Genomic DNA, 70,411 nt, shown 5'->3' with positions numbered 1-70,411 from the left:
AAAGTGAGGTGTGTTCCCCACCTAGTCGGCTATACCAGCCAGGCATAGATTGGCACAAACTATTAATGCACACTACAGGAAAAAAATCTGGAAATAACTGTGTGAATGTAACAAATAGCCAAACATGAGTATATACTATTCAATGCTATTTATCTTAATTCATAGGAAACATAAACTAATCTCTAGTGATAGCCAGCTGCTTAGGAGTGGGCCAAGGAAAGAGAAGGTAAGATCTCACTGATGTGGTACCTGGAAACTTTCCGGATAATTATAATGTCCATTTTCTTCACGTAGCAATGCTTCCATGAGTAAAGACATATGTCAGTGCTTACCAAACTGCACTTTAAACATGTGCAATTTGTTGGAGGCCAAGTATGTCTCACTAAAGCTGTCACTGAAAGTGCATGTGTTATCTTGCTAAAATGATGTCCTCAAACACCTGAAAACCTCAGAGGCATACAGCAGGAAGCCTTAGATGTTCTCACATCCTGGTGAGTAAGCTAGGCAACTCTGTTAATGTTGGCTGCCTATGCTTCCCTGCCTGGAGGCCAGACAGCTGATGGCTGACTGGCCTTGACTGGGATGATAAGGCAATTCTGCTCCCTGGGTCTCTCACGTTCCACTGGGAGGACTGGTGGTGCCAGAGACACAAGAGAGTAGGCCAAGTTCTCAAGTCCATTCTATGTCTCTATTTGCATTGTTGAGCCCAGAGTCAGAAAGAGACAACTCTCTGCCATAGACAAGGGATGGTGAAATCACAAATGAAGGGTGTGGATACCAACAGGGGTGTAGGGCTAGAGCTATAATTGTAATCTATTCACAGGAACTATTACCAGCTAAAGCCAAAACAGATACCTCAAATGGTGTTTTTCACCTGTGGGTCATATTTAAAGAATCTATTGGGTCCGCTAATGTAATTCAGTGGCCAAGAGTTTGCCAAACATATCCAAGGCCCTAGATTTGCTCCCCAGGGCTGAAGCACAGGGGAAAAAAATGGAATGGAAAGAAAAAAAAAAGATCAAGTACAAAATGGGTGAATTCTGCTGCCCTGGGGAAATTCTCCCCAAACAGACTGATTAGAATTAAACAATAAATACCAAGGTTTCCTTGAAATCTCTTCCAGCTGAGTGTCCAGACGTTTCTACCACAAATTCAGACCTTTTCCCATGTTGCTTCTCAATCCTGGCTCACCTATGTCTGTTGCGTAGACCTGAGCACACAGGGAGCCTCCCGGCCATGCTTGGAATCTTCTGAAACTTCCTCTGTGTTAACAAACCTTATTATCTTGGTGAATGTACACCAACTGGTTCAACATCTCTGCTCTGTTCTGGAAAAGGCAAACAGCATGTGTCATGGTGGCGACAGACATTCTGTTTTAATATCTGATGGAGTGTTGTGAGGAACTATGGAACTACGATAAGAGCTAGTCTATCCTTATCAGCCCTCTCAAGAGGAAAGAACATGCCTGTTTTCATATTTTACTTCATTAACACATGTACTCACTGTGGGTAAAGAATCCTTCCCCATTCACTGATGTGGCTCATTAATTTTCCTATTTCAGATCCTTCTCGAAGCTGTGACAGTATAAAGTAGCCCAAAAGTCCCATCCTCAATATGTCTTGTGTATCACCCTCTGTCACTCTGTAGGGGCTCAGAGGGCTCAGACCAACATGGATAAATATCACCTTAAATTCACAGTGAGCATCCTTTTACATTCTGAGTGAGTGCTTTCTTGATTATGAGAGCCACTTTCAGAATGAATACTTCCTTAATTCTAGGCTGAGCACCTTCTGGATTTTAGGGTGACTATCTTATGTTTATGGCTGCTGCACACCAGCCACAAGCTCAGTGATCCCAGCAAGAGAGTGGAATTGAGGCAGCTTTCACCCGTGGCAAGGCACAAAACACATACCCTGGCCTGGGCCTGGATGGCAAGAGTCTTGGAAGCCATCATAGAGAATAGCCATGAGCCTGGAGGACTGCTAGCAGCCCTTAGTTCAGGCAGTCTCTAGGGCACATGGACAGACAGTGGCTTCTGTGGTATTCCTGGGGCTCTACCTGGGGTTTTCGGGGTATCACCCAGGAATCTTCCTGCTCTCTTTATGTAGCCACAGCTGTCAGTACACATGGAATGGGACCACCCTGGTCTCAGACCTCAGGAAGAAACTCCTGCCTTAACCAAGTGCGCTCATAGGACAATGCTGTGGAGTGGCATACCCATACTCTTCCTTCTCCTCTTCCCCTGCAGTGTTAATTGGAGTGGGCACCGAGACCTTCCTCCGGGGGCAGTTCAAAAGCCTGGCCTTCTATCTGCTGTGAGTATGTATACCTGTGCTCTCCCTGCCTGCCTGCTCTGTTCTAGCTCATTCCATGTCTGTCTACTACTCAGAGTAACACAGAGTAATCCACTTCCCTTACTAATTCCACCTCATCTCAGAAGTGGAGCCACAGAGGCTTCTAAGTTCTGGTTTGAGAAGACCTTATAAATCAGCCAGTGTCCTTCCATGCACTCACTCATGCATCTGCCTGCCCTTCTACACATCCACCTGTCCATCACCTACCCATGAATATATCTCATCCATACATCCTACCTACTAATGCAACCACGTACCAGTGCATCTATCCTTTATCAAATCACTCATTCATCCAGCCAGCCAGCCAAACACCCACCAACCTTTCCACTACCCATTCATCCATCTACAGACTTACCTACTCACTCACACACCTAAACACTTATTCCCCCATCTATCCATCCATCCATCCATCCATCCATCCATCCATCCATCCATCCATCCATCCATCCATCCATATATCCCATCCATCTGCGCACACACCCATCCATTCACCCTTTTATCCACTAACTCTATGCATCATCTACCCATCTACCCACACATTCACATATCCAGACATCCCTATAATCACTTCCTTATTCAGCAAACACCAATACATAGATAGATAGATAGATAGATAGATAGATAGATAGATAGATGATAGATAGATACATACATACATATTCACTATGTACATACATACATATTCACTAGTCATAGATATATATGTATATATGTAAATATGATCAGGGAATATATATACATACATGTATACATACACATATATGTCTGGTAAACATGAATATATGGGGTTGGGGATCACGGTCACTGTGTCAGCCAGTGGAGATGGCTGGGAATCAGAGGAGCTGTAAGCAGACAACCTTGACAAATCCAAAGGAGCCCTCCCTCACCTTTTTTTTTTCATCCACAGGTTTACAGGAGTCACCATCTCCGTGTGTGAAGGGACCTACTTTGTGGCACAACTGTTGACCATCTGCTTCAAGTAAGTAGCCTCCAGGAGTTATCTTTGCAAACTTCCTGTCCCAGCCCCAGATAGATACTTCACCTACGGAGCCATGGCTGAGGTTGCCCTGCTTCTGAGGCCACTGTGGACTGGTTCTCCTTCCAGAAGCATCAAGCCCCAGCCTGGAGAGGTCTTAGATCAGCTCAGCCCAGTCACCGGCTTTCTGCTATGTTCAGCTGGACCGATCCAGTCAGGACCTGTCTCTAACCAGACTCCCCAGCAAAGTCAGCTTTCCCTACTCCAGGACATTCAGTTTCTGGGACTGTGTCCATGCTGTCCACTACAGGTTGAGGACCCTGCAGGAGGCAGCTTGTGGGGAACAGAGCAGTGTGTAAGAACTGGCTCTTCCAGCATTCACACTGCAAAGGCCCTGCTGCTGGCCAGGCACGGCTCAGTGTGCCATCAGTGTGGTAAGGGCTCAGAACCTGGACTGTGGCTAGCAGAGCTCAGATAGTCTGGTCCCCAAATGGTCAATGAGAGTCAGACTTCAGATATAGCTAGCTAGACCTTGCACCGTGTGTGTGTGTGTGTGTGTGTGTGTGTGTGTGTGTGTGTGTGTGTGTGGCGGGGGGGGGGGGGGCACTAGCTGCTTCCCGGGCTCAGCCTTCGGGCGGTAGTGTGCCCGTCCCCCTTCTTCTGAATTCTGCGTCAAAGGATTCTCGACATTGCAGGGATATTTTAGTCTCAGAATCCTCTCTGCATCATTTCTTACCACACAAGGACGTGTCAGCTTGTATGTATGCACATGTACACATACATCCACAGACAGACACCAGAGGGCACCAATGAGCTGTACTAGGCAAGGTCTTAGTGCTGGGGGACCCTTCATGCTCTGAAAGGACAGGCATCGGCATCGTCTTACTTTGAAACCTGGAGACAGGATCCCTGAAGAGATCTGCTCAGTATATTAGGGCTCCACTTTTACCCTGGTGGTCCCTGTGTGTCAGTAAAAAAGAAAAAATGAAGCTTTTCTAGGCCATTTCTGCCCTGCATCTGGCAAGGTCCAGCAAGCACGGTGCAGCTGAATCTCAGCCTGCTTGTCCTTTGTGCAGTGTTCAGGCCCCACAGTGGTCCCAGGAGGGTGGTTCTTGTACTGCACACCATTACTAGTCCATTGAAGACTTCCAAAAAATCCCCAAGACTTCCATCAACTTTCCTTTCCTGTTGGCCAAAACCACAGCTAAAAACAAGGGCCAGAGAAGCCTGTAGAAACCCCGTGGACCCTCTGGGGTGACTCAAGAAAGTGCTCTAACCACAGAACCCACAGTGAGGACCCTGGGCTTCTGTGGCTCCAACCTCTCTCAGATACTCAGACAGCAGCTGCTGCAGAGATCATAGACACGGCAGAGCTCAGCCCCCAGCTCCCACAGCCTTCTGTGGGGCTGGATACTGAAGGACTCGGCCCCACAAGCTCCCACAGCCTTCTGTGGGGCTGGATACTGAAGGACTCGGCCCCACAAGCTCCCACAGCCTTCTGTGGGGCTGGATACTGAAGGACTCGGCCCCACAAGCTCCCACAGCCTTCTGTGGGGCTGGATACTGAAGGACTCGGCCCCACAAGCTCCCACAGCCTTCTGTGGGGCTGGATAGTGCAGGCCTCAGCCTCGGGCTCCCACAGCCCTCTGTGGAGCCGGGACTTCCCTGGGATAATTTCTACTAACCTGCTAACCCTAACCCCCTCTCCCAGGTGTCAGCCGGGATCTCTGGCACACAGAGCAAGGGAGAAGGCCCACTGGCTGGGCTGCTTCCAGAAGTTCCTAGCCTACATGCTGCTGTCTGTGGCCTGCTTCCTCCACCCTGTCCTGGTCTGGCATGTGACCATTCCAGGTAGGAGCACCGGGGGTCATGGGAGCATGTGGGGCCCTGCACAGATGTGTTCTAAGCAGGAGGATCAGATCCAGCCTCCCACAGCCCCCACCAGCTCCTCCGCCCTCTCTGACCCAGCATGTGAGAGTGACTGCCAGATGTCCACTGTGCTGACCAAGCAGCAGCAGCATCCTGAGGTGCGGCCCTCCTAGACACAGTCTGGACCCTTGATGGGACCCTGGGTTGTCTTCTCACTGACCACTTTCAAAGAATAGGATGGCTAATTCTCAGCCCAGACCCTTCCACACATCCCCAGTACCTACCCTTTCAGCTCTAAGCTCCAGGCTTTGTGGGACCCCAAAACAGCATGTCAACCTTATCTCCTATTCCTCCCCCTAGTGCCTTGCCCAATGACTCAGTTTCTAACCCCAGAAGTGGCGTCCTCGCCTCTGCACTTGTCTCCTACCTTCTTTTCTACAACCCTCCTCTTCATCCTCCTTATTTCTATAAGCACTGTGCCCTTCTGATATACAAAAAAAAAAAAACTCCCCAGACTAAACCAAAGGAGAATGAGCTGTCTTCTTTTTTAACATATATGCCATGGCCCCTGAAGAAAGTCACTGGAGGATTCACCCTGACACTGAGTGAGCCATAAGCCCCGCCCCTTGAAGGGGCAGACTTAAGAAACCCCGGAACTGGCAGTCAGGTTCCGGGATTCCCACAGGTGGGCTCTGCTCCTTGTGGAGACCACAGCAGAGTCTGCAGGGTAGCACGGATGAGCCATGGCCGGTATTCTCTGTGCTACTGAACATGGGAGATTCACATCTCCCCAAGATTCCTGGGTGGGAACTGGGGAGTCTCCACATTTCCAGGAGTGAGAAGACATCCGACAGATTCAGGAGCCGCAGCAGCATCCATATCTAGCAAAGCCATTACATGCCTTGTCCCAAGAATCCACCCTGAGAAGGAAGCTAAGAGTAGTGATGGAAGTCGGGCGGTCAGTATCGAGACCAACTCTCCATGTGAAGGGAGGGGACTTGGGCATAGAGATCACAATGATCCCCCAAGGGGCAGGCAGAGCCCTCTTTGGTACCCTGGCCCCGTAGCACTGGACCTGTTTTAACCTTTTTTAGCCTTATCATGTCATCATGTCAGCCTGAGTCTAATGTGGCTATGTGAAGGCTGGACCTATTAGGGTGCTGATCATGGCTGTACAACATGGCACAGCAGAGGCTCTGTGGAGAGAAAGGCTTGCTCAGCCTCTAGTTTTCCTCCATGGCATGTCTGTGCAGTATCTTGACCTCCCAGATCTCTTCCAGGCTCCATGCTGATCATCACTGGCCTGGCCTACTTCCTGCTGAGCAAGCGGAAGAAAAGAAAGGCTACCCCAGAGGTGCCGGCCCCCACAGAGCAGTACACAGACCCGTCCAGCAGCATTGTGAGCACCACAGGCTCTGGGGACACTGAGCAAACGTATACTTTCCAGGGAGCCCTCAAGGAGGGGCCTGGCTCATTCTTCATCCACATGAAGAGCATCCTGAAGGGGACCAAGAAGCCGCGTGTCCTGCAGGCCCAAGATACCTTAATGGAACTGGCGCTGGAGCCAGCTGACTCCTTGGCCAAGAAGAAGCAGGTACACTTTGAAGACAACGTGGTCAGAATCGTCCCGTCCCTCACGGAAGGTCTGGATGACAGTGACAGCGGACCAGAGGAAACTGCCTCTGACACGACCCCCATCATCCCTCCTCCCTCTCAGACCCCGCTCTTTCTGCCTTCTCTCATGGCCACCGACCTGTTCTGAGCCCCTCAGCTAGAGGTCTACAGATGATGGATGGACCTGCCAGAGGATTCCTAATAGCCATGGTCCCTGTAGAGAACTCAGGGTACTCATTGGTCAGCTGCTCTGCACATCTCAGTGGTGACTTGGGCTTCAGAACTATGAGACAGTGTACCAAGTCAGATCTGTGGAGACCTCCAGGACGGCACAAATGAGGCTTTGCCATATGGAATCAACGCAGGCTCTTCCTTCTTGGCCAGACTGGGAAAAACAGATCATGGCTCTCCATTCTCCACAAGAATGCAGACCCAACTTGCTAAGCCCCAAAGGAACAGAAGACATCAGCTCAGCTTCCCTTGCACCCAACAAAGGGTTCAGCCTTCAGCAAAGACCCTATGGTGTATTTTGCGTGTGATGCAGCGTACTGGTGCTAAAGGCCTAGGGGTGCATCAGCAGTATAAGCACCTCAACAGAAGGTATTGGATGAAGTGGCCATGAATCCTGAGCACGACTGCTCAGGGTAGATATGGAAAAGGATGCTTCGGATCTCAAGTGAGAACAGCCTGGCAGTGGGCTGCATTCTCAGCATACTCTGGGCCTGGTCTGGGTAGCAGGCATTTCAGAATCACCCAGGGAAACAATGCCACTCTGTGCTCAGTGCCCGGAAAGCTGGCCAGAAGAGCATCTCTCATTCCAGAAGGATAGCTAAGGGCTTCCTCCCACCCCACCCCCCACTATATGGGCAGTGTTCAGATTCCAAATAGATGGTGTAAGCTGAAAGCGTTTGCGAGCCTGCAGCAGGAATAACCGGGACGTATTCACTGTATTCACCTAGAGTGTTCACTGTAGGTCAGGACCCAGGGAGACTGGCCCCAGAGAGCCACACCGCACAGGGAAGTACATCCGCTATGCTTAGGTGCCTGGGACTAGGATGAGTGATAAACAGATGTCTTCTCTAGACAGGGAGGAGGGAAGGGGGAGAGGAAAGAAGGGCACATGGGGAGAGGGGGGTGAGCAGGCAGGCATGCTCTCCATCTGGGGCTACCGAGGTGACGGTGAATTTGAGTCAGATATTTCTCAGTAAAAAGATTTGCAACACGCCTTTTAGTTCTACACAGTATGTGTGGTCCACAGGAGTGTTGCTAGGAAGAACTGACATGTTATTCCTCATAGCTGACCATAGCGCATGAGCAACCAGAAGGAAGGGCCCTGTAGTTTGTGTCTGGGACTCACTTCAGGGTTCTCTGAGGGCTGAGTCTCAAAGCACACACGTTGTAGTCTAGATAAGTAACATGTTCATTGTATAATTTTCAGCACCTATGAGGTCATTTTCTTTTTTTTAGAAGTGTGTGAAAATAAGGTGGTATCGGCTGGCGCTTAGCACGGCCAGTGCTTCAGGCGGGCAGAAGGCTGCTTGTGGTAAGAATGTGTTTGCTCAGACTGTGATAGCAAAGGCAGAAAGCAAGCTAGGAGGCTGGAGTAGGCAGGTGAGAACTACTCAACCCATCTCTAGTCAAAAGCTAGACGTCGGATGGGTTACTATGCGCCCTTGACCACAGGGGCACGGAAGCTGTTTCTTTGACTTCCGTCAACGAAGGATGTCAGATAGTGCAGTCAGTCAGTGGAGAACAAAACATACGGAATGTGGGTGTGGGTAGATGTGTCCCTTTACTACAGGGACCTCATAGTGAGGAAAGATCAAGGAAACGCCAGCACGACACCCTGAATTAGTCTGAGGCAAGGCCAGTACAGACCCAAGAGACCACCTTGACTCCAGCTTTCAGGGCTGGGAGCCCCAGGAACAGAGCTTCCAACTGACAGAAGACAGAGGCCAGAGGAAACAAATCCCGTAACCAGGAGGAGTCAGGTTTTGGTGTCCTCTTCCTGTGCTTCTGTATTAGTTATTTTCTGTTGCCTCAATAAAATACCATGACCAAAAGCATCTTAAGGAAGAAAGAGTGGGCGAGGCCTACAGTTCCAGAGAGCTAGAGTCTGTGATAACAGAGAAGGTCTGGAAAGCAGCAGGAGGAGCTAGAAGCCAGCTGGTCACACTTCATACACACACAGGAAATGGGGTTATGTGTGACAAGAAGCCATATGAGGCTATGAACCCTCAAAACCCACCCCCAGTGATGCACTTCCTCCAGCAAGGCTGTACCTCCTAAAGGTGCTGTAATTCCTCCCAAACAGCGCCACCCTCTGGAGAACACATGTTCTAACACATAAGCCTATGGGTGACATTCTGTCAGCTCTTACATATTTTTAAAAATCTTTGATTCTTGCTTGGTTGGTTAACTGGTTTTACTTTTCTTAAACATCTTTATTAAAATATAATTCACTGTCATGAAAACTGACCAACTTAAAGCATACAGTCAAGTGGGTTTTACTATATTTATAATCTGAGTTTTAGTTTATAACATACTCATCACACTCCAAAATGAAACCCAACCCAGTGGCCATTGAGACTCACTCCTCACCTCCCAGTTTCTGTCCAAATGAGCACTCATCTGCCTTGTATCTTTGTAAGGTTTACTGTTCTGAGCACTCATGATTTAAAGCACATAATACCCCATAACACTGTCCTTTTCTTTCACAGCGCCTTTGTTGGCTTTCTCTCTGCACCACTCTATTTTGGGTCTTTACATATGATTTGTTCTAGTTCCTTGGACAAAGGTGTAATGGTAGTTTTAGAGTCTTGGTCAACGGTGCCCAACACCGGGGGCTTCTTAAAAGCTCTGTCTCTCGTCCTCTTCTTCTGATCATGTATCACATTTTCTTGTTCTTTGTGTACCTGAAAGTTCTTTGTCAGCTCCTGGACCTTGTAGCCACTGCATGCTGAGGCCTGGTTCCGCCTTCTCCCCACCTGGTATCTGGTGTCTTTATCCATTTGTTTACTGACTTGGCTGGACTAGTTCTGTGAAGTCAATGTATTTTTTCCACAGTGTTCAACCTTTGATATCCCTACCTGGATTTTTTTCCCTTGATCTTTTAAAGTGGTTACCTAAGAGTTTCTCCTGGGTCTGCAAAACTCATTTATTGGTCAATAGTTATGGTTAATCCCTTGGACCAATTAGCTACCCTTTGCCGCTGAAATGGGGAGGGAAGGGGGATTGGAGTCATCTGTTATAAATCAAGTTTATGTTTGCCCCTGCCTTTAGTCAGGGACAGAGAGCTCTGTGGCCTCTGTCTGCCTCCTAAGAGGACATGGCCTTGTGTGCTGGACTGTCGGACAGTGCTCAGTTTAGACTTAAGGTTTGTATTTTCAGGAGTTATTCCTAATCTATATTTGGCCAGAGACTATGCTTAGCCTTTTTTGAGTCCAAGGAGCATAGCCCCTTCGTTAAAGGATCTGCGTGCAGAAGGGATAATTGTGAGCTTACACACATCCTTGACCCGACTGCTCTAGGACGGGTACAGACTTCATTCAGCAGCAGCATCCGGGGCTCCCAAGACAGGATGATGATCCCAAGAGGCTTCCCCTGGGCTCTCAGTTCTCTATTAAGTAAGGGTTCAGCATTTTGCTTATTGCTACCAGCACCATGGAGTTCTGAACACCCTTTTATTTATTCTTTCCAAGTTGTGTTTACAATGTTTCTGAGAACTCAGTGTGAATGGAATTCTTCACATCCTGTTCTGAGCGAGGTCATTCCCCCAGGCAGAGCTCTGAGCTTTTCATTCTTTCTTCCTGGGTTACAACCCCTCCGCAGCCATGCAGAGGAGTGATGGCCGGCTGCCTGGTTCCCTGGGGAGTACCTTCCCTGGAGGGGTACGCATAGGAGGAAGCAGGACCCAGCAGCCCTGCTTTGTCTTTCCCAGCGTGGAGCCTCGGGATGAGGTGGAGCATCAAGGCTGTCACGATGTAAGTCTGCGGAGCTTGCAATAGAGGTTCCTGGATAGGACTGGGGGCTCAGAAGGTCTGACCCACGAAGTGATGTCAGCAGCAGCAGAGGGAAATTCCTATATTAAAACATGCTCTGTATAAAAAGCGTCTTTATTCTCAACTCAGACTTTATGATACAAGTTGAGTGTGCCCAGAAGTATTTCCACTCCTGTCATTTTAACCCTTTAAGCGGGTGCTACAGTGGGACGTTGGGGGGGGGGTGGCGCTACAGCTCAGGGCTTTAGTCCTGGCCTATTAGCGCCCTCTCTTGGGGGTGCCTTCGCTCTGGGCTTCCACTCAGGTAAAGCCAGAATACTGACTTCACTGTGGTAAAGGATCTCGGGACAAATCAGAGTGGAGCAAAGTTTCCAAGTTCGTTAAAGACAAGGACAGTGCAGACTCACGCTTCACGTATATGTAAGTGCTGGCAGAGGGCGAGGGAGAGACTGTCTTAGGAAAGGGACATGACGTAACTGATACGCGATGGTTGTGGGCTCCTCAAACGGAGCACCCCACTGCCCACCTGAACATCTTTACAATGGCTGTGGGCAGGACTCACCACTCTCTAAGACACACCGCTCAAAGGGCGTCATTTACAGCAACATTCAATGATTAAGCAAAGTTTAAAAATTAAGCAGTTCAAATTTTAAATAAAACACATAAACTGGTCTACTTATTTGTCTCATGATAAAGAAGTCCCTTATGCAGATGAAACTGCAAGGTGAACTTATGGGGTGTACCATTCGGGTTTAGGGATGAGAAAGAAGTGCTAATAGGGTGTAACTCGAGGTTACAAATGCCCTTACCACGGCCTTGAACTACACATGCCCTAAAAATAGATCTACTATTTTTCCTTCTTTTTTATTTATTTTTTTTTGGGGGGGGTGTTCAAGACAGGGCTTCTCTGTGTAGCTTTGCGCCTTTCCTGGATCTCACTCTGTAGACCAGGCTGGCCTTGAACTCGCAAAGATCTGCCTGCCTCTGCCTCCCGAGTGCTGGGATTAAAGGTGTGTGCCACCACTGCCTGGCTCTACTTTTCCTTCTTAAGTCATGACCTTAAAGTGAGCATGCTCAGGAATGAGTCCACCACTATGTAAATGGATGTATGTTTCCTGGGTGAGGTCCTGTGGTCCCTCAGTCTGAGAAGGGCATTGAGTTTGGAATACTCTGATGCTCTCCTTGCCTGCTGCAGGCAGCCAATCTTTCTCCACTCTGTGTCTTGACTGTGGTTGTCTGGCTTTGTACTCACCAAGATGTGAATCCCTTGCATTGGGTTATGAGGGAGGCTCCACCATCCTGCTAGACCTCCTGGTATGGAACTTCAGAAGCACAGAGAAAAGAGACATAGAGGACACAGCATCTTGTTCCTCTCAGAGTGGGATCACAGCTTAGAGGGGGACCTGGGGAGTTGAGGGTGTAGCTCAGTTGATAGAGTACTTGCCTAGCATGCATGAAGCTATGGGTTCAATCCCCAGCGCTTCAATAAAATCAAAACTGTGGCTTCATGCTTATGATACAGCACTAGGGAGGCAGGAACAGGAGACCCGGAGTTCAAAGTCATCCTCGTCTTTATATAATGATCTCCAGTCTAGCTGGATATGGGATACATGAGACCTTGTCTCAGAAAAGAAAAGGAAGGGGCAATAGACACCCCTCAGATTGTGAGAAAGTCAGGGTTCAACAGTCATTGACCTCTTGTGACTATTTCTCCATTTGCTGTGTACCCTTGCCTTTCTTAGAGATTTAAATGGTTGATATTTCAGGTTTTCTCCAAGATCAAAGCATATTACATTAAGCAGTTATTTTTTTCTGGGGAGAGGGTGCTCTGAGCTACTCTGAGTCCAAGAGAGCTGCTTCATTCATTCACTTACTCATTCACTCGCTCATTTCTATGACTGTGAGAACATGGAGCATGTTGATGAGGATTTCCCCATCATACACACAAGCCCTATCCCTGAGCTCTGTGTCTGTATCTGTGATGTAGCCAGAGTGAATGGATCTCTTCTAAGCCTCCACCTCCCCTTTTGTAAAGGGGGCTTCACTGTAGTCTCTCTCCCTGAGATTGGCAGCGGCTTAGATACAGTAACACGAGTGATGTCTTCACAGGATCCCTCCGTCTTCGATTGCCACTTTCCTGGGATGTGGGAGTCTTCAGACAATACGCTCCCTCCTGGTCAGCTGGCTGGCCCACAGCTGTCTCTCTAGGCTTCAAGGCTTTCCTATCAAGTTCCACGTACTGGTTTTATCCCAGTAATGGGCGTGTTTGTCTGAGAGAGTAGCTGCTCCTCTCTTCCTGGGTTCTCTCCCACCCTGCTCCTGGCTGACGTCTCAAAGGAAGAACCTTTCATCCCATACCCCGTGGACGCAGAATCACAAGCTGTGTGTGTCAACAACAGCTTCACCTGTCACCTGACCCTTAGAGCTCTGGGGCCAGCTGCTGGCCTGCTGTTGGACAGTAGGGTATTTACAGGCTGGAGGTAGAAGAAAGGGGGAAATCTGGAGGGTGAAGGATTGCCCATGATGGCTGGAATCAGATTGCTCATGGTTACCTAAGTGACCAAATGTCTTGTCGTCGTAGGAAAAAAGGGAAGAGCTAAGCTGCCCATGGAAACAGGAAGTGGAATTTCAGTTAAGTGGATGTTAGAGTCTGAGTTCCACCGTTTGACAAGAGAGAAACAGCTGGAGAGAGACTGGGCCACCCAAAGGCAATCTGCTAAGAGTTGAGGCCTTAGGTCGTTCCTCATATGAGAGCATCCCTAAGGGGCCTGCCACTCTACTGCTTGAGGGGTCCAACTGTGGGTATTAATAAGGAACTTGTGACTGGGCAACAGAGCAAGCCCAGGAGGCATCCAGAGTCTAGCATAAACTGTGATTTTTTTTTTTTTTTTAAATAGCAAGAACTCTGGGACTTTGGGTAATCTCCTAAGACAAACTGTAAGAGTGGAGACTATTCTGGGGCTGATTCCAGAGTCCTGAAGGGAATGTTTACCCGCTCACAGATATGGAAGCACCCAGGAGTCTCAAATCAAACTGCCCTTCAAAGAGCAGATAAGTGAAAGATGATTCATTTGTTCCTAAGCAGCTGCTCTGTTTGAGGCTACTCCCCACCTCCAGACCACTATCATTTGAGTGTCCGGCTTCCAGGAAACTGGGCGAGATATCTTCAGGCCCCAAGCACTGGTTCCTCTTTCCAGAGTGGAACAAGTGTGTTCCTTTATTTTAGATGGTCAGGGTCAGTATAAGCTCCAAGAACAGTGTTAAAGAGAGGAGTCAGTTTAGCTCGGCAAATATCATCAAGTACTTATTATGTGGACTACATATCACAAATATCATCAAGTACTTATTATGTGGACTACATGTCCCATGAGGCACTGGGACTAAGTGCTAAGTTGAACACTCTGCCAACAAGAGGCAGATAGGGCCTCCCAAGGAGTCACAAGTGCTATGTTGAGTGATAAGTTTGGGCAGAGTCTGGAAATGGACGAAGGAGAGTTGGGTTGTATCTCTTGTGTGGCTTTGCCTGGTGAGAGGCGAACAAGTGTCTCTTCACTCCAGGTAGGGCACCACCAACAGACAAACCTAACGATGCCACACAGTTCTAGCCCCCGTGAGTCAGTGGGTTTATTGGGTTTACTTACAGGGAGGGAGTCGCTTGCAGGAGCATGGATGACTCAGAAGCAGGCTGCATCACTTCAAAGCCACCCTAGCATGGGTGAGGACTCATCAGAGCAGCATCTCTGGAGTTTCCAGTCACAGATGCAGCCAGTTTGATTTTCCAGGGCCGTTTTGTCCACAGCAACTGTTAACTGCTTGTGTAAGCTTGCAGTGGAGCCCTGGGAATCGCTTAAGCTTCAGCTTCCCTGGCCCTGGAAAAGTTTTCCTTCCTGCCTTTCCTGGGCCTTCCTCCAGTGTAAGAGCAGCATTCAGGTCAGTTACACCAATCCTGAGGCTGGGGAAGTGTGGCCATAAGGCAATAAAGCACTCAGATGAGTCTTCCACAGAAATCAAAGCCAGTTCCTCATGTGGTGGAGTAAGCATGAGGCAAATCACAGGACTATAACCACCGACAGAACTGGGCCCTCAGTGTGTAGCCTGCTTTGAACATGTCAACTCCTTCAGTCCCCATTCCCTAAAAGTCCTGGTCTGTTCCAGTCCCATCTTGTGGACAGGAAACCAAAGCATGAAGAATTTAGTCATGTGCACACTGGCCTGCGGCTGAAAACGGTCCCATGTCTTCCGCGCTGGGCTCTGTCTGGGCTAGGATACTAACATCAGCAAGGGACCAAAGGCTGAGGCTGGTCATAGACCCCACCTGCTGGTGGCTCCAGAGCCCACTCAGAAACCCCTCCTGCTGTGAAGGTGTCTCCTTGGAGTTGAAACACTCCCTTCTAGCTGGGAGGCTGGGGGGTCCTAAGGCCCAGAGGCTAAGGAAACTTGGAAGACCCAGAAAGCCTGAGTTCCAGGATCACAGGCCCCTCCCCGGTGTTGTGGAAGCAGCAGCTCTCAGGGAGGAGAATCTGCCTTCAAGTTGTGCAAGGAGCCATCTTGCTTTTGTGAGTCATCACGGATGCTAGCCTGGGCTTTGAGTCCACACTCCAATGACCCCTATACACTCACTTGGTTCACTAGTCCAGACCTGGAGGAATTGTTTCTATGGCTGCCATTGGTATCCTATCTGGGGTGGACAGACATTTGCTCTCATCTCCAAGCGAGGAGAGTTTTGGCCTAATGTCCTGTCTTGGCTTGGGCAGCAGAGACAAACAGTGCAGAGCAGGTTTAAGCAGCACACACTGACGTCTCGCTGTTCTGACAGCTGGAGATCGGGACTCCAGCATGGGAAGGGGCTGGGGAGGACCCGCTTCCTGGTTCACGCAGCTTCCAAGGTAAAAAACCATCTCTTTGTGTCTCTCCGTCCTGTGACACTCTTTCCATTCATGCAGGCTCCATGCAACTAACCCAGTCATTTCTAGTGCCCCTCCCCCCAACACCACCACACTAGGGACCAGGACTTCAATAGATGATTTGGGGGGGGATGGGCATGCAAACATTCAGTCCAGAGTAGACACTTCCCCCTCTGCTTAAACTACCCGTTGCCCCGTTTTTCTCAAGGAGTAGAAGGAGAAGAGGACAGGAAATGGTTAATTAATAAGGAGGGTGAGGGAAGTGAGGGGTTGGGAGGCCAGCTTGGGTAGAAGTAGGCATGCCGAGTGCTCTCCGAACAAGTCTTGACTTCTGTCTTATTTCACCTCTGCGGACGATAGAGTCACACTATAGACTACAGGCGACTCTCCCAATAATGGCGGTAAGTGGTGGTAAGCCAGACACAGAGGAGGGAGATGAGCCGGTGGTAACGAAACTATGGACAGCCCAGGATCGTTTTGGCTCTGGTTCTGCGACAGCCGAACTCCACAATCATGGAGTTCTAGCTGGTCAGTCTGTAGCATCTCCAACAGAGGCGTGGCATTTTAGGGAACTCGGCTCACAGCCTTTCTGTTTCTGCCGTGCTGAGCCCCTGCTAGCCCGCACCCCGACAAGCAGAACCAGACCTCCACCTGCTCTCATTATGAGCCTCCTTGTGCTCACATGCTTGGTGTTCCTCCCCTTCTCATATGGGCAGAAAGTGTTGTACCAACTATGCCAGACCTCGCTCCTGCCATCTCCAAGCCTGGGATAAGAACCTAGCCTCAGCAAGGCTTCCTCAGTCCTATGCCTGTAAGAAGCAGCCTCTAAGGCCTGGGATCCCTAGCAAAGTTGACAGAGACACCAGCCTAAACAGCATCTCCAAGACCGCATGCTCCTGCCCCAGAGGAGACTAGCCTCCACCCCCACCCCAACAGCCTCCCCTTCACCCCAGTGGCTGTTCCTCATTCTCCCGTAGGCATTTTCAGTTCCTAATGCTGTGGTTGTGGGTGGCTGGCAGTGCACCATGGTCGTATGGCCTTTCTCTAGCTAGGAGTCTCTCAGTTCCCTAGAGCTGTGGTCCTTGGGCATGGTGATCTGCAAAGGGAGTACCTTTCGAGACTTCTGTCTGTCCAGCCTGTTCTCTTCTCTCCTCACCATCTGCTTGCTCAGCACAACATGATTCCCAGCCTCGCCTCGGGCTGGGCTTCTTCCCATGAACAGCTTTTGCTACTTTGTGGAGTCTTGAGTTTCACCAGACACTTACCCACCCCTTGGGCAGCTGTGTACTTGACCCAGCCTCAGTGACCCACCATCCCTAGCTCTGGCCAGTGGTAATGAAAGAAAGCTTCTGGAAGATGCCCTCAATGCTAACAGGAAGACTGCCACAGCGTTCTCTTGCTCTTCTCTCCGCCCCGCCCCCCAAAAATGTGAATGTGTCTTTGGAGAAGTTCAGAAGCTTGTGGCAAGCAGCAGGAGTCGCTGAACCAAAAATGCTGAAGATGGCAGACGACAAACAGACTGTAGTCCCTAAAGACGACTTTGAGACACCAAATAAACTAGGTTTCAGACTATCAGTATCTGGGCTTTTCATTACGTGAGTTAATGAAGTCTTCTTTGCTTTGTTTCTTTTTGCCTAAAAGAATCTTAAGCCACAGTGCAGCTTATGTGTCCTTCCAAAGGTTTGGCAGAGAGAAAAATGAACAGAATCAGGCTTTTTGCTTGTTATATAAAGTTTTATTGTCAAAGCAACACCCATTCATTGTCTTATGGTCTATGGTTACTTTTGCTTGAGTGGTTGCAACATGTATGCGTTGCCTTGAAAATATGAAAACAATTTCATTGCCTCTTCACAGAAAATATTTGGCAAGCCCTAACACAGACTCATGAGTCCGAAGAACAAAAGTCCCCTGAATTGCCATAGGCAACACAGGTATATTAAAGCATGAGATCCCAGCAGCATGTGATTACCTGATTGTGAGTTCAAGGACGGCCTGGGCTACATAATAAGACTCTAGCCAGCATACAAGAAAAAGAGGCTGCCTCCATCCTGGAATCCTGGAAGGCCTTTTATGGGCATACACTCTCTGCATGGAGTCTGTCCTCATGGGGACATGAGGCAATGTGGACTATTGGTCACACTCCAGAATAGGTCATCATTGCCTATGATGGCTAATTTCAGGTAGCAGCTTGGCTAGCCTATGGGCCCAAAGGCCCAGCTGTCAGATCAAACTCCAGTCTAGTTGCTATAGTGAAGGTATTTTAAATGATATTAACATGTAACTTAATAGGCCCTTGAATAAAGAGATTGGCTTCTGTGGTGCGGGCAGGGTCTCATTTGATCAATTTATGGCCTTCAGAGAGAACACTGAGTGAGGTTTATGGCATAAACACATCTCTGCCTGCCATTTTGCTCAGGATTCTGCTAAATTCTCAGCTCAGTGGAGGGCAGACTTCAGATTGCAACATCAACCCTTATCTTAATCTCCAGCTGTGGGTCCTGCCTAACAGACATTCCATTCATCAACCCATAATCTCCTGAGCCACTTTCTTGGGTGACTGGTTCCAGTCCACTATGGATACCCAAATATGTAGATACTCAAAACCCTTAATGAATGTGGTGTTTCCATGTAAGTCACATGTATGCTTCTACATACTCAGAATGACCTCATTCACAGTGTGAGCATGATATAAGTAATTCTCACACTGTAAAGCATAGGGACTAATAACAGAGGAAATCCTACAGAGTTCCACACAGTTGCAATGATTTCCCTGCAACTCCAGCTACTCAGACGTGGAGGATACACACTGACCACCAGCTGTATACATGTCTTAGCCGCTCTGTTTCTGTGGGGAAGCCTAATGAACACACTGCTTATTCTGCTCTCACCGCTGTAATGACAACCTTTACCCCTTTCACCCAGAGAGCTTCTGCAATGAAAAGCCAGGGCCCATTCCAAAGGGGAGACAAAGCATTAGAAGTCTAGCAAGTCGATGGCTCCAGCCTTCTCCCAACACACAAGTCTTTGGGATCCAAAGACTCAAAAGGCACCTTGGGGGGTGGGCTTTGGCGCCAGAGAAGGGAGGTCAACTCCAACTGAAGCATCTTTTATTTCTTTTAGTCGCAAGGCTCCCATGTCAAGGCCACAGGCTAGAGGCCAGCCTGCCCCTGGCCCCAGGAATGTTTTGCATTCCTCAGAAGACTCTTAATTTTAGTGAATTCCCCAGGATGCTCTGTGTTAGGAGACACTCAGAGGTGGACAGATGGCCCTTGTGTGTGTAAGTGCTCTGTGCTCCCTGAGGCTCCTTGTCTCTCCCTCTGGGAGGTCTCTGCTTCCTTTGGCGGCTTCGCATCCTGGCTTGAGGGAAGACCCCGGTTCCTGTGTCTCTCTGGCAGCAGCTCGCTATTCTTGGGAACTAGGGCTTCCAGGCAACTCCAGGCTCTTTGTGGGGCACTGAACAATCCTCTCTGAAGATCTCTGTGAAGAGCAGTGTCCTCCTGCAAACCTTCCCACCCTTGAACCGTTTCCTGTGACTCCCTGAGCCCAGTGGTTTGTAGAAGGAATAGAAATATGGAACAACATAAAGTCAGGTTCTGCAGCCACTCAAATGATAGTTCTGCTGAAATGCAGCACACTGGGGAGCCATGCACGGCCGTACTACTGCATCTCCTTTTTATGATGCAGCAGTTCACAGTAATAGCAATGTCAATACTAGTACTCAGTAGTTCCCCACTGCCTGAGCCCTCCAGGAGCCCACTGGGGGGTTGTGGATGCCTGGTGAAGCAGCACAAAGTGTGAGGAGGTGGTCCGGAGCTAGGGGTCTCAGATGGTCTTGGGCAAGGGCCTTGAAGGCAGGGGAAGCCTCAGAAAGCTATGGCATCCTTCCTCCGCCTTCTAATTTGTTCTCTTGGATGGAGCTAGCCTCTCCCTCCATGTGCTGCATTTCCAGTCTCTGCAAGATAAGAAGGTGAGAAAAGTGAGCAGCTAATAAAGGTGCTCTCTGAAGGTGTCTTCAGGCCAGTCCGTCCTCCCACGTGTTTGGGGGGCAGCTATTGATTCCACACTTGTCCCCTCCCCCAGGACTAGATGGGGAAGGGCCCAAGGGACACAGGTCTTTCTGCTCTGAAGCAAGTCTCAGCAGCACTTCTGGCCACGTGACCTGGTAAAGGCTCCTGGGAAACCCTGTGCTAGCACTTAGGAGTTCTGCGGCTTGGGGTACGTAGTCATTCCCAAAGCATTACTGTAAAGGACAAAGCACCATCACGTCTTCCAGCATGTGCGCACTTAATGAGAATACAGTTGTGCAGAGTACGCCATTGAAATTTATGTCCATTTGGGGACTATACGATCATCTCCAGCCTGGCTCTGAGATGGGGAGAGAGCCTCTTATGTTCGCCCAGAGTTGTTATCTGCAATTCAACAAATGGAGTCGGTGAGACCCTTTGACACAGAAAAGGTGGCCAGGTGGGGTGCCAAAGTTTGGAGCCATTACTTGAAATCTAAGGGCAAGCCCTCACAAAAGCCTCTTGTACATTCAGAGCATACAACGCCCTTATTACAGAGGGACCACACCCAAGCACACAGCACCCGCAGAGATGTGTGACTGGCTCTCCAGCAGATCAGGTGCCGTCACCAGCCACAGAAGTCCCTTTGGGATCACACTGAGTTCTTGAGCAATTGCTCAGAAAAGGCACTTGTTCTGAACCTCATGTTGCAGATAAGGGGGAAGGGTCACACAAAGCCATGCCCAGGGCCTCAGGAAATCTCTGCTAATGTTAATCCAAAAATGGCCTTGAAAGCGGTTCTCAGAGCCAAGCACAGTGGTGCTCACTTGTCATCCCAGGGAGGCGGAGGCAAGAGGACCAAACCCTGCTACACAGTCAAAACGAGTTCCGGGCCAGCCTGAGCTATATGAGACCTTGTCTCAGGAAAGGAAGATGAGCAGGCAAGATGGCTCACAGGGAAGGGGCCTGTCACTAGGCCTCATAACCTAAGTTCTGGGACCCACATGATGGAGGGAACCAGCTCTCATCTATTATCCTCTGACCTCCACGGGTGTGTGGTAGACCATGCATGTATACGAGTGGGGTGTGTGTGTGTGTGTGTGTGTGTGTGTGTGTTACACACTAAATAAATGTAGAATAAAATGCTTTAAAAAAGTTAAGTGATTTTCATCTTAACACCACTTACATGAAAATCTATTAGCCTGTGTTTCAGAATCCATGTGTCTGTCTAAATTATATCTCAGCACATGAGCTCTGGCACAGAGAACAAAGAGAATTCCCCAGTTGCTTTAGCACAGAGCCTGGTGCCAAGATGCCCCCAGGCAGCCTAGAGCAGGGCAGGCCCTGGGTGGCGGCTTCACCTTGCTGTGGGCTTTAACAGTCCCCTGGTGGCTTAAACTCTCCACTTAGAAATGGAGCCCGAGTTCTTTCTTCCTGGCTCCTGTGTGAAGGAGTGGGCCAGGAGCTTATCCATTTGCCTTTTACAGGCCCTACAAATCATCCCGGGCTGTTAAGAAAATCATGACGTTGCCTAAAGATTTCCTGCTGGCCGCACGCTGTAGGGATGGGCCTCCCACTGTGAACAGGGCTCAGCTCCTTATAGGAATCCCTCAAAGCCCCCTTTGCTGTGGTGTTACAGATTTCTGGGAGGCCTCGGCCCCTGAGACCTGAAGGGGTCCTTCGAGCCTCACTCCTCAATAGAGGGCCGGCGGAAGTTGAGCCCCAATCCCACATTATTCTTGCCTCACCTGGAATGGGGCTAGGGCCTCTGAGAGGAGAGTCTATCTTTCCTGGGTCTGGCTAAGGGATGGAAAACCAATAGCACATTGGGCACCTGTGCACCACCACGACAGCCCAGGTGCTCAGCAGCTGAGGGAAGAGCGTCCCTCGGTTAGGGAGTCCAAGATGAAGACATGGGACACAGAGAGGGGTGTGAGTGGGTCGGGAGGGCCGTAGTAGGGGCCAGGAAAGGTTTGGAAGAGACAATGATCTCTGAGTGGAGACCTGAAGAAGGTGAGGAGTCAGCCTGGCAGTGTCTGGAGAAGAGACTGAGGGACAAATGAACACCAAGTGCAGAGGCTGACAGACATGTTCAGTGCAACCAGACCAGCGGGAGGAAGGTAGGAGGAAACTAGGGACCCAAGATCAGCTGGGAAGGAACTGTCACCCTGGCCCGTGTGTCACACATATTGCACCATCACTGTTGCGAAGCCTTATTGAAGAGAGGCCAGAAACTCTAAGATGTTTTATAAAGACCAAGTTTCCTTTTTCCTTTATAAATTCACCAGCTTTCGCATGTGGATATATTGTGTCCTGATCTCAAATTGGCTGCCAGGGCTCCAGACATTGCATATTATATCCACATGAGACAAGAAGGGGGAGGGCAGCTCTTCTTTCTACTAAAAAAACTAAAGTTTTCCCCACCCTCCCCTCAAATTCTTCCATGAATTCTTTCTCCCCTCTTTGCCCAGAAGTGAGTGTGAGGGCCACTCCTCAAAAGCTTTAGGAAAGCCATGACAAGGATTGTCAAGATTGACTGAAATTGCTGTTTTCATTTTTCCCACTGAAGTACACATTTTATATCACAATCTAATACACGCCGCTGAAGCATAAATAACAAAGCCAAAGTTCTACAAAATACAGCATACAGTGTGTACTGTACACTGATAGTTTATCAGTTACCTGTTTAAATTCTAGTTATACCACCCCTTGTGAGTTGTGAGTGTAGAATGAAAAAATACAGGCAGTCAGGATCCGTCACTAGGGACTAGCATGCCACTGTTCCTAATAAGTAGGCTTCTCTCTACTGTCTCTCCCTCCCCTCCCCCTCTCTCCTTCCCTCCTTTTTCCAAACAAGACAGTGGGCGTCCAGTAGGCACCTGGCAGTAACCCACAGTACCCACCAACACTGGGCAGCAGGGCAGTTCCCTCCTACTCCAGATGAAGTATAAACAGTGACCAGTGCAGCTGAGGGCAGGCCGAGGAGCCGCAGGGGACCAGACCAGCAGCACATGTCAAAGGTATAAGGAGTGCTCAGGACATCTCAGGCCTATGTCCAAACCAGGTGAGACCACAGCATGAACTGGGGCAGAGAGCGTGATTCGTACTAGACAGCCCCAGGGAGACTTACCCAATCACGTGCTGTTTACCTCTTCACCTGGCGGTAGTGGACTGGAGAAGCTGGGAGTTACGGTGGAATTGCGTGCATTTGGTTTGTAAAAGCTTTTAGAAGCACTCACATATTGGTCTCAGTTCTAATGGTGCCGAGCATTTGGACTGTGGAAAGAAACATGTATTCCAACAGCAACCATAGGAAGCCCGAGTTGGCAGGGAATGGATCGTTCTTGAAGAATACAAGCAAAGGCTGAGCTGGTCACCTTTAGCCCCCTGCAGGTAGGGAAGTAGACAGGGAGAGTCTGCACACAGGAAGGAAAGGACAAAGTACAGTCTCTATGCTCACAGTCACCAGCCACAATCACTAGCAAAATTTGCTCAATCTGAGTCCCAGGACTCAAATCCCAGGCTGGTTTTCAAAGATGTTGAATACCTCACATTTTAAGAAGATCCATACCACACTCTAAAATGGCCATGTGACCCTAAGAGGATTAGAAGCCAGGGACTGAGCGGAGCTGATTTACATTACAGGGGCAGCCAAGAGGTCCTGAGGTCAGGACTGGGGATAGTGACATAAAACAGAGCCGGCAATGCTCCCCTACCCTACAGCCTGCACCCCAGCCGCCCAGCCCCCCTAAGTTCCTACAGTGGCCTGTAGTTTGAGGCTCTGCCTCTGCATTGGCAAATCTGTGCTCAGCAGACAGCCCCGGGAGAGGAAGCTAACTTTTTAATTCACCAGCTCGGATTTCTTAATGGAGCGTTCTGAGAAGCCACGCCTTTGGTTGCAGGTGCCACCTGGGCAATAAATAGATGTTGCGAGTTTCACACGCTCGCGCGAACACACACACACACACACACACACACACACACACACACACACACTCCACCCTCCCCAAGATGCACACAGTTGTAGCTGCAGCGCCTGCGCAGAGGCCTTTGTTGAAACCCAAGGATCTGCGTTACCCAGGATCCCTGGCCCCTAGGGCCCAGTCCGGCTGCTTTCTCTCTGCCTCCTGAGGCGCCCTCGAGGATTGGGAACTTAAGTGACGCGCAGAACACTTGGTGGTGCCCATGGAGATCAAGCAAGGGGGCAGATGCCCGGGGTCTTCTTGAGGGGCAACGGTAGCAAGCACTCAGGAGGGAAGAGATGGACTGATGGGCAATGCTGTTGACCAGGGAGAAGGGGCGTTCCCAGGGCGAAGAGGGGCGTGTCCGGGGGCGGGAAGAGGTGTGTCTAGGGCGGGCAGGGGCGGACCTGACCCCCTGCAGCAGAGGCCCGGCTCTGAAGCCGGGTGCAGGCACAACTCTGGTGCAGGCGGAGGGACTGCCTTGCTGGTGGCCTCTGGACCATGCGATGACTGGACGGTGAGTGATGCCTAGGCTGCAGAGGTAGTGGACGTTCTTAGACCACTCCACCCTCGACTCGGGGGCGGCGATCAGGCAGAGAGCGCTGGAGCCTGAGCACTTGTGCCCTTCGGTCGCTGTGCGCGAGTCTCCTCCCCCTGCCAGCCTGGCGCACTGGGGGCCTCCAGTTAGGGCTGAGAGTGGCATTGTGCCTAACATCTCCTAGGACAAGGCACTTTAGGGGCTAAATCTTAACAGGACACGTGGACCAAACTGCTGGCTACAGTTATGCTCACCTCACCCTCCTCTCAGCCGGTCTCCTAGAGACATGGTCTCAGAGGCGGGAAGAGGGCTTCCAGCAAAACGGTCTGATTTCACAGATGGAAACCCAACACGAGCGAGGATGATAGCTCACCGAGGCACTTGTTTCTCTGTCGCTGTTTGTGACGGTCGGCCGTGAGCAAAGGGCTTTAACACAATACGCCACTCACCCCTCACTGCGCGGTCACAATATTGCTTTCTTTATCCCCATTTTTGAATGTGAAACTGAGGCTAGACGCGTCGCAGGCTGGGGCTCTTGCTCAGCTGGTGGCGTGCTTGTGTGGCACTCGTGAAGGCTGGATTCCATCCCAAGCGCTGCATAACAAAAGCAGGGGAGGGGGGCTGAGGGGTAGAACGTTGGGGAACTGTACCTCCAAATCTCTTTAACTTCATCCCTTGGACTGTGGTTCGCCTGTGGTCCCAACTCTTAGACTGCCCGTGCCAAGACAGCCAGAACCCTTTAAACCCCTGTAAGGGAGTTTAGAAATCCCACCTTGCTGGGAATTAAAGGATGCCACATAGCAGGTGAGGGCCGGGATCCAGGAATTGAACCCAGGCAGCTTATCCGCCAAAGTGACACGCTGCGCTGGCAGGGGCAACCCTTGCTGCAGTTCGCCTGCAGGTACGAGGGTGTCACTCAGCCCCGCCAGAAGCTGTGGGAAACGAACCGGAGGACAGGTAAACACAGACCTGCCTGCGGCTTCCTGTTCCCCCAGGAGGCTGGAGGTGATGGGGAGAGGAACCTTAGCGGGAAGGAAGGGGCTGAGGGAGAGGGGAAGGGAGAAAAGAGAAGAGGAAATTCATCTTGGGTTAAACTATTGCTTGCTGGAAATTACGCTAGGGTGTGTTTCAGCACGTTGCTGTGTGTGTTTAACAGCTGGAGTCCTAACTCTCGGTAGCGCTCACACTTGCAGACTTGACAAGGCTGATGCAGAGATTGGAGTGTCCATCCGACACCCAGGAGGGTCGGAGGGTGACGTGAGGTTGAGGACAGGATTAAAGTCAGGTCTCCCTGAGTCAGAGCCAGCTGGACTGTGGGATGGAGAACAAGAACTGTGGAAGTAGAAGCTCGCGCAGACAAGTCTCGGAGGAGACAGGCTGACTACTGGCTCTCCCGGGAAGCCCTCTGCACTAGGGAGGGAGCCCACAGCCCCTCTAGGGACCTGAGCCCTGGTTTCAGGGCTAAATTCCACCTGTCTCCTGACTCTTAGGAGCCATTTCTCCTCTTTGAGTCCCACATTCCCTTCTTAGAACATTGCTATCTCCCCGGCGCCTGAAGCCCAATGTCAGCAGTGTGTGTTATGGATGAACCCTTCAGATCATAATTGTTTAACTGGTGAGGAACTCCAGTTCAAAAATAGAAAGGGTTTGACAGGGTCTGTGCAATCATCGGGGCAGGGTAAGCTTTGAGCCCAGACATTGGAAAGGCTCAGTTGCTTAACCTCTTAAAAGTACATTGAAGAAAACATTTTGAAATTGTTTTATTATTATTATTATTATTATTATTATTATTTTGTGTGTGTATGAATCACATGTTCATGTGCATGCTGTGGGTCACATGCAATGCCATGCTGCACGTGCGGGGGTCAGAGGACAACTTTGTGAAGTTGTTTATCTCCATCCATCCCCTTTTCCATGAGTTCTGAGGATTGAACTTGGGTCCTCAGGCTTGGTGGCAAGTGGCCCTTGAAACTGTTTAAAAGTAACCGCCCAACAGCTCAGAAGTGGCTGCTTGCCCAAAGCTTTTGCAGTTTCCCCAAACTTGTAGTTCCCTGAATCTCCTGCCTGCTGAAAGGGACTTCCTCTGGGACATACCCTGAGACAGAATCAGAGCCCCGCCCATGCCCTTGCCTGACCTTTAGTATCAGAGATGTGGGTTGTGGTATAATCCCCTAGCTTCGAGCCCGAGGGACATGCTAGACCAGCTGCCATTACAACTCGCTAACTCAAGATCCAGTGATGGCAGAACGGTTGGGGTCACACACCAGCTCAAAGAAAAGCTCAGCCAGAATGTTTTTCTAGGATACAGCACATTTTCAGCCTGGGATCTGGGGCAAGTGGAAGCAGGCATCCCGATCCACTTATGGTAGTATGACAATCTATGTGTGCACTCGCATGCACACATGAGCACAATCACACATGAGCACAATCACACTCACACATTTTCTGGGATGAAGGTGTTGTGTTTTCAGAAGAATCCATGTCCCAACGGATTCTAGGACCTAGCACCTTGTCTCCAGAGAAAACTCCCAGCAGCTGCACATGTCGCACAGGCTAGGGCAAAGGTCGCATGGGTATAGCAGATACTAGAGTGCCCAGGACAACCTGGCAGCAGCTAGCACCAAGTAGTCAGGGGGTCTGCTCAGCTGGGCTGCACTCCTGGACCCAGGTCATTGGAGTGGTTGTTTGGCCCCCAAACCAAAGCTGTGTGGATAACAGTTTCCATGAATCCTCCCTTCCATAGGTTGGGAGTGAGCCTGAATGGAAGTGGTGAGGACACAGAGCCAGGAAGTGTGAGGATATTATGTGAGGAGGAGTGGGAGGCTGGAAGTGAATTTATTGCCTCAGCTTACAGGAAAGAACACTGGAGGGCAACCTGTACTGCAGGTGTGTGGGTGAGGCGCTGCCCCTGGGCTACAGTTTACATCAGGAAATCACAAGGGAGGAGAGACGCTGGCCTATAGTCTGCAAAGGGACCAAGGACAAGGACCAGTCTCTTCAGAGGAAGGGGAACATTGCCAAGGAGGCCGATATTGGCAGAACAGGTTCATATAAAGTCACCGGGACCGGAGGGGACATGTAGCAGAGATGGCCTGGCTAGGGTGGTCAGCCATGGTCAGGCAGGAATGGAGATGGCGATGTCTGTGTGTCTGTTTTGTCTGCCTTCCCTGGACCTCCATCACCCCCAACTGGCACTGTACACATCCTCTCGGGGCTCCCCAGCTGGTGGGACTCAACAGCCTAGGACTAGAGCAGGAAGGAATATGGCTGAGCCAGAGGTGGGTAAGGGCAGGGGACGGGAGGAGACCTTGGAACCGGACTACAGGACAGGACAGCAGCTGCTAAGTGGCTGGCGATCTAGGTGACTGTATTGCTATGACCAGACCAGACAGCCTGTGTCCAGCCAGATCCCCTCAGCAGACAGCTGGCTCCTCTCTGGGGAAGCTCTGGCCTGTGAAGGCTGACAGGTGCTGGGAGGGCCTTTTAGAGGCTCATTGTTTTCAGAGCCTGGGCTCCTGGCCCCCGGCATGAGAAGCCAGTTGTGCAGGCCAGTGTAGCCTGCACCTGCCTTCTCTAAGTCTAGCGGCCCTGCTGGAGGAGCTTGGCTGTGCCTGGCTGTGTCCTCTTTGGTCTTGGGGGTCAAGCCACTTTGTTTCTTATTTGCTTTGAATCACACCTAAATATGAATGGTGCCAGGAAAGGTTAAAACAGAGGCAGCCAAGCTCTCTGGTTTCACTGACCAACTTACATTTTACTTTCAACATTGACCCATTGCCCGTATTGCCAAGTAAGGACAGAACCATCTCCATTCACCAGCGTGGAAAGGACTCTCTAAGACTGAAAAACAGGTCACACATCAGCTCACAGTAAAAGGCTGTTCGGTGCGCTCAAGTTTATTTCCTGAATATTCCACTCCAGTGGTGTCCCTGGCTTGCTCCTTCTGCGACCGATCCAGAGGGAATGGTCCCACAGTGACCCAAAGAATCGGAATCAGCCTTCCTCTGTGAAGAGAAAAAGGGCCTAGACCTCTGAGATGTAAACACTCCCGTGGCCTTTGTCACTGTACAGCAGGCTGTGTGCCAGCTGTCGCTGCCTCCACAGGCCTGGCAGAACAGAGCAGTCGCTGAAGCGAAAAGTGGGACAACTCACTCATTGTCTGCTCACGGAGGGAAGGTAGCCAGGTAATGCTACCTCCTGAGGCTCCTCTGAGGAGTGGAGAATGCATCTATACCAGCCAGGGAAGTGAGCTTGGAGGTCTGAGCTTTGTGTGTTGGGGGGTGGGGGCGCAAGACCAGGACAAAGGCTGCTGGGGGAGGGGGAGAGGGAGGAGTAGCCCTGCTGACTCTGGATGTCCAGTTACATCTGTGGCTGCTTTTCAAACTTGCCCGGGTGGCAGGCCAGGCCAGGCCAGCTGCATCTTCTCCCCATCTACTTCTCCCAAGGAGCATCTGTCTGCACACTGAACCTCTGCCTCAGATTCGGTTCCAGCTAAGAGTATGAGTATAGTTTTTGATTGTAAAAGATTAAAAGTAGACCACTGAAGATGCTTGCCTTTGGACACCCTGCCCAGAACACAGGGAGATTCGGCACTAGGCAATCAGTTTCAGAAAAACAACCCAAAGAGACACTCCACTTTGCTTCCTGACAGGAGTGGAAGTGTTCTCTCTTCAAGCTCTCCCTGTCAGCAAGTCTCTAGAACACTCCTTAGGTACACTGTGCAACTCACTAAGACACTGTGAGCATAAGAATGAGCAACAGCAGGCTCAGATCAACCCAGTAAAGGATCTTAAAGGCAAAACAATGTTCACATGTTATCCAAAGTGGTAGTCACAACTTGTGCCCCAACTCAGGTCTGGCTACCTTTCTTGAGTAAGCTAATTAAAAGAGCCAAACTGAAAATGGAAAACAGAAGCCAGGCACAGTGGCACACACCTATAATCCCAGCACTAGGGAAGCAGAGACAGGTAGATCTCTGTCACTTCAAGAATAGCCTGGTCTACAAAGGAAGTTCCAGACAGGTAGGGCTGTTTCACAGAGAACTCCTGTCTCGAACCGCCCCCCTAAAAAAAAGTGGAAAACAGAAAAAGGAGATATATTCAATGCGGTCACACTAGGAAGAGGGACAAAGAAGGCCAGTGACCCCACAAGTCCCTCTGACCTCCAATGGCGCAGACTTCCTTTTAGGCCACCAACCTGCTCCCAAATCATGACACAGAGACTTATTATTAGTTTTGAATGCTTGGCCTTAGCTTAGCTCTTATCTCTTGCTAGCTCTTATAACTTAATCTGTTTCTTTTCATCTACCTTTCGCCTCAGGGCTTTTACCTTTCTTTCCTTCTGTATATCTTATTCAGTTCACTGCTTCTCGTGTCTGTCTGGCTGGTGACTGCCTGGCTTCTGACCCCAGGGGGATCCCTTCTCTCATTCTCTAGACTTCTCCCCCTTATAGCAGGAATCTTAAAAGGTCTTATTAATAAAACAAACCCGGAGCCAAGTATTGGGGTGAACACTGGAAGATCAGAGAGACAGAACAAGCCACAGCTAACCTCACCTGGCCAGCTTCTCAGATGGTCTTATTTCCTCAAAATGGAAGCTTCTGTGTCCTCATCCCAATGACTCTCAGCTGAACTGCGCTGCTAGAAGTCTAAAAGCTTAACCAGCCAAATCTTCTAGTTTCTGGTCCTCACGCCTTAAATACCTTTCTGCTTTCTACCACCACTCCCTGGGATTAAAGGCTCGCTTTCTGGGATTAAAGGCGTGAGTCACCATGCTTCGTTGTATCCTTGAACACATGGATTTTTGCCTCTGGAATGCTAGGATTAAAGGTGTGTGCTACCATGGCCTATCCTAAGTATCTAGTGGCTTTTCTGCTTCTCTGACCTTCCAGATAAGTTTATTAGGGTACACAATATTTTTGGGAACACAATACCACCACACCTCCTATTTATTCTCTCTGCCTGCCAGCCCCACCTAGCTCTCTCCGACCTAGCTATTGACTGTTCAGCTTTTTATTAGATCAATTAGGTGTCTTAGGCAAGCAAGGTGAAACAAATGCAGTACATCTTTACATAGTTAAACAAATGTGGCACAAACAAATGTAACACATCTTTACATCAATAACAAAGGCAGCAGAAACAAATGTAACACACCCTCACATAGTTAAAGTAATATTCTGCAGTATAAAAAAATACAACACATCTTTGCCTAGTTAAAATAATATCCCACAACATCTCCAGGATCCTGAAGTGCAGTGAAAATTTAAATAGAGGGTCAGGGGTATGCACATCTAGCCAGTTCTGGTTAAGGTGTGGTCCCTCCTACCTTTGACACAACCTTGTCTGATCTTGTAAGGTTGTATGTAACAGACAGGTTATGAGGACCAGGTGAAATCTCTTTCCAGAAGACAAGTTCCCCTTTGCTTGTCTTGTCCTTCTCCCAACATGAGATTTCTGGGGAAACTCCCATTTATTTGGAGTCCATTGTTTCAATAGCCCTATAGTCAGATCGAAAGTCACGAGTTATCTCTAGAATGTCTTCATTTCTGCAAGGCTGGTTAAGCAATTGAGGAGGGGGGATTCTGTGGGACACCCCAAAGCTCAAACTCTGGAGCTCAGTGGCGAATGGTGTACACTCTACCCACCGGGGAGGAGGCATTTGACAGCCAGGGATACCAAGTGACTCACCCAAGGCCTCCTGGCTGATGAGGACAATGAAATAATGTGTTGCTCTAGTACAGAGGCTGTTTTTCTAAGGACCTGAAGCTCCTCCCCCAGGAGACCTATGGCCTATGGAAAGTTGGAAAACCTGTTTTGCTGAAATGGCCCCTTCTGACTTCCCTCCAACCCCCAACCCCCAAGCGCCCCCCATGATTACTGCCTCCTTGTGCTCCCATGAATGTTATGGGCATACTCTTTGTGCTCCCATGAATGGGCATACTCCTTCCCTGACAAGCTTCTCTGTTTACCCTGTGAGAAATCCAGCTGCTCCTCACACCCCCCCCCACCCCCCCAACCCCCCCACCCCCCCACCCCCCCCACCACCCCCCCGCTTCCACCCTTTCCCCTCTGAGCATCTGATGCTACCCGACTACAAGAGAAACCACCAGCTCCTGGGGCGTGTCCTCAGGGACCTGCTGAGGGCAGACAAGAGAAGGCAGTGTCTCCTTAAACCGTCACTTGGTGCTCTAATGGATTGGCTCCCTGCCAACTGCCTTTCTGTCAACCAAAGCAGTCCCCTTAAATTTTACCTGCATAAATTTCCCATGTGAATAAAGAGTTCTTCAGCTGAGGAGATATCAAAGCCATGGAGGGCAATATTCTTATTGCACAGATAGGAAAATCAAGGCTCAAAAGGCAAGGCATGCATATGAGCCACTCAGATCTTAGTAGCTCCCAGCCTAGAGCCCCTTAAAAAGACCTTTCTGTTAATAAACAGCCACTGCTTGACTTAAAGGAAACTCCACTTACGGGTGCTTCTACTGCATAGTAAGAGAAAGGGAGTATTCTCATTCTGAGGGAGAATAAAGGTATTGTCAACTAAGCCAGGTATGAGTCCAAAGCCACAAACTAGCTCCATACTGAAGTATGTCTCTCTTGCAAGTGTGTGCTCCACTTCGTTTCTTTCTCTTTATTTTTTTTAATTCACTATGTAGCCCTGACTGCTGTAGTAAGAAATGCCTGAAACACCAGTGTGTAAGTTAGCCCGGCACTGCTTCTCTTTCCAAGTGCAAATCCACTGTGGATGGGTCAAGGATGCAGACCCACAGAATCACAGCATCATTAGAACACATGGCTTTCTGGCTAACTATGGCAACACACAGGCACTGGTTCTTTTTCTTTAAAACAAAATTGCAGGGGGGAGGACTGGAGAGAAGGCTCAGCAGCTTAGAGCCCTGGTTGCTCTTCCAGGGGACCCAGGTTTGATTCTCAGCACCCACTTGGTGGCTCACACCATCTGTTAACTCCACTTCCAGGGAATCTGGCACCCTCTTCTGGCCTCCCTGGTTACTTGGCATGTCGTGCACATACATACATGCAGGCAAACATTCATACATATTAAATTAAATAAGCCTAAAACTTGTTTAAAAATATTTGTTTATAATTTTAGGGAGGCTGGGTAGAGGGCTCAGTGTTTACGAGCGTATACTGCTCTTGCAGAGGATTGGAGTTCAGTTCCCAGAACCCGTGTTGGACAGCTCACAACTGTCTGTAACTCCAGCTTGGTTAGATTTGATGCGTCTGGCCTCCTCTTGTGGAGGGAGAGGGAGGGGGAAGAGGAGAGGAGAGGAGAGGAGAGGAGAGGAGAGGAGAGGAGAGGAGAGGAGAGGAGAGGAGAGAGAGAGAGAGAGAGAGAGAGAGAGAGAGAGAGAGAGAGAGAGAGACTATTTAAAATAAAAATTTAAATTAATTTTTGCATTAGCACATCAGGTAACGGGTTTCACTGTAGCATCTCTAAGCACATAAGCCATTATACTTTGTTCTGACTCTTCTCCCTCCTCACTGTCCTCCCTTGTGCTTCCTGCCCCCGCCCACCTCTGTTCCCTTCCTTCTTCCAGATAGTTCCCCCTTCTTTTGTTTTCATATCACATTATTCTATCACCCTCATTTCTGTACACTCCCTCCATTGTGATCTCTTTCTCTACTTCATGATCCTTGTTCTAGTTACACACACACAGAGAGAGAGAGAGAGAGAGAGAGAGAGAGAGAGAGAGAGAGAGAGAGAGAGAGAGTTAAACCTAGGCTCCATATTGAGAGAACCCGAGATAACTGTCTTCCTGAGTCTGGCTCCATTTACTTTACACAGTGGTCTCCAGCTCCATCCATTTTCTTCACATGTCATGATTCATCTTTTTCTTACAGCTGAATAAAATTCCATTGCGTGTGCCGCTGTGTCCATGGTCCATGGCAATAGACAGGAGCTGGTTCTTTTTCTTTAAAATGTTAACAACAGCAACAACATCCATGGGTATGTGACTTAGACCCTCAGGCATATACGTGGAAGTGGCGTAGCTACGTCATACGCTACTGCTTTTTCTCATTTTTTTTAGGAATCTCCATATTGATTTCCCTTGTGAATGCACAAATTTACATCCCCACAGTGGCGTATCAGCTCCCTTCCCCCACGTTCTTGCCAGCATTTGTTTTCTTCATAACAGATGTTCTAACTGGGGTGAGAGGGACTCTAAGGCAGTTTTAATTTGTGTTTTTTCCAATGGCCAAGAACGTTGAATACGTTTTCAAGTACTTATTGACCATTTGTATTTCTTCTTTTAAGTCATCGGATGATTCAGATTTCTGTGTAAGTTCCTTGGCTCTTTATGTGTTCTAGATATCAGTGCATTGATGCGTGGCTGTCGATGATTTTCCCATGCTCTGTAGGTGGTCCCTTCACTCTACCAGCTGTCCCTTTGTCACATGATGTCATCTGTCAGTTCCTGGGGTTTTTTCATAAGCAGTTGGAAAGTCTTTTCAGGAAGTCCTTGCTTATGTCTGAGACATGAGGTGTTCTTCCCATTTTTCTCTAGCACTTTCCAAGTTGCAGGCTCTCAATAAGGGCTAGTTTCGTTCTTCTACACAGAAGAATTTAGTTTTCTCAGCACATCTGTGAGGCAGGCTGTCTTTTCTGCAATATATGGTTTTGACAGACACCTTTGTCAAAATTTTGGTGGCCATGGCTGTGTGTCTTATTGCAGGTCATTTATTCCAGTCCTTGATCTAACATCTGCTCTGATATTTTTGTTATAATGACTGTGTGATATACTGTGAACAGGTGCAGTGGCTGTGTGATATACTGTGAACAGGCACAGTGGCTGTGTGATATACTGTGATCAGGTGCAGTGGCTGTATGATATACTGTGATCAGGTGCAGTGGCTGTGTGATATACTGGGATCAGGTGCAGTGGCTGTGTGATATACTGTGATCAGGTGCAGTGGCTGTGTGATATACTGGGATCAGGTGCAGTGGCTGTGTGATATACTGTGAACAGGTGCAGTGGCTGTGTGATATACTGGGATCAGGTGCAGTGGCTGTGTGATATACTGTGATCAGGTGCAGTGGCTGTGTGATATACTGTGATCAGGTGCAGTGGCTGTGTGATATACAGGGATCAGGTGAAGTGGCTGTGTGATATACTGGGATCAGGTGCAGTGGCTGTGTGATATACTGTGAACAGGTACAGTGACTGTGTGATATACTGGGATCAGGTGCAGTGGCCCTGTGATATACTGTGAACAGGCACAGTGACTGTGTGATATACTGGGAACAGGTGCAGTGACTGTGTGATATACTGTGATTAAGTGCAGTTATACCTCCAGCATTATTCATTCTGCTGAGGATTGCTTTGGCTATTTTGGTCTATATAGATGTTAGAATTGTTTTCTTCTAGTTTTATGAAGAATGTCATTGAGATTTGAGTGAGGATTGTGTTGAATCTGTATATCATCTTTGGTAATATAACCATTTTCACAATATTAATTATTGTGAAATAATTGTGAATAATAGGTTGGTCAATCCTTGATGGCCAACCTATGACCAGCATTGTACCAAATGGGGGGAAATTGAGAGCATTTCCAGTAAAATCTGGAAGAAGACAAGGATGCCAACGAACAGTAAGAAAAGTGAAAGGGAAAAAATGGGATACGAATTGGAAAGGAAGAAGCCAACTTGTTCCCAGTTGTAGACAACGTGACCCTGTCCTTAAAGAACACTAAAGACTCTTCAGACATCTCTCAGAACTGATCAACACTCTCAGCAAAGTAACAGGATAAAAAGTAGGCATAAAGAGTCCGTGGTTTTTCTATATAACCACAGCAGACTTGCCAAGGAAGAAACCAGAGAGGTTCCAGACACCACTCATGACAGCCTCTAAAACCCAGTATGTGTGGGGATTCTCATGAAAGTGGGTAGAACTGGAAAACAGACATTAAAGGAGGTGGCCCAGGTTCAGGCAGACAGGTGCTACATGTTTGCTGTCCTATGCAGAACCTCGTTTCTACTTTTTGCATGTGCGGACTCATGGTGGAGTGAGTGTGAGTAGGTATCAGGAAACTGGTTGCTAATGCCATCAGGAAGTTGATCCACACATGTCCCTTTGTAGCAGAAAGGCCAGAATTGGTAGCATGGCCCCACGTTCAGGGAGTTGGGGAGATTACTAATCATTTTACATAATCATTCTGGGGGCAGCCAGGGTTTCTGCCTGAAGCACCCAGCTTTAAGTAGAAAGTACTCATAAAACCCCAGATTTCTTGTTTCCTTTGAGTAAACCAGAAGATCTACACTTTGAAAAGAGGAATGTGTCCCCAACTCCCTCTGTGGCAACAGTTCCCTAACTAAGTCACCCCCTTAGTCCCTGGACACAGTTACATTTTTGTTTTTCTTTCTGAGACATACTCTCACTCTGGAGTCCATGCCAAACTTCAATTTGCAATGACCCCCCTGTTTCAGTTTGGGGTTACAGGGCTGAGCCTGACTTACATACTGCTGAATGTACAGCTCGGAAAGAACTGTCTTGTGGGGGAGCCTATGAACGACTCTTGTACTCACTTCTCCCTGCAAAGTAGGTGTTCTTGGTCACAGAGACGAGAGGTGAAGCAGAAAGACATTGACGACCGCCCCGCTGTGCTCTGGTGCTCCCAGGAGCATCACGGAGTCAGCTGAGATTATAAATACCGAAAGGGCCCCGGGCGAGAGGCTCCTCCCGCTCACCCCACCCTGGCCAGGGCTTGCTTTGCAACTGGTTTGCTGGGGCAGCTAAGGAGAGGCAGAGAGGAAGACTCTTCTGGAACACAGCCAAAGCCCTGTGAAAGGAAAGCATGTCAAGCTTGGGCAAAGCTGGGGTTTCGTGAAGGAAAGGGGCAAAAGCTGGCTGAAGATGCAGAGGACAGCAAGGGAAAACCCCACTGGCCATCACTCTGGAGTTACTGCAGCCCGTTCTGTAAGGAGCTTGCTCAAAATTTCACAGTGTTATGCCATAGGCCTGTGGAACCAGCCTCGACCCAGAAACCCCAACACCGGGCATTCCCCTGGGTGGAACACTTCTGCTCTGGCAAGTTTGAGGAACTAACTACCCAGACATGGAGTACATCCATTCTTTCCACAAGCCAAGCATGAGGAACCTAGCCCTATTTTGAAAACCCTGTTGCTGGGCCAACGAGAATACACAGGGAGTCCCCAGCTCTGATCCCAGAGGGGCAGTGCTGCATCACTACATAGGCCGAAGCCTGCCCTGCAAGGGGCCGGGCCTCTCTGCAGGCCATGGCTGGTCTTGCTTTAGAATGGGTAGAGCTGTGTTGATGGGATCGTTCTAAGGTTGCTATTCAGCACATCTCCTGTCACAGGCCACAAGAATATGAAATAAGAGTTCAGCTGAATATAATAAGCTATACCTTGATCGACCAAAGAGTTCTTCAAGAGGGAAGCCATTTATCGAGGAATATTTGGTGTTATTCAGCTTTTAATATTTATCAGCTGTCTTCTGCTATGAAATTCTTGTGCGCTCATATACTAGGCCATATGACAAACAGAACAAGCTTCTCAGACCCACTGCTGATCTACTAGGTAACACCCCTACAGAAGCTAGGAGCCAGGTGGACTATAGATGCACAGCTTTGTTTCTTGTGCAAATGAAGCTCAGACTATCCCTTTCCCTCAGACCTAGTTGCACTGAAGAGTGATTGACTCAGAACACTAGGGCTTTTGGTATAACCAGGTGCAGTAAAGACTGGAGCAGAATTCCTGGCCCAGGCAGAGGGAAGACAACAAGGCAGAGTTTCTGTGGATGGTAGGGCAGAGTCACATGGGCAGAGAGAAAGGAACAAGGCAGATCTTTTGTAAAGAATAAGGATTGGGTCAGGTCAAGAGAGAAGGAAGAGAAGAAATGAGCATGGATGGAGAAACTGAAGATGAATATGAGATTGAAAGCTAGGAGCTTACTATTAGGCTACGAGAGGACAGAAATAGAAAGGACAAAGAGGAACTGAGTGTCAGGATGGAGCGGAAGCTGTGGAGATAGATCTTTGTCTTAGAGAAGAAAAGTAAACGGACAAAAGAACATGGTGCACCTAGGTTCTTTTCCCTCAGATAACCCCACACCAGACTTAGCGTCTTCCCCAGGACCCTGGGAGGGATTTTCTCAGGGCAGGCCCCTGGGAAAATACTGATAATCTCCCCTACATCCTTCATTTCTCCTGGCCAGTGGTAATTCTCCTGCTTCTATAATCAACCAATGGCTGTTCAGGGATGATATCTGTCTTGTGGGTTTCAGGCAGGGAGAGAAGAGGAGCACACTGGACTGATCAGAGGGATTAAAGAGTAGAGCTTGTACCAGCACTGAGGGTATACTGGGCTTCATCTTGCTGCCCAGCAAATAGGAAGGACCCTCAGGGAAGGCCCTCGGCCAAAAGCAGTAGCTCTAGCCTATCTCTACTTTCTGTAACTGGGGGCAACCTTGGTCTGAAATTATTTTATTTTATTTTACAATACCATTCAGTTCTACATATCAGCCACGGGTTCCCCTATTCTCCCCCCTCCCACCCCCTCCCCTTACCCCCAGCCTACCACCCCATTCCCACTTCCTCCAGGGCAAATCCTCCCCCGAGGACTGCGATCAACCTGGTAGACTCAGTCCAGGCAGGTCCAGTCCCTTCCTCCCAGACTGAGCCAAGTGTCCCTGCATAAGCTCCAGGGGTCTGAAATTATTAAGAGGAACATTCTAGAAATAAAATTTTAATAACTAGCTGGTAAGTTTTAAGTTGAATGCCATCCTGAGGAGCACGATGAACTCTCCCTGCCCAGACACGAAGCATCCCTGTGTCCCTCATAGACACACTCAATGCGTTACACATCTGTTAGAGTCGCTCAGTAGCCATCATGTCATCAGGCTGACTGTCAGGCATCAGTGCTTGGGTCAAGGAACCCTCGTTTTGCTTGTTTGATTTAATGACGTGGTTATTGAATGCTCCACAGGCAGTCATGCTGTCTGGACAGACACACCGAAGATAAGTGAAAAGGAGCAAATTCTCCACTCAGTAAGAAATAGTAATGTGCTATGTTGCTCGGATCTAGCAAAAAATGAGTCTGCTGCCTGTGAATTTTCTGACAGAAAAAGATTCAATGTGAGTTTTGTTTTCACCTAAAACTCTACAAGATGTGGCCACAACCCAGACAGATGCATAGCTAAGCTGAGAAGGCCTTCAATCATAGGGTGTGGCACCTTTCACAATCTCAGGAACCCACGGGGCGAAGCACACCTCTGCGTGTGCTAAGGGATAACTATAATTCAGAAGATGCCAAAAGGACAGAGAGAGGTTCTTGTACTTCCATGAAAGCAGTATGGGCAGACCTGAAGGCCAGCATGCTTCCTGACTGTGGGTCGAGGGAGCCACAGAGAGCTTCAAATGTGAATCCACTACAGAAACGGGATGCTGGACATGGATCCACATGGCTTATAGGATTAAGAACTTGCCAAGAGCATATAGAGTGGAGGAGTCGAGAGGCCAGAATCAGGCACCCAGACTCTTATGTCTGAAGAGTGTCCTACTCCTGTTCATTGGTTGGTTTGGGGCTTCATCTCTATCCTTTTTGCTCATCATAAAGTGGGAATATTGATTAGAGCCTCACAGTGCTGTGGATTATGCTCGTTGTTAATAAAAAACTGATTGGCTGTTATCAGGGCAAGAAGAGAGTGGGCAAGACAGCCTGACACAGAGAGAATGATGGGAAGAGGAAGGGTGGAGTCAGGGCAGTCACCCAGGAAGCAAGGCATGCTAAAGGACAGGGAAAGCCATGAGCCATGTGGCAATACATATTTAATAGAAATGGGTTAATTTAAATGTAAGAGTTAGCAAGTAGTAAGCCAGCCTGAGCTATTGGCTGAGCATTTATATTAATAGTAAGTCTCTGCGCATTTATTTTGGAGCCAGTGGTTGATACAGGAAAACTCTAATTGCATCATTGTGTTGTTGTAAGGACTAGACAATTCATAGAACTGCTTGTGGTCCAGAAGGAATACATGTGATACAAATGAGTCCTCATGGGAAGAGATGGCCCAAGGGAGTAGACTCCAAAGTAATTGATAGATCATTGCCCCAGCTCAGTGGGAAAGGAAGAGAGAGGACCAGAGTAGTTTTGGAAAACTCCAGAAAAGCCAAGAAGAAGCCATCATTCAGAATGTTCACCCAAGAGAAAAGAGTATGTGACTTAAAATGCTTAGGAACTGACCCAGAATCTTGGAGAGCCTGTAGAACTTTCCAGAGGGACAGATGAGCTCCTTGACCTGACACTTCCAATGTTAACCACCCTGTACTTGAACAAGCATGACCTTAGTGTGGATAAATGTTCTCATACCAGGGCTATGGATGCCTGTACGACACTGGCTGGGGCTCCTCCTGGCTTCCCCATCAGCACACCTGTGCTGGATAATTTCATGTCACCCTGACACAAGCTAGAGTTATCTGGAAGGAGGGAACTTTAATTGAGAAAATACCGCCATAAGATCCAGCTGTAAGCCATTTTCTCAATTAGTGATTGATGGGGAGGGCCCAGCCTGTTGTGGGTGGTTCATTCCTGGGCTGCTGGTCCTGGGTTCTATAAGAAAGCAGGCTGAGCAAGCCATGGGAAGCAAGCCAGTAAGCAGCACCCCTCCGTGGCCTCTGCATCAGTTCCTGCCTCCAGGTTCCTGCCCTGCTTGAGTTCCTGTCCTGACTTCCTTCGATGACAAACAATGATACAGAAGTGTAAACCAAATGAACCCTTTCCTCCCCAGGTCACTTTGGTCCTGGTGTTTCATCACAGCAGTAGGAACCCTAACTAAGACAACACCCTTTGCTGTCTTTCTGACAGGTGACTTTTGGGTCTGAAGACAAGAGTCGAAGATGAAGGAAGATTGCTCCTCCAGCTCTCATGTGCCCATCAGCGACAGCAAGTCCATTCTGAAGTAAGTTTGAGTGTGCAGTGTGTGTGTGTGTGGGGGGGCACTCTACAACCACCTGTGGCCTTTCCCTGCATGGAGGCCAGGATGCCAGTGTTAGAACTCTTTAGATGTGGTACTGCCCTGGGGACAGTGGTGGGTGCTTTTGTTGGGGGTGACCCCTCTTTGGAGATCAAGGTATTCTTCAGGATATGGATTTGAGCAAGAGGGGGCTGCCCATAGAACTCTACAGTGACAGTATTTAATTTGCTTAAAGACTAGAATTATATGAAAACTCTTCCTGTATGAAACAGTTTAAAAATCTGGCTGTGGGTTTTAATGAAAAAGGTGTACTTTATTGATACATTTTAACTTTGCTTATTTTTATTCACTCTGTCTCATAAAAACTACATGGAATAGTTTCTCTGAAGTAAAGAAAAGCATCTTTTTATTATACTTATTTATTTACTTATGTGTGTGTGTGTGTGTGCGCACGTGTGTGTGTGTGTGTGTGTGTGTGTGTGTGTGTGTGTGTCTGTCTGTCTGTCTGTCTGTCTGTCTCTGGGGTGGGGAGTGCCTGCCACAGCAATTATGTGGAGGTCAAAAGACAACTTGGTCTCAGGGATCAGACTCAGTTCACCAGGCTTGGCAGTAAGTACCTTTATCTGCTGAAGCATCTTGCCAGCCAAGAAGCATATTTTTTTTTTTAATTTTTAAAGTCTGCCCCCATTTTATCTTGCATTTTGAATACTTTCTACAATGGGGCACGATAAACTTCACATGCCTGTGTAGTTCCCAATAATTTTGTGTCCAACCTTTAGATATCTGTGGGCCCAGGGCAAATGCAAAACGGACTCCTCCCGGCTTGTTGCTGTCTCTAAGTTGCACTTTGTTGCCTGTTGGATCCCAACATCTTCACATCACACACAGGACACACACCCGCCTGACCCCCAGAATGTCACTGTTCTGTTGTTGTGCTCTGTGTGTGTGAAGGAGGTGCTGCTTGGGAAGGTGACAGAGCACTGGGGTGGGTCCAGCAGGGGACCATGGCCAGGAAGACAGAACATATACTAGGTAACAACCACTTCACACACAATCATGTACCAGCCCTCGCTGATTCCGTGTTGATGGGCAAGCGTTCTGGATGCTCAGTTCAGGATTATGCCATGCTAGTTTTACCATGCTAGTTTTACCTGCCTTTTTTCCTTCCTTTTCAACCTCCTGGGAGGTTGAAAATCACCTGCATGTCTCACGCCCCATAATCCCCTAGCCTATCCCAACACTACACTAATTTTTCCTGTCCTGACAATCCCTAGGGTACAATGGCTTTCTGATGTGTTTGGGCAGAGTGGCCTGCTTGGACCCTGTCACCCTCATCCCAGAACTGTACCTCTGGGCAGTCAAGACAGGAAAAAGGCAGACCCCACCTCTCTTGAGGCCCCACAACAGCTGGTGATCCAAGCCACTGAGGTCTTCGGAGGCAGCGGGTCAGAGGAGAGCACAGGAAGGCTGTTAGTGCTGCTCCTATGCAGTACTGAACGTGTGTGTGTGTGTGTGTGTGTGTGTGTGTGTGTGTGTGTGTGTGTACATACATATGTATATGTGTATACACACACACACACACACCCTAGGTGCTGCCTGTGGGGTGGGAACCTCCCTGGGAGGAGTTTCGCTAACTTCTCAGCACCTCATCTTGACTCCTGTCCTCCTCCAACTCACACAAGGGCCCAGATGCAGAGGCTGCTGGGCGATGAAGGAGCAAGTGTCACGATGGGACAATCCGGTCTCTTGGGTGATTATATGTGGTTAGCAAAAAACATATGCTTCTATATTTATTTTACAGATGAAAAAAGTGACGCCAGTGGTGGCCATGCCTTGTCCAAGCCCCACCCTCACCCCCCACTCCCCAAGTATACACATGTGTCTTGTGTCTTTTTAGGTCAGAACTCTTAAGCCTGCTCAAAACCTACAACTGCTACCATGAGGGCAGGAGCTTCCAGCTAAGGCACCGTGAGGTGAGACCTATAACCCTTTTTGCTTGTGGGGTCATCCTTTGGCTTGGCTCGTGTGGACTGCGGAGGTGTGCGTCTGTTGTTTCCAGGGTAGTTGGGCAACCTAGCTCCTTCACTCTCCATGTGTTCCAGGCTGGCTCTTGTCACACTCCCTGGCCAGGAACCAGGTTACCAGCAGGCAGGGTTGGGGTGTCCCTGTCCCAACAAGGACATCACCTCTACCCACATGTAGTGCTGGGCTTGTGGGTGTCAAGGCTTGGGGCCTGTCTAGCCCCTTCTTCCTCTGCCCATCACACCACTCAGTGAGAGAGCGGAGGGAATTTGGTCCCTCTGTGCTCTTCCCACACTCCACAGATGGCAGTGTGCCAGCTCCCACTGAGCCCATGCTGACACTCAGTTCAATGAGTGTACCACACTAGTTTCACCTGACCAGCCTGACCAGGTGTCCTGGGCCACCTCACCTGTGCTCGTTCACTGTGGCACCCTCTCCTGAGAAGTGGTGCTTGACTGATGTTGGGGTACAAGCTCATATGACAAGGGGCATATGGAGGGCAGATCCTAACTTTAGGTGACAGCCACGCATCGGAACCCATGCCTACAATGTGTAAATGTGGCCCTGGTGGGGACTGATTTTTTTTCAAAAGAGACTAGATATCTGGAATTTCACGAGGGATTTATTAAACCTTGTAACACCCTGGGGAGTGTCTAGCAGGGTCCAGGCTGGGATCTACTTGAGGGAAATCAGGCCATGCCCGGACTTCCACCATCCATGACCTCACAAGGGTACCTCAGTTGTGGCTTTGTGCCCCTAGTTGTGTCTAGTCCTATACAATTTATAGTCTGATGAGAAGGCTCATGGTGGAAGGTTTTATTTGGGGGATTTCCATGGATGAGACCTAGCTGCTGGGTGTGCTCATCTCAGTGTCTGAAAAGGGCCAGCAGAAACTCCCAGAGGCCTCTGCTGGGAGGTAGCTGCTGGGTCCTTGAACCACCCTCGTCTTGCTTTTTCATCAGCTCACAGCCTTCTGTGGTCCTAGACTAGAGCTGGCCAATGTCAAGCAGGCAGCGTGGCAGGCCACAGGCCAGGCCAGCGGTGTTTGGTACCTCCACTCATGTGCAGTGGGAGAGGCCGTAGGTTCCTAGTCCAGGCAAGGCCAGGGCCGTCTATGCCATCTCCAACAAAAACCCCATGCTCTGCCTTTCTTCTTGTGCCCTCCTGTCTCCTCAGCTTGGGCTTTGGCACCAGCGCCGATCCCTCATTCCCCTCTCTGTCTCCTGCTTCCGGTGCCTTGCGGTTCTCTCTCATCCTCTTCCCTTTGAGCAGGGCTCTCCACTGCTGTCCCACCTGCCCGCTCCCAGGCCCCCCAGCTCTGCCTAGCCTCTTACCTCTCTGACCTGGCTCTGGTCCCAGAGTCCTGCCATCTCTGGTTCCACTGGCTCTTTTCTCACCTGAGTGATGAACTTCCGGGAGCTGGGACTGGGCCCCGCCCCCCTGGTTCTGCATGTGTCAGGTCAAGCTTTGTACACAGTGTAGACCTGGGCCATTCAGGAGAAAAACATCCCGAGTCTCAAGCTCCAGTGTGATGGGCAGCCAGGGAGGGAGGCAGAAAAATGGGGTTAGAGAGGTTTGGGTTTTTGACCTGTGCCACTAAGTGAGGGAGCTGTGCCTACCTCAGATCCCTGGCATAGGCACAGAGTGTGGTGGGTGGGTCTTGGCTGGGTTTCCCTTCCTTGGCTTTGGATGTTTCTGGGACTGATGTTACTAACGTTGGGGTGGTTCTCTGCTGTGGTCCTTGTGTCAACATCCTCAATATCACTAGGGAACTGACTGGAAACAGAAATCATATGTGTGTGCATGCCCATTCACGCACACACACATACACACACAAACACACACATACATACACACACACATACACACACACATACACACACACACATACATACATACATACATACACACATACATACACACACACACACACACACACTCACACACACAAAACAAAAACTTTTCTTTCTCTCATTAGTGATTTAGCAAATTTTTTAGGGCATTCTGATAGAAGGTTAAGTTTGAGAATAATTAACACACTCCTCTAATCCTGGCACTCAGAAGCTGATGCAGGAGGATTGTCATGAGTTCATAGCCAGCCTGTGACACCTAGTAAGTTTCAAGTCAGCCTGAGCCACATGACAAGACCCTGATCTTATCACTTGGGATTCCTCAAGGCAATCCTTTCTGTGGGAGCAGCTGTATGGGAAGAGGTAGATAGCCCTGAGCATGCCATGGGTTTTTATGAGGGACAGTCCACATTGAAAATCAGTGAACTTGGCAGCTGGCAAAACTCATCCCTGACAGCCTCTCCTGGCAGGGAGCTAACCACAGTAGGGGCTTTGCCTACTAAACCCATGGGACAAACTGATCTGACCTGGGTGGCACCAGGAAATACCTTTCAGGAGCCTTCTGCGGCATTAATAGACTGCAGGCAGTCTGAGGAAGTATGTGCTTTTTCAAGGTAACAACCACCATAGAAGCAAGCCTGCAGGTCCAGAGTCTCAGATTTCTGGAAGACAGTCATGATTGCCTCCTGGGGTGTCATGCCCACTGACATCTCACAGAGTCCCTGTGATTCACCTACCACCCAGTACAAGGGTCTCAGACCTGCAGCTGGCCATCCAGGATCCCATGTCTGAAGTAATCACTGTAGAACAATCCCAGAATGGCCTGTCCTTGGCATCACAAACACAGGCAGCTGGAGGAAGTTACAATGGAAATCTGGTTCACTTTGCCTCTCTTCTAGTTATCACCATGGACCTTTTCCTTAGGGGGAAAAAAAAAAAAAAAAACACAAACCTGAGGTTCTCACAAGTTAAGTCCCTAGCTGTATTGTCTTAGCAACTTTTCCTGAGGAGATACAGCACATACATATGCCTACTCACCCCAGAAAAGGAATCCATTATTGATCCAAGTAACAATTGTACCCAAGTTCAGTTTGGTGAACTTGGGGTATCCTAACAGGAGTGTGGGTGAGAGGTGACTTACAGGCACAATGAAAGCCCACCCCAGCACCGGTGATGATTCGTGAAGCTCTGCACAGCTTACAGGTAGGGAAGACTCTCCCCCTGGCAGCTGGCTGCCGAGCCTCCTCCTCAGCAGCTGTTTACTGCATCTGTAGCCCTGGGGAGGGCCCTGGTGAATCTTGAGGTTCAGCTTTCCCAGCCATGCACAGTTTGTTTACTTCCGGCGTCTCTTGAGCCTCCCCTTCTCCTTCCTGGAGGGGAGAGTTCACTTCACAGGACTTTGGAGTCAACGAGGCAGGCTGGCGCAGCTCCAGAGCCTGAGCGCCACTGGTAAGAACAGCAGAATGGACATTTCTGGCATTAAGGTTTAGAACTCACTGGAGTCCTGAATGGGGGCTCACTGAACAGGTCTCAGACACTGGGCAGTTTGTTACTCTTGAGCCCCAGGCTATAAGGTACCTTCAAGTTCCTGAAGCACTCACCACTTGGGTGTGCCCTGGAAGAGACTCTCCCGGTTGTCATAAGCCTTGCTCATAGCAACTGCAGCCTAGGTGTACAGTTTGGGGACAAACTCCCTCATTGCACGTAGGAAGCCTGTAGAGAGATGAGGTACATCTGTGGGTGGGGGACGCCCTGGGACAACTGTTTCCCAATGACCTTTCTCCCAATTACTAAGAACCAGAGGAAGCAATTCAGCTCTCTAGAGGACAGTCAGCCAGTTGACTGTAAAACGGCCTTTGGGGTAGTTTTGCTTCTGCCACAATGAAAAGTGTAGCTTCTAAGAACAATCAGTACCTTTTGAAGTTGGCGGTTTTTCTGGAAACGCTGATGTATAAACCTGTCAGTATGAGCAGATATACTAACCCCACCCATGGTGTCTGATCAGGTTTTCCCAACAAGCCTTGAAACTAAACCTTAGTGGTTCATGGTCTCCCCCTGGTGGCTGTGTGCCACACTGCATCCATTTCTACTGTATGGTACAGTGTGTGAAACACTCAGTGTTCCTCCCCCTTGTACACTCTGATCCTTCCCTAGAAAGCGTGGACTGCCCCCTCTCTGGGAACCCTGGAGTGAATAGTTGACCCTCTGAATATTTGTCCCCTGGGAGCTGCAAAGTGTCTATTAGACCGCCCTGGTCTCTGCAGCTTGGGGGCACTGCCTTCCCCAGATCGTTAATGGACTTGATAGTATAGAGTGGTGTAGGGTGGGGCAGAGCACCGTCTCAAGTCGACAATTAGCATCTTTCACATCAGGGAATATTTGAGCAAGTTCCGTGACTGTGCAGCAGCCTGACTTCTGAGCACATAGGGTATCCACTAGAGCCATGCCAATGCCAGGTGTCTCCCTCCTGCCCAGTCTTCGCACTGCTTGGCAGAAGGGGACAGAAAGAGGCTGGCTAAAGCAAGCCTTGCCCACCTAGTCTCCAGACAGGTACCCACTGAGCAGTAGGTCGGTCTTCCTATCACACATGGGGACATTTTGTCTAAAGGCTGCCTTATAGAACGGCAGTTTGAGGCTACTGAGGAGACACAGCAAGCTGACAGATGCATACTGCCTCTCTGTCCATGTCCACTTACCCAGCTTCCCAATCCTGTTAAGGGTGAAGGATGATGTTGGTGTCCTGCATTTTACAAATAAGAAAATTGAACAAATTGCTTGTCTGAAACATTTTCTTTTTGGTATGTGGTTTACATTCTGTTTCTGAGAAAATACATGCAAAAGAAGACAGCAAAGTGGTTAAGATCTCTCTCTCTCTCTTACACACACACAGAGAGAGAGAGAGAGAGAGAGAGAGAGAGAGAGAGAGAGAGAGAGAGAGAGAGAGAGAGAGAGACCGGCAGTGCACCAAGCAAGCTCAGCCGCACCCCAGCTTTCCCCTTCTCTCCTGGACACTTCTATCCCGAGCGTGGTCAGCTGGCTCCAGCCTAGTACAAGGGAATGGGTGCTGGGCCTTGAGTTCTGATTTCTTTTTCTGCTCTCTGAGAACACAGCTGCCTCTCTGAGAAAGGAAATCCTTCCATCACCGACTCCCCCTCTTCACCCTCTTGCTTGGTAGATGCCCCCAGGAGCTGGTATTCTCTGGGCTGTGGGGATCCAGTGCTGGCCTGAATGTCCAAAGCCTTTGGACATCCAGGCTTAGCTAGAACAAGGTGGTTGAACAACTTCCCCCTGGGAACCCCTTCCTGTGGCAGAGGCTCAGGTGAAGATGTTAGGTACACTAAAGGACAAGTGGAGACTAGGCCGCCAGATCCGGGCATGTGGCAGCCTTCAGCCTGTGTGCTGCAGATTCCATTTTGGCCCTGAGCATGTCTCTGGCACCACAATGAGATTCAGGCACTGGAGCCAAGACAGCAGGTTCCCCAGGTGCCTAGGTGACAGTCCGTAGGAAATGCAGTGATAAATCTGCTGAGACCTCATGTATTTTGTTGGGCCTCAGGAAATATGCACCTCAAGGGGGATAGAGACCAGGCCCTTACTTGGAAGCCTTTTGGACAGTGGTTCTCAATCAGTGGGTCTCAACCCTTTTAAGGGTCAAAAAACCCTTTCATGGGGGTCGCCTAAAACCATCAGAAAACACGTTTATATTATGATTCATAACAGTAACACAATTACAATAGCAACAAAAACAATTTTATGTTTTGGGGTCACCACAACATGAGGAACATATTAAAGGGTCACAGCATTAGAAAGGTTGAAAACCACTGCTTTAGGGAGCGGAGACCCCCTCCCCTCCCTTGGCCCTTGATTTCACATGAGACTTTGGCGGACACCCAGAGTACAGCACACATTTCCTCATTAGAATGATCTGGGAGGTGGTCACTCCACTCACAGTCAGTCATTTTAACCATGATAAAACCAAGGAATAGAGACACCAAGTCACTCCTTCACGGTCACCAGCCAGCTGGTGACAAACGGATGGTACCAGTCAGGTTGCATTGTAGGAGCCAGACTGTCAGTACTCTTTAGACACTGGGTCTCACTAGGAATTGCCCAGTCCCTGCAGACCTGCCAGGAGGAGTCCACAGGAGAGGGAAGCTGGGGGAGGCCACAGGGACCCACCACATTCTTCATGAACTTTGGCTGGGAGGGGTTAGAGTTCATGGATCACTGGGAGGTGCAGGTAGAGTGTACTGAGGAGGCTGCTGGGGCGAGAGCCGGAGACGGAAGCTGAAGCCTGGTGAGACTTTCTAGAAGTCCAACTTTTCAGGTTGGAGGTCTGCTGCCTATGCCCCGATTTTCTTCCCAGGGCATACTCGGGTACCCTGGCCTCACAGAGCCTCCCCATGTCCTTGTCCATCTGCTTGTGTACACCCCCATGGCCAAAAGAGCTGGTCCCATTGGGCAGGTCTCTTCTATCTGTGTGTTGTTCCTGGGACTTCCCGAAGAGCCAGTCCAGAGGGTTGTCAGTGCCAGGAGAGGGCAGTGTGGGCTGGCTGCTGAAGCAAGGAGAGCAGTCTCCTAGAGACTCAGCCTGGCGCCTCTTCTCTCTGGTCCACGCTGGACGGTAGGGTCTGTGGGGTCGGCTCTGGACTATGACCTTGTCCAGCACTGAGGTCGGCTGTGCCAGCTGACAGATAGACCTAACATAGTCATCCAGGCTGGGAGAGGTTGGGGGCTCCTGCCCAGGTGCCCCATGTGGTAACTCCTCTGAAGTTTCCCGAATCGTTGGCAAGTGGGGCACGGGCAGCCGAAGCCGGGACCTCATTGCTGCAAACAAAGCAAAACCAAGCTGTTGGCCAAGAGAAAATAGTGGCCTACCATGCCATCCTGACACCCTCCTACCTCCTTCCCGTCACTGTAGAAGTTACACAGGACTCGGGTACCCAGAAAGCAATAAGAAACCTGTGGATCTGAGACCAGGGCTCATCCCCCAGCTCTTCCTTTCTGATATCAAAGCCCACATGCTAAGACTTCATTGCTAGTGTAGTGTAGATAATCGGGGCTGGAGAGATGGCTCTGCAATTAAGAGTACTTATTCTTGCAAAGGACCCGAGTTCAATTCTTAGCACACACATACATGGTGGCTCAAACCATCTATAAATACAGTTCCTGGGGATCCAACAGGCGTGTATGTAGTACACATACATTCGTGTAGGCAAAACATTCATGCATATAAAGTAAAATTAGTTAAAAAATTTAAAACAAAGAATGAACAAATAAGAGAACTGAGGGTACTATTTGGGGTCTGAGGACACCCAGATTTTAAACCCATCTCAGTCACTTAATGAGCTGCACACCTTTGACAATGTCACCTCTACTTGCCCATCTGAAAAACAGGGTTATTAACAGCCCACTGGCAGGGATATTATGGGAAATGCATGAAATCATAGCTTTGACATCACAGCTCTTGAGTTCCTTGTAAGCACGAAAGCCTTGGGCAAACACCATATTATCTTAGCCATCAGTGGCACCCACCACCCTGGTCTCTATCCAGTAGCCAGGCATGCTGCAAGAGCTCAGGGTGAGAAATGCCCTCAGATACAAACTAGCGTCAAACCAGAGGACAGTCGCTCCTCTTACCTGTGGGTCAGCAGACAGGGCGGCGGGGAGTCTTGATGAGTAAAGGTTGTCTAATCCAAAGGAAGCACCCAGAGGTGCGCAGTCACAGCCACGTCGCCAGCTCCCGAACAATCAGGGCGATGTGCCGTGGATTCTCCTCCTGTGCTGTCTGGCAAACCCGGACCCCCACTGCTGCTTTTAAATGTTTCCTCCAGTCGTCAATCACTGTCAGGAAAGCTCAAAATAGCAGCGCTTAGGAAGGTTCTCAGAGGAAAACAGGGTGGAGGGCGGGGCTTGGCCCAGCTGCCAGCCTGGCATTTGTGTGTGTGTGTGTGCCTGTGGGAAGCTGGGAAATGTTTACACTGCAGGGTGAGGGGTGGGGCAGCCGCCTGGCCTTGGCTTAGAGACAGTTTCACTATAGGTAGAGACCAAAGCCAGATTAGAGGGTGCTGGGAGAGCCTGGAGGCACCACAGGACCCTCACAGGGAGCCCAGAGGTCTGCCAGCCCTGTCTGGTGCAGCACAGTATTTTTTACTGTGTGTTACACCAGCTCCTATGATCCTGTGACATGCTGGCCTTCTTCTAATTTTTGCTGAGTGCTGGGGCCAGCACTTGTGACCTGGATGACACATAAGCCTTGCAGGGCTCTAGCCTGGAGTCTTCCTGGGCCTGCTGCAAAGTGTGGGACACCCCCTTACACAAGCACTAGGGCAGCCCGGGGATCTGGCCTGTTCTAGAAACATCTTAGATGGGACGCTTTCGAGGGAAAATTTGCTTACGCATTGTTTACCAGATGTGTGGTGGTACTACTGTGTGCCAGTGACTGCTCAAGGCATAGCAAATGATGTGGACAGATCTGGATCCGTGGAGCTTGTTTCCCAGGCAGAGAGATAAACAAGTCACTGATGGGCAGGTGCAGGGACCCGGCACTCACCATGGCTGCAAAAAAAGTACAGTAGGGTTATGGGGCAGGACCAAAAGCTGTTGTTGTAGGTGGGGTTGTCAGAAATATCTTCTCTAAGGGGTGACATTGGTGCAGAGATCTGAAAACCATGGGGCAGTACATGCAAAGGCCCTGGGATAATAATGTGCTCAGCATACTCTGGGGACAACGGGAGCCTGCATGCATGGTCCAGGTGAGCCGGTCAGAAGATACCAAGGCAATGGCAGGGCAATGCGGGTTCAAATAAAGGGCTGCAGTGTGGCTTCTGCCAACTGTCATGCTCAGGCTAATGACGGTGGCTGTGGGGAACTAAGGGACTCCAGGGGTGCCACCAACACAGCAGCCACTGAAGGCAAGGTGGACATCCCTGGGAAAGTTCAGTAAGAAGCGGACTGTGCATTTCTCAGGCCTCAGCACCTCTGCTCACCTGGAACACATCTGTCTTCTGCCCTCAGGAGCGGCAAGAAGGGGAGCCACAGAGGGGACAGGTACTGATCAGGTCTGATATGTGAGGGCTGGACGGACCCTAGACTCCGGCAGCAAGGGGAGCTGCTGGTCCCTTGTCCATGTATCCTAGGTGTGGCATTAATGCCACAGGTAAAGGCGTGGGACACTGGAGCTACTGAACAACGCTTAAGTCAGGTGGCAGTTCCCAGCTCACACCTGAAGGACTCCATAGGACTTGTGTCTGTTTCTCTGGCTCTCAGAGAAATTTCTTAGCAGCTGGCTGATGAGTTGAGAGGCTGGACTAAAGAGGAAAGTGCTTACTGTCCAGAAGGCTTGCCTGATGTGTGAGCTAAGGCTCTCTTGGTTGGCCACACCACAGGAGCAGCAGACCCTGCCTGTGTGCTGGATCCTGGCAGCTCTGGCCCGGCCTCAACTTTCTTTTCATTTCATTAGAGACCCTTGTCAGCAGCTGGCTGATTGCACTCTTCCCCCCTGGCCTCTCCACGGTGTCTTCTTGTCTCAGGCAGCTCCTAGCTTTCACAGTCCTCAGGCTGCCATATTGCCTCTTCCATTTGCTGAGGAGGCTAGACTGGCTGTTAGGGCACCTTTTCACTCCATCTCACCCCATTCACTACCATCCAGGGCCCAATGCATTTTCCAGGGACCCCCTCCACCCCCCTTAGTGCTCCTCCTACATTCACTGTAAGCCACTCATATTGAAGCCATGGCTTCTTCATCTCTCTCATCTCTGAGCCTTGGGTGGGACTAAGGGTGATGAGTGTCCATGAAAGAGCTGTGTGCTGAGAATTTCCAAGTATGCTGGGGGCTTTTCTTACTCCCCCTAGAGACACTTTAAACTGTAGATCGATGCCAGCCTTTTATTTATGGGAGTTGAATTTCACATCTGAGCCTGCTTTTGATCATTACTTTTTTTGCCTGATTTTTAAGGCTTATTTATTTATTTATTTATTTATTTATTTATTTATTTATTTTATTCTATGTGTGTGAGTGATTTTCCCTGCATGTGTACCATGTGCATGCAGTGCCCACAGAGGTCAGAGGAGGGAATTGAATCCCCTGGAACTGGAATTACAGATATTTGCAAACCAACACCCAGGTGCTGGGAATCAAACCTGGGTTCGCTTCAAGCACATGAAGTGTTCTTAACTGCTGAGCCATCTCTCCAGCCCTTTGCCTGTCTGTTAAGGCAAACACTGCATATCAGAAAGCTGTGTGTGTTTTTGATAGCCTTAGACTGTTCTTTCTGTGGGCAGTGAGGTGTTTGAAACTGGACGTGACTGCTAAGGGACCCTGAGACCCACACTGACGGTACAGCTGATGCACGGATGAGTTTTCATGGTGTGGCTGTCCTCACGGGGACTTTCCATGACAATGAAGAGAGAAGCAGAATGTGGGGGAGGGGAACTGCATGCTTTCACTTAAGTGTTGTGTGGAATCCAAAATCAATCAAGCTCACAGAAGCAGAAAGAAGGATGGCTGTCAAGAACGGTGAAGGTAGGGAAGTGGGGATTTTTGTAGATGAGTGAAAGCTTGCAGTTCAAGCTGCAGCAGTCTGAGAGGTCCACAGGGCAGTGCCGTGCCCATTGCAACCAACTCTGCACTGTGCGTGTAAGCATTCATTAGGTGTGTGAGTCTTCAGCCCTCACTTAGTGGGCCAATCACGCCCTTCACCACTGTGCCTGAGAAATCACTCTTTGATGGACTCTCTGTAGCAGAGGGGAAAACTAATCCCAGGCCTTGCTTAGGACTCAGGTTCCATGGGTCAGGAAGCCCGACTGCACCCTGAACCCTTAATCAGGACCCACACCATCACCATCATCCTTTGTGTTCACAAGCATCTTCAGAGTGCATGTGTGCCATCATGAATCATAGTTACCAGGCATCCCTGTTGACTTTGAAATCCAAGATGGGAACCATGTTGCAAATAGATACGGAAAGAGGTTAATTATGGTTTAAGTCGTAACTAGATCCAGAACACCACTGAATAAATACCCAAAAGAAAGGAGAGAATAAGAGAAAAGAGGTAGAGGGAGAATAGGGGCGTGGGGGACTCTTATGTTAAATGTTCTTAGCAGGAAACATAAAAGTAAAGAAATAAAATACTGGGTGAGACGGCTTTGAGAGAGAGGTTGAAGCCTCTGTAGAGGTGCTGGAGATTTCTGGTAGGTCACTGGCAGTTCAGTTTCTCATGGAGTGAGCTTGTACAGAGAGCCTGGAATAGTCCCATGAAGGCAGAGGCAGGATATATGTCAGAGACAATCAACCAGGGACATAAGGGGTTTGAGCCAGAGTCAGGTGGGGTGCCTGTGGAGGGGAATACTGTGAATGAGGGTTGGGGAGCAGTCATTTCATTTGCAGACCTAAGGAAATCAAAGCAGGCCTGGGTCTGTCTCAGTATAAAAACTGTTGCAGAAATACTGGCCATGGGAATGTCCCAGAAGTGTTAAGCAAACCAACACCCACCACCAGCAAAAAAAAGGTAGGGTGGCTGGAGGTGAGCTCAGTCCAGGACAGTTGGTGCTGCCGCTGTCTGGATGTGTGGAGAGAAGGACAAGGCAAGGCCTGGGGCGGGGGGGTGGGGGGGGGGTGGTGGTGGTGCACAACGTCCAGTAGAACCTGGTGAGTGAGGGGTTCTCTGTCCCGGTACAGTTTGAGCCAAGGAGCCTCGCCCAGCACAAGTGGCCAGGCCATGCTTCCCCAGACCATGCTTCCTCCCGGCAGTGTGGACGTGCCTGCCAGACACTTACAGTGTCCTGGGGGACTCCTGACTCAGCAGCTCCGTGCTGGCTCCGTCTCTGGCCGTGGCCGGACCTGGGCTCAGAAGCGGAAAGAACACCTCCTGCTTCCTCCCGCGGATCCCTGCCCTCATGCATTGAAGCACGTGCACGCTGCTCGCTCTTCCCTGGGGGAGAAGTGTAATTGGGGCTTGGAACCTGCTGTTTCTGAGGGGTCAGAGGGAGGAAGAACAGCAGCCTTTAGGGAAGCTGCTGTTCGTGAAGAAACTGACCTGTGTGGGCCCCACAGGAAGAAGGGGCTCTGATCATCGAAGGACTCCTCAATATCGCCTGGGGACTCAGACGACCCATCCGGCTCCAGATGCAGGATGATCGGGAGCGAGTGCACCTGCCGTCTGCCTCATGGATGCCTGAACGGCCCAGCTACCTCCAGTGAGTGCCTGGCAGGTGGGGCAAAGCCAGGGGCCTCCATGACACCCATTATCTTGAGCACCACATGGGTTATATGTGAAGTATCCCCTGCCTTGGGGTAGATGCCCTACTGCTGTGTGGAGCTTAGGCATGGGAGTAAATCAATCTCCCTCTCATATTCGGTGGCTACCTCGGTCCTTTCTAACCTTGCCCACCCCAACATGCAGTCCTACTTAGGGTGCCCTCCCTGTTTAGGTTATATGACCGTTGCCCCTCCTCCAGAATAGTCATGCTTCCAACACCTGTTTTATGGTACTAGAGCCTGAACCCAGGGCGAAGCACATACCAATGGGCTATGTCCTCAGCCCACTGGGATCTATCTCCTCAGGGGAAATGTTAGGCATTCACACAAATTTATCTTTCCGCTCACTACTACTGTTTTACATGAGTGACAGATTCTGTTTGGATAAGCTTACCAAAATTTAAGTCCAGATTTATTTTACCACCAGGAGGAAGGCAGTTAGTCTGTGTTTTGCTTCTTCATGTAATGGCTTTTCAGAGGCAAACATTTAGAATTTGGTTCCTGTCAGATATGCAGGTAAGATAGGCATGGTGACACAGGTTTGCCTGAGATTACAGCACTCGATAAACTGAGGCAGGAAGATTATGAGTTTGAACCCAGGCTCTGCTACATACTAAGATATTACTTTAAAAAATCATATATGAAGGAGCTGGAGAGATGGCTCAGTAGTGATGAGCACTTATTGCTCTTGCAGAGGACCTGGGTTCAGTTTCCAGCGTCCATGTGGTGGTTCAGAGCTGCCCATAACTCCAGTCCTAGGGAATCCAGTGCCCTCTTCTGGCCTCTGGGGGCTCCTGCAACACGTGGTGCACACAAACTCACATAGCCAAATACACATGCACATTAAATAAATCAATAGATCTTAAAAGATAATACATGCAGATGAAATGAGTACTCTGGGAACATGGAGCATGCTGACATACCAGCTCTTATAACCAGGTGTCCCTGGTCACTGGTACAAAATTTTGAGCCACATAGACTTAAAGCATAAGGATTCCTTGGAACGGCTGCAAGTGTGACCCATGCTTCCCCTCACCACCTCAAGGCAAAAGCAGTCCCATCAGCAATCCCAGCCACAGCCCCAGTTGTCCAAACTACTCTTTTCTCATTCTTTCCACTTCCTGTGTACTGAATGCCACCCACCTCCCATTACATCTGTGCCTGCCCTAGCTTGATGCTACCTTCTTTGACTTGGGGTGAGAATCATTCCTGCCAAGAGGCCTGGAGATTCGATCCCCAGGGTTAACCTTGCCTGATTCCTTAGACTCACAACACCTTCAACAAACCCAGCAAGCTCATAATGGCACACAGCTGTGCAGGCACTAACCTGGCTGAGCCTGCATCCCAAGAATGCGTGGGCACAGGCTTTGCACATGGTCTGTGACACAGCCCAGAACAACCACTCTTTCCAAGGGCCAGGCTCCCAGTCCTTCCAATAGATGCTGTGAGGAGTTCTCTCTTATACTGATACACTCCACTCAACCTCTGTGGCTCCACACTTGTGGCCTGCCTGTAAAAGCAGTGGGGCTCTTCTCTGTCCACAGCCACTTGAGAACTACGCTTCTCTTTTTTCAGAAAGGAGGCTTCACCCCAGGACAGCAAGGTCACCACAGAGGAGCCTAGAGCTCAGCCTGCAAACAAGGCTGAGGTTTCCAGGGATAGCTCAGGTAAGCAACGCCCAGAAGACCCTAGCCTGTCTTAGGGGGTGCATGCGGTCTTGGAAGAACAGCCATGTGGAAGAATTGCCATACTGTCTCATGAGAGACCCTTGCTAAGCATCTGTCAGCAGGAAATAGGTGTGGCACACTCTTACTCATTTCTTTTATGGAAAAGGTAGCAGAGGCTTGTAGAAATGTCACCTTGTGTCGTGGGCCTGAGTCTCCTGCAAAGAGCTGCGATATAAAAAGGAAGGGGCCCAATGGTGGATGCTGTTCCCCTTTGTCCCAAGCCTCTAGGACCTCATCCTCACACTCTAAGATCAGTGATCATGCATCTGTGGTCTCTGTCCCCTTTCCTTAGCACCTAGTGAAAGACTTGTCCCTGATGGAGTGCTCAGAGGACAAGGCTAGAGTGACCACATACCTCAGTGGGTACCATAAGATGTACTGTGGCACTGACAAGCTCAGCGTCCAACCAAGGATCAGCATTACCAGCATGATGCACTACAGTGTGATGTGACTACAGGGTTCCAGGGAGCCACAAAACCCAACAGACAGTGTCACTGCTGGAGCCACGACGCTCACTGTTACCACCCTCCACACTCCCACCTTCTCGTCTATTTCTTTCTGCAGGACCCGTAGAGGAGGATGAGGAGGTCCCACAGCTTATGCGGACCAAGAGTGATGCCAGCTGTATAATCCAGAGGAGGCCCAAGTCCCGGGCCCCCCATGAAGCCCAGAAGATACGACGGCACCGCTTCTCCATCAATGGGCACTTTTATAACCACAAGGTGATGTCTCCATCTGATCTTTCCTGGGCCCTGAGGCAGAAAGAACAGGAATTATTTCCCAGCACAGAAAAGCAGCCCCCATAACATTGGGCATTAGTCCCAACCCGCCAATAGCCTTCAAGATAACTGCTGGTGGCCTGTGCTGAAAGCTCAAGAAGGTGACTAGCTGTAGCCACACCAGCACAGCATCCACAGCCAGGGCTTCCCCCACACAGCCACTGCCTGACTCCTCTAAGTTGTATGGACTTGGGGCAAGAAAGTCCTAAGCAGACAATAACGCCAAGTTTATTTTACTTATTTATTTATTTATTTATTTATTTATTTATTTATTTATTTATTTATTTATGTTTTTCGAGACAGGGTTTTTCTGTGTAGCTTTGCACTTTTCCTGGATCTCATGCTGTAGCCCAGGCTGGCCTCAAACTCACAGAGATCCGCCTGCCTCTGCCTCCGAGTGCTGGGATTAAAGGCGTGTGCCACCACCGCCCAGCCAACCAAGTTTATTTTTAATGAGCCCATCCTTGTAAGGCTTCCACTCGGGGGTCACTTGAACATTCCACGGGAACATCACGTACCCAGCAGCCCCTCTCCCTGGGTAATTAAGTTGTCTTGCTGAGGTGTGCCCAGAGCCTACGTGTCTCTTCCCAGAGAACCTGGGGATCTCTGAGTTCCCAGCAGTTCACCTTTTGTGCAAGTATGTATTGTACTGACCTTAGGAAAAGATCACCTTCCCCTAATTACATCATCCCATTAACACATGAACTATAAAAGGAGAAGTTGATTGTTACTAAAAATGGAATGCGTGGCCGGCCGTCCGGGTGAGGCCCCGCCTGGAGTGTTCTGTGACAGGCCGTATCCTGCAATGCTGGGGATGAGGAGGGAAACTTCCAATTGAAGCAGCTGTGCTTCTCAAAGGGTGACTCACAGGAAGGACACATAGACTGCGGAGAGAGTCTTTAACCAAAACAAAAGCACAGTTTTTCACTTCCTTTTACCTCTATACGCAATTAATGTTCTTAGAAACTGGGGTACAGATTCCTTAAGCCACAGATGACAGTGAAAATTACTAATTCCCAGCCTTGATTTTCTGAGGTACTTGTCCCAGACTGTATTTCTGAGGACTGTGTGCTAGTACTTCACACTAGCATTTTCCCAGGCTGTTATGACTAACAACACGATTTTACTCCCAGACCTATCAAATCATAGGTATTCTCACTGCTTTGCCATGGCTACATGGATTCAGATGTGGTCCACTGGGATAAGAAAGTAGTCCAAGGACCTTTGTTTCTACTTGGTTGGTTGGTTTCATGTCCAAGACAGGCTTTGCACAGAACAAACACAGCCTTGTTGACAAGACTGTTTTTCTCCTTGAAGTAGCTGAATGAACTTTCCGTGTTTCTTAGGCACTAAAGCAGTGGTTCTCAACCTGTGGGTCGTGACCCTTTGAGGGGCATCAGATGAACCTTTCACAGGTGTTGCCTAAGACCGTCAGAAAACACAGATATTTGTGTTATGATTCATAAGAGTAGCAGAGTTACAGTTATGAAGGAGCAACAAAAATAATGTTATGGTTGGGGGTCACCACCACATGAACTGTATTAAAGGGTTGCAGCATTAGGAAGGTTGAGAACCACTGCTCTAAAGGCCTGTTTCGTGTACAATCTGTAACCTGGAATGCTTCTGGGTTTCATCTAGACTTAGCAGGCCCACTGCAGGGGAGTCAGTTTGGCTGGGAGGCACCAGCATGAACGGGGTAGGTAGCACATAAGCTTTCAAGCATCGCAGAATCCTTCATCATGGCACTGTTCTTTCCAGATGGGTGAGCTTGACTGGGTATTTAACCTCCAACCCTAGATTTCCTTTCTCAGAAAACAGCTACAGTTGTAGGTACTTCAGAGGGCCATTGTGAGAATTAGAGTGTGGGTAAGATGCTTCCAAGTTCAGGGCATGGCTGTAGTGCTTATAAGGCTTCCCAAGGCTCAGACGGTATCCTGGTTCATTTCCTACACAGAAGCCCTTTACTTGCTGTCAGGTTGTGTCCTGATAAGCTCATCATAAGTGGAAAGCATGAGGTGAAAGTGTGTCTAGGTCCCAAGTCACAGTATATAGTCCCAAGCCGCCAGCTGTGTACCTGGTTCAAGGCCGCACAGTGAGACCTTTCCTAAGAATAAATTTAAAATAAAAAAAAAAAGAATGCTGGGGACGTACTTCATTGTGGTAGAGTACCTCTAAGTGCTTGGCCCTGGGTTCAATTTCCAGGACCACAAAAGAATAAAAGTTACCTGCTTAGCATGGTAATACCCACTTGTAATCCTGGTCTTCAGGAGGCTAAGGCAAGAAGGTCTTGGGTTCCAAGCTAGCCTGGCCTGTATGGTCAGAACCTGTCTCAAAAAGTATGTACGGATGCTTACATAAAGAACTGTAAAGAGAACCACGTGGCTTGAGTACGGGGTGCTTGTGGTGGGGTCTTGGCATCATCTGTGCCAGGAGTGAGAGTTGATGATCGGAGGCATTATTCAGGCCATGGGAAGGAAGCCTTTGCACATTTTATAAAAGGGGATTCTGATATTGTACTACACAGGTTACAGGCCTGGCATTCTTCTCCAAAGGTGGTTTCTGAATCAGCAGGTCTCTTTTAGAAGGAGAGATGTAGGAGGACCAAGGTGGGACTGCAGGAAGCTGGGCCAGGCCACACTTTGTTATTTAGAATATTTTAAAAGGTGGTTCCATGGGCAGCAGTGTTTGGAAGAGGCTAGAAGGTGAGAGGGAGGAGCCTGCTGGCAAGCTGCACAGTGTGACGGAGGCCTCTGCTTGGACAGCACTCGGGGAAGAGTGGGTAGATTTGGAAGTGTTCAGCCTAAGTTCACAGATGTTTGTGGCGCTGATGGAGCCAGCACGAAGAGTGAAGGAGAGTCCCATGTCTTGCCCCAGTGAATTACTTCCGGGGTGGTTTCCAAGAGCCAGAGCACTGTGATTGACAGATGTGTAGAGTGTTAAGCATCTTCCTCAGAGTGCTCTAAGGACACATACTGTAACTGCTCCCTTGAGTGTCCCCGGATCTAGGAACAACCATCAAGGTCATGGCTTTGCACAAATGGGCAGGGACGGGTATTCTGAGAAGCGGTCCCCCACTGCTTGGGTCTTCTCAGAACTTTAACATTAGCCTGTGTCTCTTCTGGGCCTGCCCTGAGCTACCCATCTGTTCTACACAGACCTCCGTGTTCACTCCTGCCTATGGGTCCGTGACCAATGTCCGGGTCAACAGCACCATGACCACCCAGCAGGTGCTTACCCTGCTGCTGAACAAGTTCCGGGTAAGTGTGACCATAAGGGAGCGGCCTTGCTAAGGAGCAGGAAGTGCTGTGATGAGTGGTGGGAGGATGGGGATTGCTTCGATTGGCTGCCTTGGCTCTTGAGGGAAAGTCTAACAAGACTTCCTCTAATGAGCCAGTGTCCCTGGGATTTTAGGCAAGGAAGGGTATGGGGCGGTCTGTTTCCTTTCATTAAAAATGTTGTGGTCTGATTTCTTGTGCCTGCCTGTGCAGGTAGAAGATGGCCCCAGTGAGTTCGCACTCTACATTGTCCATGAGTCTGGGGGTAAGTGCTGGCTTCTGGTGTTCATTTGGCAAACTTGCCATCTTCTTGCCACACCATCCTCTCCACTATCAAACTTGGCTCCTTTCTGAGACTCCCTCTAAAACAGTGTAGATGAACCCTCCCGGGGCTCTTCCCATTAGCGAACCATCATGTAGCTCAGTTAGGAAGGTAGGGTCTGGCTGCAACCTAGCTCTTGTGGAACCTCTGGGCCCCTCTGCAGTCCGTGGGCAGCTTCCTGCATCCCCAAGTCTGTGTCTACTCTGCCCCTCCTCTTTGAGCTGAGTCTTTATTAAGTGATGCTATAGGACAGGACAATTATCTTCCCTCTACTTACACTCATTGGCTGGGCCTACGAAGTACACGAACCAAATGCAGGTTTCCAGGAGGAAAACAAACTAGTTTGTTAATGGGTCATCGCACATAACCATGGAAGAGATGGATTACTCAAACGAGTGCCTAGAACTCTTTTGCCATAGCCAGGAAATCAGCTTTTAGAGAATGGGAAGATGGCGAGGGGTGGGAGGGGCCTTGAGCCAGCATGGTGACAAGGGGGAGGCCAAGTGTCTGTCTGAGACGGTGAAGACAGTTTTTAGCAGCATTCACTGTGTGGATTTCTCTGTCACTGCCTCTGGGCTAACAGGGGTCTAGAGTTGTGTCTGGTGGTTAACTTCTGTCCTTGGTTGGAAGGAGATGAGAGGCCTCAACAGATTTATGTCTTGTTGTCAGACAAGTGAGGAAAGGCATCTGTTTCTTCTCACTTGCCTTAGCCAGGCGCAATCCTGAGTCCAGGGAGCTGACCAAGGGTGGTCAGTTCTGCCCTTCAGCGAGATCACACTTCTCCCAAGATGCAGACCCATGGAGGTCTGAGAAAGAGTCCCTGAACATCTGCTTTTTATCATGCCCTTGTCCTGGTAAAATAAACAAACAAGGCCGTGGGTGATCCGAACATCCCATTAATTTTGTAAAATGCCCTCTGTTTCAGAGCAGACAAAATTAAAAGACTCTGAGTACCCGCTGATATCCAGAATCCTGCATGGACCTTGTGAGAAAATTGTCAAGATCTTCTTGATGGAAGCCGACTTGAGCGAGGAAGTGCCCCATGATGTGAGTGGGGCCGAAGCTGAAAGCCTGCTCCGTGGGGAGGGACTGGGAGGCAAAGAGGGAGACTCCTCAGGGCTCTGAAGGAGCTCTTGGCCAGAGTCCTCCCAGGTAGTGTATCTTAGATCCCCACAGCTGACCTGTCAGCTTAGAGAACCGAAGGACTGGGGTCCTAAGAGACCCCAGCCCTGCCCTTTTCCTCATAACTAAAACCCTTTCCTTCACTGTAGCATGCTTTTGTTGTTATCACGTGAAAGACCCACAGAAGGGCTCCTTAACTGGGGCCAACTCAGGGCCGCTAAGTCTCAATGGTCAAACTATAAGCATATGTCCAGACCCTAAACAAAAGGGCCTATGGAGTATGGGTCCCCAAGAAGACCTTGTGGCTGTCTCCCCCAGCTTCCCAGGGCTGGTCCAGCTTCATTCCATTGTTAAACACAATGATATTCCCACTCCCCACCCATGCCAAGAACACTCGGTGTGACAATGGCACAGGCCTGAATGCTTTTCCTAATATTCAGCTCAGCATTTCCTCCAATGGACGGTCGCTGCCTTTGAGATAAGAGCAGATCCCATTCTCCCACCACGCCGAGCAGAGCATTGTGAGCAGCAGGGTGGGAAGGGAGGCAGCCCCTGTGCACACAGGGCTCCGGCCTGGACCGCTATGGAAGTCACCAGGGGAAGAAAGCACATCTTAGACTGCTCAGCTAAAGCAAGTTTTAATGTTCTTGGATTTTCTAGGTGGCCCAGTACATTAAGTTTGAAATGCCGGTGCTGGACAGTTTTGTTGAAAAATTAAAAGAAGAGGAAGAAAGAGAAATAATCAAACTGACCATGAAGTAAGCAGCTTTTCATCAGCCAGACATGGTCCTGGCCATTAGAGGACGTCTGCAGGGCATACCTCTGTCCAAGCAGGCAGGTTTCTCCCTTCTGTGGACACCAAGTGCAGTGGGGAGACCTGCTGACCATGGTGCCCAGCACTGTCTCCCTACCCACCTCCTCAGTACTGATAGCATTCTGGGGTGGTAGCTTTCTGAACTAGAGGATACATCCATTCCACCTGGGCCTCTTGTCCAGTGAGGGGCTTGGGCCGTAAGAAACTGAGCAGGGAAGGTGGAGGCAGGAGCATGGTGGGGCCTGGGTTTCTAGTTCTACTGATGACCACGTTCTGGAAAAGCAACCACACTGAGTCTGCTGGGTGGAGCTCAGCCTAGTGCAAGGGTTTTGTACTGGCAGGAAATCTCAGCCCCGTGGGAAGCGGTGATTATTGACATTCAAGCTCGGACTGCTGTTGAGGGGAACAAGGGTCAACGGTGAAGCTTGCATCAGGACAGGCTGTGACATGAATGATGCTTTGGGTCCTAATGATCTGTTTGTACCTCAGAGATGTGTGGCACAGGGCAGGGTGTATGAAGAACATTCATGAGGGCTAGGCAGGGAAGGACATGCTGTTCTACTCTGGGACATGCCTGGGTGTAGGGAGCAGTTTGGAGTCTGGCTTCATACTAATGATCTCTACTATGATGTGGAAAGCCACATCTATCCCCGGGCTTCCTTCTGGGCAGCTGGGCCTCCCTCAGATTCAGTGAAGACTCTAGAGTGAGCTGCCCATTGGTGGTGTCACTATAGGGTTTTCAAGATGGACGGGACCTGGAAATCACCTGGCCAGCAGATTCAGTGTGGGGAGAGCAATCTGAGGCCTGGGCTAAGGATGCAGCTCAGGTTATTTGCATGGCCCTGGCTGGGACCCTGTCTTCTTGAAACCTGATCTATAGTCCTGATCAGCATCCCAACACACCCCCTGTCCCTAGAGGAGAGTCTGGAATGGAATTGCCAGCATTTGTCTTTGAGGCTCTGCACAACCTGCAGCCCTGTTGAGCATCCTTGGTGAAGGACAGAGATGGCAGTTTCTGGTCAGCCATCCAGGAGCAGTGGTCTCCGCTCTCTCTGCTCTCATTTCCCTACCCTCCAGCCTTCGTGAGACCCCTTGGCTTTGTCTCTCTCTCTCTCCAGGTTTCAAGCCTTGCGTCTGACCATGCAGCAGCGCCTGGAGCAGCTGGTGGAGGCCAAGTAACTAGCCAGTGCTTGCTTTGGGGGATGCCTGTGGTAGCAAGCATGCATGGAGCTCCAGGGACCCAGCCCTAACTGATTACTGACCAATGGCTGCTGTACTCATGGTACAGGACTCCAATACTCATGCTTCTTCTAGCCTATCCACAGACTACATAGCACCCCACATCTCTAGTCTTGGCACCCTAGTGAGCATGCACGGGGACACACAGGCACTTGCTAGATAGGATCTATGTGCAAAGCCGGTCTAGGTAGTACAGAGCTTTGGAACTGTGGTACCAGCCACACCGCATGGTTGAAGAGCGTAGCCAGCCTTGTTCATGCATATTTCCAGCTTGAGAGAGAAAGAAGTATCACACCCAGCCCCTGGAGAATGGGCTTCATCAGCTTGTGCAAGTGCCTGTCCCAGAGCTTCTGCATGGCCACAAGTCCCTGCCCGCCCTTGTCATCCATGTGAACCACGAAATTCCTGCCTTCCTTTACCTCTTATTGCTACTCAGGAACTCTGCCGGAGCAGGAGCTGCCAACAGCTGTGAAACATGTCCTGATTCTAACCACTACTTCGCCATGGTGTCCTGGCCTCCAAGCCTCCTTTCATAGCCAACATGCCTGTCCCAGAAGTTAGATCAGGACTAGGACTACCAAGATCCCATCAGCTCTTGGCAGAAATCAGCCTTAACTTCTGAATGCGATCCAAAGAAATCCTTGAAAGGAGCTGTCTTCAAGAAATATGTCAACTGAATTATGTTGGGATGTTGATTTTGTAACACTGAAACAGTTCTGGCTGCCAGTAGCCCCAGAAGGCAGTGCTCTGTTTCCTTCATTGCCATCTTGTGGATGCCTGCATGCCTCTTCCCTTCTTTGGGGCTGAGCTTCTCTCTAGTGGGTAGAGATGGCTCTCAATACTTCCCATCAAAGCCTGGCAATAAGGGAAAATCTCTGGGGAACAAGGCTTCTAATTCCTCAGACCAGATACAGAACAATTTGTTTGCTGACTGATGGAAATTTCTGGAGTGAATGAGAAAGCTTCATTTATAAAACTATGCACCAGTTTCTGTCAGCCATGGAAGTGTTTGTGTAACAGCGCACACTCAAGGCAGGCTCTTTCCCCGAGGTCTTCGGACAAAGTATTTCAAGAGAAGTATGAGGAAGGTCTGCAAAGATGAAGTTCTGTCTTCCATGCAGTGCCCATGGAAGCTGCTTATGGAACCCTGAAGAGTGGAACTTGAGAAAAGCTGTGCAGTGTGGAGCCCCTGGGCAGGGTAGATGTCACATCTGGATCTTCCAGACCCAGCTCTGTCTCCATGGAGATACTTAGCTGCCACAAGAGACTTGGCTAAGTCCTCCTGCCTCCTCTCTCCCTTTTGGCACTGTTCTTTCTTAGGTGCTTAATAAAGATTGGTTGCGTTGAACAGAAGCTGCAAGGGCCAAGCTTCCTTGTGCCTTTTCCTTTTGTGTTTACTGTCTTGACCCATTCTTCTGATCTCCGAAGCTCTTATACCACACTATGAAGAGCTGTAGTTGGCAGAGAAACCATTCACCCTTAACATTGACAGAACTCGGTCACTTCATGCATGGGCTGAGGACTGGTGTGAGGCCTGAGGCAAGGCTGCCCTACCTTAAACACAGGAAAGGTCTCACTGGTAATGGTCATGGGTAGCCTGAGCAACAGCATCACCCTGAACTGCAGAACTGTAGCATCAGAACTGTAACAGGCATCTTCTAACCGGGGCTCAGGAGTCAAAAACAAATGCAGCAGGAGTTCCAGGTGGTTTTGCTGCCTGGATTTATAGTCTTGGGTCTAAGACATCTGCCTGGCCTTTGTTCAGAAGTAATTAACCAACTTGACTGTGTTATGCCAGGCCTGTCGTGGATCCTGGAGGAACAAAGCTAGAACCATGGTGATTCCTCTTCCAGAGAAGCAGTCAGACTATGGGGAAACAGTTAAGTACCTGAGAAGAAGGCCAGATATTGAGCAGATAGCTAAGACTGAGTGATGCTGAAGGCCTAGAGACATCTTCCATCTCTGAGGCAGGAGAGGGACTCCAGTGCTGGGGGAGCCATGAAACAGGAAACGCTGGGGGCAGCAGCCAGCTCAGTGGCATCTCACAGCTGTCAAAATATTATGTAAGGCTTCCTTTCATGTGTTACTTTTGAAATATTATCAAAACTAATTTCTGGATAACAGAGTCAAGAGAAATTCTAGCAAATTGCAAAGAAAAGGAGAAACGTCCTCCGCTTCACCCTGTGAAGCATTCACAAATGCCACACCGACAGTGCCACACTTGCTCTTCGGAGGCAGCTGGAGAACTCGCCTTTGCAGGCAGGGCATAGCAACAGGTGAATGTCAGCCTACAAGGCTGTGCTTTCCCTGTGCGTTAGGGGTATCATCTGCTGTGGAGTTCACAGCCTTTCTCCTGCCTTCCTCCGAATCTCAGACAATAAAGGTATCTAGAGATAAAGTGAAGATCCCAGTCAGAAAGCACTGTCTTCCAAAATAGGTTTGTCCTCAGAGCTCAGAATAAAAACAGCACAGGATGAAATCAGCATGATTACCTGATTGCAAAAGTCCCAAGTTCAGGATAAACAGGATTGTTTGTCCAGAACAAATGACCGAACAGATAAAAACAAGAGGGGGGCGGGTGGGGGGACAACTTGTTTTTCTGAAGCAATAACCTTTAGACATTCTCAGTGGCAAAACAAAGCCTTCTCCCAGGATGCATCTGGCTCCTTGGTCCCAGGGAAAGGAGAAGGGGCTTGTGTAGTCTACCCAGGTGATTTGGTAGGGAATTGGAACGATGCCAGCTGTGCTGTGTGGGCACAGCTGCAGACAGAGCAGGTCATGGGCTAGCCTTATCAGGGGAGTGTGATGACCAGGTCCTCAATCCCCCTGCCTCTCATCAGTGGCAAGCAGGAAGCCCAGCAGGTCACAGCCAGGCAGTAGCAAGCACAAAAACAACAGGTACACGTACTATATTTAGGCCCCAAGAACTGCACTTGGGTATTAGCCAGCTGTTGGCGCGCTAGGAGCCTCACGGGGTGTGAGGCGGGGCTCCGTGCCTTCCAGCAGGAATGTGACAGGTTTTCTGCAGGTCCAGGAGTGGGGAATTCCCAGAGTTTCCTTTTCCCTCCAGCCCAACGGAAACAAAACAACTCCTCAGGCTTATCTGACAGAGTCATTGTTCAGAGCGCTGTGTGGAAAGACCCACTTTGGGATAAGTAGATGATTGTGCCTATACTCAGGCCATCCAAGTGACCAACCCCACTGCACCTGGACTGTGGCTCAATCCTACCAACAACAGCAGCACCCCCATTGGTACAGTGCTTATCTGTGTGCCTGTATGTGCACCTGTGTGTGCATGAACACACATATGTGAAGAAACAAGGTCCAAGGAACAAACCATAGGAAGGGAAGTGCCTTGCTAGGCTGTGTTCTCAGCTTGTGGTACTGTTGTGATTTTTTTGCTCTAGAATGAACTCTTTAAATATCTAACCCACTCTGGATGAGTGGCCCCCATGGTGTGGCTCTCCAAAGAAGCTACAGCCACCGAAGGAGTCCAGCTTTTCTCATCTAACTCCCCAGAACGATCTGCTGGGTGCTGGGGCTGGGGCCTCTCCTCGTACCCTTTGTCCCTTCCCTTTTGTCTAAGTGCCAACGTGACTGCTCTTGATAATTTAATTTACTTAAACATGACATGGCTCCAAAGCTTGACTCTATAAATGTATACATTTGGGTGATTCACAAAATCCCATCCTCATGTATGAGATCTGGCTGCCAAAGACAGAAGGTGCCATGAGGCCAAAGAAAGGCACGGATAGACCTGGGAGTACAGAGTGTGACTTGTCGTGGACTTACAGGCTTACATGACTTGAGCAGCAGCAAGGTGAAAGGACCCTCCTATCTCAGGTGGGAGTAAGAAGTTTATAAACTGCTCCAGACAAGCATGAGCTGCAGCCAGCCAGTGTATACCAGGTCTTTCTCCAAAACTGGCATGTCCAGTATCAGCTAAGAAAAATACTAGGTGTCAGTGATCAGCACATGTAGATGGATTTTTCTTTGCGCCTCCAGCTTACATAAAACAACATGGAGACTTATTATTAATTATGAAAGCGCAGCCTACAGCTTAGGCTGGTCCCACTAGCTCTTACAACTTATTCTAACCCATTTATATTAATCCACGTTTTGCCTCATGGCTTTTTACCTATCTCCTATCTTGCATCTACTGTTTCCTCTCTGTGTCTTCTCATCTCTCCCATGCCTCAATTCATCTCTTCTCTCTCTCTGCTCAGAAGTTCTAACCTCTTCCTGGCTAACTATTGGCCATTCAGCTCTTTATTAGACAAATCCAGAGGCACCTTGGCCAAAATATTTGCTTTATGGTTTCTCCTGAAATTTTTGTTTTGTCTTCTAAAGCTGTTGTCATCCAGAGCAGTAGGGTCTTTTAGAAAAGGCACTGGGCCCTTTAATTGCTCTGTAGAGGAGCTTGCCCCATTGCGACAGGGAATGACTAAACCAAATATGACATGGGGGCCTGTAAAAGCCCCCCCCAAGGTGTTTCCTGATGGCAATGGGTTACCTTGTCTGTCCCTTGTTGATCTTCATTCATTGTTCCAATGTGGGCCTTTGTTGCACCTTCTGCATATTCCAGAAGGTGGGGGCCTTCTGTTTGGATTATCTCTAGAATAAACATCATTTCTAGGAATTCCCTGCTTACAATTCCTTCTTAGATGACCTTGTTTAGCACAATTAAAACATTTGACATTTTGATTTTTCTTTAAGCCTTTGGAACTCACCTCTCCTAAGAATCATCATGGTTATGAGATTCAGTATTGACTATATGTTGGATTCATTCCTCTATGCATGGCTGATCTTACCTTTAAAGGCCCAATTACCATTTTGCACTGTGAATTAGCATTTTCTTTTGTTGTTGTTGTTTTTTCAAGACAGGATTTCTCTGTGTAGCTTTGTGCCTTTCCTGGTACTCACTCTGTAGCCCAGGCTGGCTTTGAACTCACAGAGATCTTCCTGCCTCTGCCTCCTGAGTGCTGGGATTAAAGGCATGTGCCACCACTGCCTGGCTAAATTAGCATTTTCAAAAGCCAAAGATTCAATTAATGTTCATCTAACTTCTAGATCTGATATCATTCTATTTATAGTTGAAGTCAATCTTTGTAAATTGGGCCTTGTATAATTTTAGTAAATGATTCAGTTCTCTTTTCTGATTCTTGACTCTTGTCCCAAGCATTCAAATTTGCTGTACAGCATAGGACCAAGGTATGATCATCAAATGTAATCTGTCTTCCTCATCAGCATAATGGCCCTCTGTAGTTGGAGTTTTTCTGGTCCTGCCTGGCCCACAGTCAGGACAAATCTCTCACCCACCAGTCCCACAACCGCTCAGACCCAACCAAGTAAACACACAGAGACTTATATTGCTTACAAACTGTATGGCCATGGTAGGCTTCTTGCTATCTAGTTCTTCTGTCTTAAATTAACCCATTTCTATTAATCTATAAATTGCCATATGGCTTGTGGCTTACCAGTATCTTTACATGTTGCTTGTCATGGCAGTGGCTGGTAGCATCTCCTGACTCAGCCTTCCTATTCCCAGAATTCTCTTCTGGGCTTGTCCCGCCTATACTTCCTGCCTGGCTACTGGCCAATCAGCATCTTATTTATACAGAGTGATATCCACAGCAGCCCTCACCAAGGATTTGGTCTTGGGAAATCTCATAACTTCTAACCCTACCTTGCTGTTCTACTGCCCTAGCTTCATCCCTCTGCCAGGTCGTCCACTGTAACTGAGACTTAAATTCCAACACTGCTGTAACTAAATCTTCCCAGGCTTGCGGAATAATTTTCTTCCAAGTGGCCCATGAATTTAACATCTGCTTCACAAAAGGTAAATGTATAACATATGAAACTATTGCTTCCTTAAGTCTCTTCAAATCTAACATTTCTATAGGATCCCAGTTAAGTTCTGAATAGCCTTGGGGATGCCTATCATCTGGTGGTTGTTCTTGAATGGTAACTGGATAAATTAACGCTGCTTTTCTAATAACCTTGGACCATGCCTCTCTAATTTCATAGTGTATTGGTGAGGTTGGTTCTCCTCTAAATTCTTCTGTCTGTGTCTGAATACTTTATTATCTGTTTTAATGTATTTTTCTAAGGCTTTTAACTTATCAGTCAAAATGGTATTATTTTCTTCAGTAATTATTTGTAGGGCTTACATATTTTCAGTAGTGGCTTTTTCTAAGGCTTGTATCTTTTGAATGGTAAGTTTTTCTAAGGTTTGTATATTATCAGTCATCTTTTTATTCTCTTCGTCAGTACATATTTTTAAGCTTTTACCTTATTAGTCAAAATTGTATTATTTTCCTTAGTAATGATTTGTAAGGTTGGCATATTTCCAGTAGTAGCCTTTCCTAAAGCTTGAATCTTATCAGTCAGCTTCTCATTTTTGGCATAGTTATCAAGCCATTCTTTTAAGGATAAAATATGAATTAAAGTGATAATAATTATGACCGACATTGAATCTGAAGGTAGAAGTTTCTGTCCTGCCAGCAACTCCCAAATACACAGCAGCTGCTTCTCAAATTACCACACAAAGGCTTATATTAATTATAATGCTCAGCTGGTAGCTCAGGCTTATTATTAACTAGCTCTTACTCTTAAATTAACCTATAATTCTTATCTATGTCTAGCCACATGGCTTGGTACCTTTTCTCAGTACGCCATTCTTATCTTGCTCCCTCTGTACCTGGCTGGCAACTCCTGACTCTGCCCTTCTTCTTCCCAGAATTCTTAGTTTGGTCACCCCACCTGTACTTTCTGCCTGGCTACCAGCCAATCAGCATTTTATTAAACCAATTCAAGTGACAAATATTTACAGTGT

The 70,411-nt window shown here is 49.0% G+C and overlaps 3 protein-coding genes across 7 annotated transcripts in view; 2 read left to right on the top strand and 1 right to left on the bottom strand.

Annotated features, from left to right (window-relative positions):
* The window catches only part of Tmem72 (transmembrane protein 72), a 31,913-nt gene extending 14,470 nt beyond the window's left edge, over window positions 1-17,443 (top strand). Inside the window, exons 2-5 of one of the 2 annotated variants that reach the window (XM_006978544.4) lie at window positions 2,249-2,315; window positions 3,262-3,333; window positions 5,042-5,181; window positions 6,480-17,443. In XM_006978544.4, the coding sequence (XP_006978606.1) occupies window positions 2,249-2,315; window positions 3,262-3,333; window positions 5,042-5,181; window positions 6,480-6,961 (761 nt within the window). In that variant the 3' untranslated portion in view covers window positions 6,962-17,443. Of the gene's footprint in view, window positions 1-2,248; window positions 2,320-3,261; window positions 3,334-5,041; window positions 5,182-6,479 lie in introns of both variants that reach the window. The other variant, XM_076567685.1, reaches the window with a different exon arrangement.
* Window positions 17,444-24,052: 6,609 nt separating this feature from the next.
* Window positions 24,053-64,929, top strand: Rassf4 (Ras association domain family member 4). 4 transcript variants are annotated; one of them, XM_015997270.3, is made up of 12 exons: window positions 24,053-24,201; window positions 40,060-40,153; window positions 42,066-42,141; window positions 54,095-54,237; window positions 55,874-55,965; window positions 56,590-56,747; window positions 59,960-60,061; window positions 60,293-60,344; window positions 61,327-61,448; window positions 62,184-62,281; window positions 63,456-63,512; window positions 64,013-64,929. In XM_015997270.3, exons 2-12 carry the CDS (start codon window positions 40,092-40,094, stop codon window positions 64,110-64,112), a joined length of 1,062 nt encoding a protein of 353 aa, XP_015852756.2. In that variant the 5' UTR covers window positions 24,053-24,201; window positions 40,060-40,091; the 3' UTR covers window positions 64,113-64,929. The 4 variants fall into 4 exon arrangements, 2 of the variants coding, with proteins under 2 accessions (XP_015852756.2, XP_006978605.1); XR_006070551.2 differs by having other exon boundaries at window positions 24,062-24,201; window positions 63,456-63,619; XR_013050096.1 differs by having other exon boundaries at window positions 24,062-24,201; window positions 62,184-62,357; window positions 63,456-64,929.
* On the bottom strand, window positions 47,769-49,897 carry Depp1 (DEPP autophagy regulator 1). The gene is made up of 2 exons (XM_006978542.4): window positions 49,681-49,897; window positions 47,769-48,867 (listed from the first exon to the last, which is right to left on the bottom strand). The coding sequence occupies exon 2, from the start codon at window positions 48,863-48,865 to the stop codon at window positions 48,251-48,253; it is 615 nt and encodes a 204-aa protein (XP_006978604.1). The 5' UTR covers window positions 48,866-48,867; window positions 49,681-49,897; the 3' UTR covers window positions 47,769-48,250.
* Window positions 64,930-70,411: the final 5,482 nt, after the last annotated feature.

Source organism: Peromyscus maniculatus, chromosome 3, assembly GCF_049852395.1.
Source record: "Peromyscus maniculatus bairdii isolate BWxNUB_F1_BW_parent chromosome 3, HU_Pman_BW_mat_3.1, whole genome shotgun sequence".
In the NCBI taxonomy this organism is placed as follows: domain Eukaryota; kingdom Metazoa; phylum Chordata; class Mammalia; order Rodentia; family Cricetidae; genus Peromyscus; species Peromyscus maniculatus.
Note: the sequence above shows the minus strand (reverse complement) of the source record. Positions and strands in the feature narration are given on the sequence as shown.

Excerpts from the sequence above, each read along its gene's own strand:
- Rassf4 (XM_015997270.3), top strand. The coding sequence starts at position 40,092 with ATGAAGGAAGATTGCTCCTCCAGCTCTCATGTGCCCATCAGCGACAGC. Across the intron at positions 42,142-54,094 it reads TCCAGCTAAGGCACCGTGAG|GAAGAAGGGGCTCTGATCAT; the intron begins GTGAGACCTATA and ends TGGGCCCCACAG. Across the intron at positions 56,748-59,959 it reads GGCACTTTTATAACCACAAG|ACCTCCGTGTTCACTCCTGC; the intron begins GTGATGTCTCCA and ends TGTTCTACACAG.
- Depp1 (XM_006978542.4), bottom strand. The coding sequence starts at position 48,865 with ATGAGGTCCCGGCTTCGGCTGCCCGTGCCCCACTTGCCAACGATTCGG.